The 59,553-nt window shown below is 42.2% G+C and overlaps 2 protein-coding genes across 6 annotated transcripts; one reads left to right on the top strand and one right to left on the bottom strand.

Moving 5' to 3' along the window:
- Positions 1-8,919: 8,919 nt before the first annotated feature.
- On the top strand, positions 8,920-26,454 carry LOC139063534 (transformation/transcription domain-associated protein-like). 5 transcript variants are annotated; one of them, XM_070545683.1, is made up of 6 exons: positions 8,920-11,020; positions 16,545-16,596; positions 16,838-16,983; positions 17,836-18,053; positions 18,199-18,400; positions 25,745-26,454. In XM_070545683.1, exons 4-6 carry the CDS (start codon positions 18,019-18,021, stop codon positions 25,748-25,750), a joined length of 243 nt encoding a protein of 80 aa, XP_070401784.1. In that variant the 5' UTR covers positions 8,920-11,020; positions 16,545-16,596; positions 16,838-16,983; positions 17,836-18,018; the 3' UTR covers positions 25,751-26,454. The 5 variants fall into 5 exon arrangements, with proteins under 5 accessions (XP_070401784.1, XP_070401787.1, XP_070401785.1 ...); XM_070545686.1 differs by lacking the exon at positions 8,920-11,020 and adding an exon at positions 11,070-12,632; XM_070545684.1 differs by lacking the exons at positions 8,920-11,020; positions 16,545-16,596 and adding an exon at positions 11,070-12,632.
- Positions 26,455-32,357: 5,903 nt separating this feature from the next.
- adam9b (ADAM metallopeptidase domain 9b) lies at positions 32,358-57,383 on the bottom strand. The gene is made up of 22 exons (XM_015962994.3): positions 56,963-57,383; positions 56,564-56,667; positions 56,409-56,482; positions 53,393-53,471; positions 53,237-53,313; positions 51,067-51,259; positions 50,891-50,953; positions 48,475-48,546; positions 48,169-48,338; positions 47,982-48,072; positions 45,396-45,526; positions 43,064-43,235; positions 42,868-42,957; positions 42,574-42,769; positions 42,275-42,386; positions 41,886-42,066; positions 41,010-41,096; positions 40,812-40,917; positions 36,224-36,353; positions 36,043-36,142; positions 35,916-35,953; positions 32,358-33,330 (listed from the first exon to the last, which is right to left on the bottom strand). Exons 1-22 carry the CDS (start codon positions 57,033-57,035, stop codon positions 33,210-33,212), a joined length of 2,460 nt encoding a protein of 819 aa, XP_015818480.3. The 5' UTR covers positions 57,036-57,383; the 3' UTR covers positions 32,358-33,209.
- Positions 57,384-59,553: the final 2,170 nt, after the last annotated feature.

Genomic DNA, 59,553 nt, shown 5'->3' with positions numbered 1-59,553 from the left:
CACGACGGGAGGGTGGGCGCTTCATCTTCTAGAGTGTCCACGATGCTGTCATTACTACACACACTAACACAGAGAAAACACACACATGTATGTTAAAAGTGGCCCTGCTAACAACAGCTACCCACACACAATAGGGCTGTTTAAGAACTACAATGAGTATTCTTCTGTTTGATTCAGCTAGTGCACAAAAGTGCACGTATGGTGGGTGCACCCCATTAAGGAGACACACACAATCTAGTGTACGGCTGTTAGAAGAGGAGCCATGTTCTCCGTTTGTACACGCCACCAACAGAATGGCTGCCTTTCTCTCACCAGCCCTTTATCCGTCCTCGTCCTCTCATCAGTGCTGTCACCTGTTTTATCGCCGTTTGTGCTCACAGCAAAACAACTATTGCCCCCATTATTTCAGATCGCCACATGCATGAATGTCTTGTGTGTGTTATGTGTGTTAAGAGCCAGGGCGATTGTGCGTATATCTTCACATCCACCAGTGTCACTTCTATTTCCTGTCCACCAGTCAATGTTCACCGACTCTGTGCTGCTTGTGATCTGTCAGCCTCTGTGTTGTTCTGCGATTAAAGCAGTTCCAGTCACCTGAATGCCGTGTGATAACTTGAGTCGTTCGGACTGATCTCACTGGTGTGTAGGCAGTAAAACAGGTTCCACCTTGAAGATGATGTGGCAGATTTCTGATTTCACCTGCATGCCTTCCCTTTAAGACAGTAGAAACACAAAGAGACGAGTCAGAGCTCAGAACTAAACCACTTAGCAGCAACCCCCAACCCTTCTCCTCTCATCATCTCTAATCTCTGTCATACCTTCCACCACCCTCCCTGTAGAATACCACCTCAACCTTTGAACTGAAATGAACACTTTACCTCTACAAAGGCGTACAGCTGTAACCACCAGTTTCATTTGCATCATAATGTGGAGATGAAGAAAGTAGAGCTTTTATAATTTGTTAGTGTCATATTGAATTCTTTACACCGCATGTCCAAGCAGATGTCAAGGAGAGTCATTTATGGAGTTTTAAACGTTTCAGCTAACCCTGTAAAGTTTCTGTTTGGTTGGTTTTCAGCTTTGAAAGACAAAATCATCAATGGTATAAAGCAAAGAGGAGTGCAGAAGAAGCCTTGGAGGCAATGAGTGGACTCGACGTTCTGAGGAGAGCAGAGTCTAGCCAGCCCCCCTCCCCTCCGTGCATTAATACACTTTGCATATGGTGTCTTAGCACTCACGATTCTAAATTTCCAACTGGGAGGCATCGGCGGAGGAATCACTGTCTTCAAAAGACGGCCTGCCAGTCACGCATGTCCCGGAGCCGGAGATCTGAGCGCGCTGTGATAACCCGCGACATCTTTCTGGAATAACGGGGAGTCGATCAGCTTTGATGGAGCACATCCGCCATGACAGGCTACTGAGGAGCTCACTAATGAAAGAGGGATTGGGGGTGGGGGGGGGTGGGGGGGCATCGCTTAGCATGAGCGCACAGAGGGGGGGGGGGGGGGGGGTGAGTGGGAGGGGGAAATAAACGTGTGGATGGACAGTTTTAGAAAGTGCACCAGTAATATTAAAGACCTGAATCAGTTTGGTGTTGTTCCACTGGACTACTCCAGAGATTCTTACTTTCCTTATTCCTGTTGTTTTGCCTTCTTCTATAACCCTCACTTTCACATACGTGCCCCCCCCCCCCCCCCCCCCCCCCCGGCCCCCTCAAATCGGCGCAGCAGTTGTTCTCTCCCCTTTCCCACTGCAGAATCCCATTCTGACCCTGAAAATTGTAATGCAGCCATAGATCACAGCTGCTGAATATTAGGGCTTACAAAAGCAGTTAAATAAAATATGTTGAAATCATCCAATCCCAGAGGCCATGGCAGAAATTCTAATCAGATGAGAGAAAGGGGATGGAGTCAGGAGGGGGATTACGGGTAAAGAGAATGGTATGGCTCTACGGGGCCAAAGTGAGACTAGAAGATTGTAGCGGTCGGGTAGAAGGACATCTGTGAGACAATTACCTGAATCTTCAATGGCTTTATCAAAAAGATGATATAAAAACACATTTTGGTTTTACGTCATTTAAATCACAACTTAAATGACGGCTTTCATGCGATCACAAAGCATTTTGAAGACAACCACTAGAATTTCAGGTAATCTGTGATACACTGTTTTCCACAATAAGCACCAAAACCAGCATCGCCTCCAGCTAAAAGTCTTCAAAGGGAGCAGCATCTTGTAACCTGCAGTGTCAACCAAGTATTTGGGAAATAATTGAGTCTCCGGATATTAATGTGCTCATTTAATGCTAAATAGGCCAACACTTTTTGGCTCATAGGTCTTCCTTTGACCAGACGCAGGAGGGTGTAAAAACATCATAATTATTCTCCTGGCACACTTGTTAAAGGGAACCACAAAGGTTGATCCAATGGAGAGCAGCGAGCTGCTCGGGATCAGCTGATTAGGTTTATTTGTTTTCATGGAGCGATTACAGTGAGGGTGATGTCGTGATGTGATGCAGACAGCTGCTCAAATCCACGGGAGGCATGAGATATTTTTCATTCTTTCTCACGTCTACCTCTAGTCGTCCTTTCAAGTGAAAGTGAATGTCATGACAAACAGCAGTGCAATGAGAAAATCATAAACCAGCTTCAAACATCAGCTTTTTATGAGTGCTGTGAAAACGTTTGTGCCCTCCCCTCCATCAGTCCCACGGCAGAGCACCTCTGACTCAGCCACATGTAAAACTCTGGTCGGTCCGAAGTGAGGTGATTGATCGCGCTTCCATCCCTCAGTGCTTCTCCAAACACGGAGACACTCAATTACACTTCAGGATCAAAATGCTGAATTCACACACTCGGACTCCTCAGAGAGACAGACAAAGAAACGTCCAGAGAGACCTGTGATAGCGCGTTCTGACCACCAGCAGCTGCTTGTTGGCTATTCTGGATTTTGGCTTTGGAAGATTAATGATTGATCAGTAATAAATCCGTGTGTTGTGTCTGAGACGTCAGGGAACAGAAGTGAAATGCAAGCTGCTGAAGTCACTGTATTAGGTACAACTCACTGGCACCAGGCTGGCTCTCCTTTTACTTCAGGAGCAGCAGTAGCTCAGGAGGTAGAGCGGGTTGTCCCGCCATCGTAACGTCGCGGGTTTGCTCCCAACAGAAAACTCTGCTGTAGAGTGAACGAATGAGATTTATTCAAGTGTCATGCACAGCACATGCCCAGCCCATATGGGCTTATGAGACACTAATGAACACAAAGAAGTGACTATACATTTACAAAGCTATTGTTTTACCTAGCAGGATAAAGTACCATTTGTCTGTTTCCATGCACTCTATAAATTTGGCTGACGTAAAAATGTGTCAAAAAGCCAACCGAACATCTCACCATCTGATAATTAAAACAAATCAGGATTTTTAATCTTTTCAAACAGGGACATTCTTAAGTCATTAGATAACAGGAAATAATAAAGGAAATGAAACTCATCTTCTAGAACATCTAAGTCACTCAGCACACACAAACATTGCTCCTCAGTCACCCTTTGTATCGCCCCACTTCAACAGCAAGAGGCAAGACCCCACCTTGCAATTGTGCAGAGATCGCTGCCCTTCTTTGAAATTGCAGGCAACAGAAGGCTCCAGCACATCATTACTTAGGAACTGAATGTAACTCCTTGGTTTTGGTTTTGTGAGCACATCAAATTTCCACTGGTCTTTGTAAATCATTTGTTAGCAAATTATTACAAAACAAAGAAGCTTTTGTTAAAAAAATAAATTGCTAATACACCCTTAGACCAGGGATATTTGTGAGATTTATACCAATTAAAACATTTTTGGTGAGCCTGTCTTTGGGAAGCCCACGTTACCTTGAACAAGACACCTAACCCTCCCTGCCTGCTGGTGGCGGTCGGAGGGACCGATGGTATTTGTTCTTGGAGGCTTCGCCTCTTGTCAGTGAGCCCCAGACCAGCTGTGACTACGATGTAGCTCATCACCATCAGTGTGTGAAAGATGCACTGTAGTGTAAAGCACTTTGGAGTCCTCTAACCATGGCTGTTTCTTCCTATGTGCAACCTATGCCAGTGGTTCCTAACCTGGGGGTCCCGACCCCCACAAGGGGGTGCCAAAGCCTCTCAGTGGATCGCCAGGACCTCTCCACTTTAAGGGGTTAAAACTTCATTTATTACTTGTTTATAGCCTACATTTTGCTCACATTTTTTTTCATGAGTGAAAGGTTTACTGATATTAAGATAGGAAATAATTAGTACAGAAAAAGTAACACACTTTTAAGAACATTTTGCTCAGCTCACTGTTTTATTTTCAAGTGTCAAAAGTTCATTAAAGATAGGACTGGTTGATTAACCACATCATTTACAGTAAATAATCTAGTATAAACAGTAATATACACATTTAAGTACATTTTGCTCAGTGTATTTTTTATGTGTCAAACGTTTATTGAAAGGAATGATTGATTTATCAGTGTTTACAAGAAACAATGTGTTCAGAAAAGTAATACAAACTGTCAAGCACATTATGCTCTGTTTGGTTTTGTTAATGACTTTGTTCTGTACTGAACCTACTATTACTGTTATCTATTGAATCAATGCATATTAAAATGTGCTTGAATAATTTTATCATTTCTTAATAATGTTTGTACTGGAAGAGAGAATGGGAGGGGGTCGTCAAAAATGTCACTGGTAAAAAAACGGGGTCCCTTGGGAAAAAGGTTGGGAACCACTGATCTATGCTATTGCATAGGGCCCCCAAAGCTGCTGTGGTTGTGTCGCCATCGACACAAACTGGCTTTCATACTTTACCGTAACTCTTCAACAGTTTACACAATCACAGATTCTGAAAGCTGAGACGATGTACTTTCCAATGGTATACAATACATTAAGGTATTATGCAAGTCCCTGCCTGGGAACCAGGAAATAAACAGTCTGCCATGTGCTGTGCTTGGAGGAAGAAGAAAGAGAAGAAGAAGAAGAAGAAAGAAGAAGGAAGAAGAAGAAAGAAGAAGAAAGAAGAAGAAGAAGAAGAAGAAGAAGAAGATTTCTATAGCGCCTCTCAAGATAAAAATCATGAGGCGCTTCACAAAACAAAAATGTAAAAAATATAAAAAAGAATTTAGAAAATGGTTAAAAATATATTTAAAAATGAGCAAAAAAGAGGCAATTGTGATTAAAAATGTTAAGAGAGAGTGAATAGGAAAAGGGAAATCAGTGGATCCTGAGGAAGGTGGAATAGGTGGGAGAGCAGAATAAAGAGAGAGTGGTGAAGAAGGCCAAAAGCCAGCTTGAACAAGTGAGTCTTCAGCTGCTTTTTAAAGGAGACCACTGAGTCCACTGATCTCAGGCTCAGGGGGAGAGATTTCCAGAGTCTGGGGGGCCACAGCAGCAAATTATCTGTCACCTTTGGTCTTTAGCCTGGTGCTGCACAACCAGTAGGCTTTGATCACTGGACCTCAGGGACCTGCTGGGGGTGTAGGGACTAAGAAGATCACCAATGTAAGATGGTGCTTGTCCATGTAAGGCCCTATAGACCAGAACCAGGATCTTGAAATGAACCCTGAAGTTGACTGGCAGCCAGTGAAGCTGGAGGAGAAGCGGGGTGATGTGGGTGTGTTTGGAGGACTTGGTCAGAAGCCGAGCACAGGCGTTCTGAAACACCTGTAGACGGTTCAGGGAGGTTCTGCTCAGACACGTGAAAAGAGAGTTACAGTAGTCTAAGCGTGAGGAGATGAAGGTGTGGATTAACTGTCTCAAGTTCAGAGCGGGACAGAATGGGACTCGGCTTAGCAATGTTCCTGAGATGGAAGAAGGAGAGCGAACAAGAGAACTGACATGAGAATCCAGGAGCAGAAGAATTGTTTTGGACACGTATTTTTGACTTCTATCTCTTCTACTGGTGTAAATAATTATTATTTTCAGTAAATTTCCTACTTTCTGTTTTTATTTAGTATTTTAGATGATATTTAGTCATATTTGACCTTGCTTTGCGTTTTTTTGTACTCATTTGGTCACCCGTAGTTTTGTGTTTTTTCAGCTGCGTTTTTTCACTGAGGCTTTTTATTATTTTGTATGTTAGATTTGTTTTTGTAAATAAACCAGAAACCAGGAAACCTTCTAGAAAGAGAAAACTTCCCTCAAAAGTTGTTGATGAGGAGCAAGATGTGCCCACATTGTTTTCCATCCAAATGCAGTAAGTATCTCTGACTAAACACGTTCCAGTTTCTATAGTATTTCTGCTAATACTATCACTATACTATTATATACTATTAGTGCTACTTCAAGAAAACAAAAGGTCCGTGTACATCTATGGTTGAGGATTCAGGTGTGGATGAAGATGATTTGCCATCACAGCTGCAGTAAGTTTATCTGCAGTTCAAATATATTTCTATCTTCTGTACTTGAGTTTTTTTTTACATTTTTCATTTTATAGAATTTACCACTTGAGTATGTTTTATAAAATCTGATGTATTTATAATTTCTGATGAAGAGCCATCTACCATCCCCACAATAGGCGATGTTCAGAGACAGGATGCTGCTGGAGATGCTCCACATCTCTGGACTCCTGGACAACAAAGTCAGACCCAGGTCCCGTCGAGCCACAACACCCAGATTTAATCCCCAGAAGATTCCCTGGCTATCAGCTACCTCTCACTGCCAGCTCCACAAACAAATCAGCAACAAGAAGCAGATGGAGGCCATGAAACATCAACAATTTCAGGAGCAGCAGTGTGCAGAGGATGAAAACCCTCCAGTGGCCTCCGCTCAAGGTCACTTCCCTGTCCCCTGGACCAGTGGAGGAGGAATGGACAAAGCACAGAGGCAGGTCGGGGTGAAACAGGTACACTCTGTGCAAAAAATAAGATGTCTGGTTAATCTAGTCTCTTAAAAGTATACCTAAAGCTCTGGGCAAAGCCCACACTCGTATAATACCCTCCTTTGGGTATTTGTTCTCCTTTCGGTCCTTGCTGCTCCGAACGTGGCCGGCGTGTCTCCCTCTCTCTCTCTCTCTCTCTCTCTCCTCTCTCTCTCTCTCCTCTCTCTCTCTCTCTCTCTCTCTCTCTCTCTCTCTCTCTCTCTCTCTCTCTCTCTCTCTCTCTCTCTCTCTCTCTCTCTCTCTCTCTCTCTCTCTCTCTCTCTCTCTCTCTCTCTCTCTCTCTCTCTCTCTCTCTCTCTCTCTCTCTCTCCCTCTCCTCTCTCTCCTCTCTCTCTCCTCTCTCTCTCTCTCTGATCTCCGGCTGCAACTCTCTTCCGGAACACCTCTTACTTCTCTTTCTCTGCGCTCTTCTGCCGAACTCCGTGCTTCTTTTTCTGCGCCTCGGACTCCGCGCTCTGGGTCCTTCTCGCTGAACTCCTCTTGCTCTGGACTCCCTTCTTCTGGACCCACTCCTGCGCTCCCTCTGGATCGCGTCTCTTCTTCCTTTTAAGGCGTCCCTGATGAGTCCTGATTGTCCCCAGCTGGTGTCAGCGGGCCGGCGGAAGGGTGCGTCTCGGCGTGCCTCTCTCCAAGGTGCTGATCCTCTGTCTCAGCGGGTCGGAGAGAGGAGCTGTCCATGGTGCAGTGCTTTAAAACGGAGCCCAGGAACGCAGGGGTCATAACAAGATCCTTCCTGCCAACAGCCACTGTAATATACAATAACTCTTTGATGACTTGAATATTATTATTATTCTGAGCTACTACAGTAATCAATTTCCCTCTGGGATTAATAAAGTATTTTTGAATTGAATTGAATTGAAGTCACAAACAACAAAAGACGTTTGGATCTAGAAAACAGTGACTGGTGTTTAGTGCTCTCTTGTAACATGGGTTTCTGGTTCCAGCAGAAGTGTTTTGGGGAAGGAGTGAGTGAGTGTTCCGTCATCGTATTTGTGTTCAAAACCTAGCTTGTTGTGTAGATTCACTATAAGAGTTTTGACCCTCTGGAGGCAGGCGTTGCAGATCTTCAACGTTAAAACCTACCTGGTTACTCCACATATGTATTTCATGAGCATTTTTTAAATCAGAAGTACCCCTGAAGGACTTAGTTTTTCATCCTTTTATCAAAACTTATTTTGAGCCTGAGAGGGTTAACTCTGGGGAATATGGAAACAACCAAATTTCACTTATCTTTTTAAAACCTGCAGATTAGCTTTGCTTGATATTGAGGAAGCAGTAGCTCATGAGGTAAAGCAGGTTGTACAGTAATCAGAAGGTTGCAGGTTCGATCCCGGCTCCCAGCAGAGAATTCTACTGTTGTGTCCTTGGGTAAGACACAACCTTCCCTGCCTGCTGGTGGTGGTCAGAGGGACCAGTGGCGCCTGTGTTAGTCAGCTTCACCTGTGTTACACTGTAGTGTAAAGCGCTTGGGAGTCCTCTGACTCTGATAGGTGCTATAAACGTGAACGTCTTTCATCAGCTGTGCAATTTAAGTGCTACACAAAAGCAAAAACTGAAAAATTTGTAAAGAAGCAAAAAAAATTTTGCTTAGCTGTCTCTGTAGGAGGTCACTGGGGGGCTTTATTCATATGACCATTTTTTTGTTCAATTATTTTTGATAGACTCAGAAATAACATGAAGTTGGTGCAATCTGTTGTAAGAAAATATATTTTCTTTCTTTTAAGACATGAATCAGAGTATAAAAACCCCTTTGGCCACCGGGTGCCTGATGCATTTCCCCATAAAGCCTGTGTGAAAACATTTCTCTAACCAGCAAACCATTGGCTTATATACCCCTGACCTTTAAGTAACATTTAGCAGCCAGCAGCAGCTTGGCTCGCCTGTTTCCTGAGATGCTGCTGTGACAGACAGGTGGACTGTCTGTGTGTGTGTGTGTGTGTGTGTGTGTGTGTGTGTGTGTGTGTGTGTGTGTGTGTGTGTGTGTGTGTGTGTGTGTGTGTGTGTGTGTGTGTGTGTGTGCGTGCGTGCTGCACAGTTACGTAAGTTACCTTGTCTCTCAGGTGGATTCCTTGTTTAGAGAGTTCAGGGCCTGCCCAGGACTTTGATTAATGACTATCACATTCAATTCTGAAAAACGCTTGGCTGTTTGTTTTGGAGGCAACAGGAGATAACTCACATAGTCTGGCCGATTTCACTTATCTTTCCCAAGATGCCGTGTGGATGCGGAGTTCTGGAAGTGGCGATATAAAAACAGCACATTCATCTTGCATATTCAGGCTGGTCTCAAGAACACTCCTGACCCATCACCTGAGAGTTTTCTTTTGAAAAACAACGCTTTGCATCTGGAGATTTGATCTATTTTGATCATTGATTCACCAACTTTATATGTGATGAAAAGCATGTTGTGCTGTTTGTTGTGCTGGTCTCAGGAGGGAATATTGATTTAGGATGAGTGCAGAGTCACAATCCGGTGTGAATAATTCTTCATTACGGTATTGTTCTTCATCTTGACTGACACCATCTTTCTTTGCATGCAATTATGGAAAAACAGGTTCCTCACATGAAAAAAGGAATGGCTTTAAAGCGTTGTTTTCAACACCTTGCTCTTTAAATCATTTTCTGAATGCAGATCCTGAAAATGTACGTTTCCACCAGAACAACAACACATATAATGTTATGGATTCATAAAAGAATGCACAAAGAAACATAAAAACATACATTGAAGACCAAGTTCACTAAAAACCCTTTATACTCTATATAAGATCGGTTACTCTGAGTTTCACGTGCAGGATGAATGTGAAAATAGTCCTCTACCCATATTTCCTGCATTAGCCGCTGATAGAAACCAGATGAAAAAACGCTCGGATTAGAAAGGCAGTCAGTTTCACGTCACATTGAAAATGAACATTCAAGGACACAGCCATCTGTCACGTTGAAAGGATGGTTTGGACCCAAAAATGCAGTAACCCAGGATGAAACGAAGGCAGGAGTTGACATAAAGAAAAATACTTTTATTTGTAGGGGTAAAACAGAAATAAATCCAAGAGGGCAGGGAGCCAAAATCCAAAAACCCAGAAAGCTGTAAAAACAAAACTCACTTGGATATCAAACTGGGGACAGGAACGGAAGCTCACACAGAGCACTAAACAACGCTGACAAACAAACAACAATGAACCGACACCAGACACAGACAAGACAGGGCTTATATACACAGGGAGAAGTGATTAGGGAAAATGGCGGCAGGTGTGTGAAGTGAGAGCTGGAGGGAAGACAGGTGAATCTAATAATCAAAATGGGCAAACAGAAACAGAGGAGGGCCAAATAAACCTAAAAAACTCTAAAACACAAAACAAAACCTAAAGTGAATAGATGAATGTTCTGTTTTTCAGGGATTTCGAAATCAAAAAGAAATTGAAAACTATTCTACTGCTTTTATTAAGTAATGAAAATTTTTGTGTGAAGAATCGTAATGCATTTCAGACTCAAATCGAATCGTTAGGCAGATAATCGGAATCGGATCGAATCGTGAGGCAGGTAGAGATGCACACCACTACTACCAACATAAGACACATAATGGACGCAGACAAAGGACACATGAGGGCGCTATGAGACACAAAAGGGGAATCTAAAGAGGGATGGAGGACATAAGGAGACACATGGGGAAGACACAGACGCAGACCATGACACCATCTTGGGTTGTGATAGGGAAGGCTGTTGTTGGTTAAGCATCCAGGAAACAGTGGAGAATGTCTCGGCTAGTAGAAGCTAACTGTTAGCATTAGCACCTCCACCACATAACAGAACTCCTTCAGGCTTGTGTTATTTGTGGAGATAAAACATCAATGTTGCAGGGCAAATGGAGTCAGTGGGAGAGTTGTGTTGCTGTATCCAATCAGAGGCGAGATCTCCAAATATCATGAATATTGATGATTAAAACTCTAAATTCCTCCATTTCACGCCCCTTCTCCTTCGTCTTGAGCCTGATTTATACTTCTCTGTCCACGTAGGTGTGGAGACACGCAATGCCACTATGCGTCGGCGCAAGGTTTCTCCGACGGGCTCACAGAGGATGACGGAGACATGCCCAACATTTTAAACATCTGTCAAAAGTGGCGGAGACTGCAAAATTGTGATTGGTAAGGACACCGCTTCCTGTATATTCATCACCAGCCCCGACGTTGCCCTGTTAAAAACTAAAACGATTTTTAGAGGTAGACCCAGAACAGATTGAAGAGCGCATAGTGGAAAAAGTCTGAAAATATTAATGCTTATTCACCCGTGACTGAAGGAGTACAAAATGCGGAGCAAATGTGAACGGAAATGACTGGAAACATGGGTTTAGAGGTGGCGACCACATGAAGCGGTGGAGGAGAATGAAGGACAAATTTGTCCGCGTTATAAAGTCTCTGAAATATATAAACACATTAGTAAATACACTATTGTAGACCGGATACATGAGTGTTATGGTAGCAGGATACCACAGAACAGCGCTACGCCCTCTGTTGTCCTGGCGGGGAATTGTTTTGCAACACTCCGTTGCTTGAACAGAAGTTTGCATGTAAAAACCTTTCTGACACTCCGTGTGCGTCTCTCTGTTGTGGAGCTCATGGAGAAGTATAAATCAGGTGCAACTTCTACTTCCTGAAACAGGAGCTTCAGAGCTTTTTTCCAAGAGAATGACTCACAAGGCATCCATTCATACCAGAGACCACTACAGGTTTATTGAAGTAACGAACAAATTGGAACTTTAAGGGCTAACTTTGAGAGGACAATGTAAGAATATTGACAGTTGCACACAAATACAACCACACATATTAGTCATCTGATTTGTTTTTACTCAAAGAAATTATATACAGCATAAAAACGTGCTTTTCATAATCAGGTAATTCAGATTTCCTTCCCCCTCTGTTGCAAAAATAATGGTGAGGGCCCAGTGGCGGCTGGTGAAAAATATTTTTGGTGGGGCTGTGCTATTTTTTATTTTCAAACAAACTTGTGCTTTCTGAGCTTTGTGCACAACTCCACTATTTCTTGAATTAAGCACAGCTCTTTTATTTCCTGTCTTACATCAATGGACAAACTGATTAATCCAGGTGTGTCTGACTATTGGCACGCTGCCTTGCGGACCAAGGTTGAAAAATACTGCATTGAATTGCACATAAAATAACATGACCATAAATGGTAAATAGGCAATGCAAGAGGCAAGTAACAAAAACATTTTTGTTTAATTTCAACATTTGAGTGAGCACGAAAAATTATGAGCAGGTCACTGTTACAGTAGTAAACACTACTTAGACAAAATGCCAGAAATTTACACTGTTAAATATTTCTGGAGTGTTGTGCCAAGGTCAACTTTATACAAAGATCAAGTGGATGCATTTGTGTGTGTGTGTGTGATACCTCATGTGGCTGCCGTCAGCCTCAGTCATGCAGTTTATGGTTCAAGTTAAGCTAAGAATACTTTATTTTTAATATATCAGATTAATGTATACGTTATTCGGTTTAAAAGCACACATTTAAATGGTTTACAGAATTTTTTCCAGGGTGGAACCAATGTTTAGTTTGTTGTTTCGGGGTTGACAATATTTTCAGTTGCACGCCACATTTGATAGGCGGCAGCATGCTAACCCCTATCATTCGTTGGTAGAGCTATGCAGACACATGCAACGACATTTTCCAGCTGTGGAAAGGAGTGACACTGCAAGATGTGTTTTTTATTAACCCCTGCAAGCTAATGCGGCCAATGAGGTATGCAATGTGTGTTTATGTCGTGATGGGAAATTAAGATGTTTGTTTGTGACAGAACTGTCGCGTTTATGGTGGACACGGGCAATTTGTAAATGTAAATTGTGAGTGTTTTATCTTGTGTATTAGTGCTTCATTGTTTATTCTCTATGAGAACGATTTATTGTGGAATTTGATTATTCTATGTCGTTTGTACAGTTCTCACGGCACCGTTGGTGGCACCTGTGTGCAATAAATGCCAGTTAAAATTGAAGAACGCCTTGTGTCTCTTTTCAACTTGGAGGGAGTTACACCTCATTTGTACAGAAATTTTGCCCTTCTGTCCTTCTGAGTGGCAAAGCTCTCGATGACTTTTTTATTAAAGTCAGGAATGTTTGCGACAAGCTTTTTTTCCATGGAGAGCATGGCAAGAGCATTCAGCCGATCCTGTGTCATTGTGTTCCTCAGGAAAGTCTTAATTCTCTTTAAAGTAGAAAAGCACCTCTCTGATTCGGCTGTGGTCATGGGTGTGGTGACAAGAATCTTTAAAAGAGTGACAGTCTCTGTGAACGTGCTTTGAAGATTGTTCTCCATGAAAAACTGGAAGAGAGTCAGTGCACCAGTGCAAGCCCTGAACTCATGGTTCTCATAGATGAGGGATAGCTCTGTTCTGAGCTTAGCTTTGTTCAGCGTGGGGTAGGCCTCTACAGCGGTTGCCAGTGCTGCATCTGGGAACTGTGCTGTGTGTTGCACAAACAAGTCACTTTGTAGCAGAGTGGCAGTAGCGAGGTGCTTGGTAAAAGAGAATCGCTCTTTTGCATGGCTCAGGATGGTGTCACAAACTTGTCATATGATAAATAAAAAACAACAGATAAGTACATAGGAAACACTTTCATAGGAAATAATGTCATCAGTATCCTCTTACAAATGTCATATTTTCCAGTTTTTGGGACAATGAAACATTTCAGATTCTCAATGAGATGTTTTTACTTCAAATGTAAAAACATCTCATCGAGAATCAGAAATGTTTTATTGTCCCAAAAGCTGGGAAATTTGTTTGCTGCAGCAGAAGTGTAACAAGCAAAATAGAATCAGATTGATGTATGCACAAATTTACTTGAATTTACATTTACATGATTAAATATGTATAATAAGTATGTGTGTTGAAATGAGTTTTTACAGTTATTGCACATTAAACAATGTACATGTTATTAAACAAATGTCCCGGTTTGTGGGGCAACCAAGGATTTCTGATTCTGATTGTCTTGTTCAAAGAAATGTAATGTACAGCTTACCTCTGCACCCAGCTGCTGTTGTTCTCCCTGTCCAAACGTCCTCCGTTTCTTCCGTTCCCCTCGTCGAGCTGCATGGCAACATTAGCTCTGCCTAGCATGGCTAGCTTCACCGTGTTGTCCATGTGTGCCCGGGATGACTCGTGTTTCTTCACCTTCTCAGAAAAATGTCTCATGTCTGTAACTCCTGACACAATCCATGCCTTATCTGTCCCAGCCGTTTTGAATAACAAACACGGAAAGCAAAATAAAGCATTAGCGTGATTGCATCCAGCTAGCCAAGCCTTCCTGGTGTACCAATTTCGGGAGAAGCCTCGTGTGCTCCAGTGGTCAAGACTGTCGAGCTCAACCCGAACATCAACGAACAGCCTTGGGCGGTAGCTCTATCGCCCTTCGGGCTTCCGAATCGACGACGCTGATTGGATGCATTCCCATTCCTATGAGTTTGATTTTCTTGTCAGCAATTGGCTGGCTGCTTCACTGCCGTTTGGGCGATCTTTCTGTCGCCTCCACCGCTCGGCAGGGAGCTTCTCACCAATGATACATATATGAATTGTTTTTGTTACAAAACACACAATTAACTTAGAATATGTGATTATTGGTAATTTTATTTATTTAAATAAAAATTAAAAACACTGGGGAAAACTGGGGGAGGTGGGTGGGGGGGGTGGGGGGGGGTGCTTCCTATCGCCCTCTAGTGGCCAGCCGCCACTGTGAGGGCCATTAGTATGGATGTAATTACAGCTAACTACAGTATTGTCCCATTGATATAATTTATATTAGCTGCACTGGCTGGCACTGAAATGCCAAAAGATGTTATACTACAGAACTCCCAACAATGGAGCAAATCTGCACTCCACTAAAAGCAACTGAGGTTAAATAGTAAGTCCTAATTAGCCGACGAACATGGCTGCAGAAGTGAATCTGCTACTATAAAACAAACAGAGATGTGTGGAGGGAGGAAAATAGGCAGAACATGTCCAGTTGTAAAATGTTAATCAAATAATGAGAGATTTTCCTGATGGATAATTAACGGTTTAAGAGCGTAGAGATGAATGATGATGTCATTCTCTTGCTATTTGGTTTACTGTGCAGTGATTTTCTTTACTAACTAAAAACACGAAGTCCATCAATGAGTGAAAATAGGTAGAAACACTCTATATGAGTTATATTTAAGTTGGCAGTAGAGTAAATGTTGTTTTTCTATGGCCAATATGTATTGGCAATTTTTGGGCCAATTTTCATGGCCGATGTTTAGACATCTACCTTATTTTCCTGCTAAAATGTCACTAATGACATCAGCTGATGCACAAAACATCTGAAGCTGAATTAGTTTCAGAAAAAAAAGGTAAATATCGGCCGACCAACATATCGGTCTACCCCTAATCATCAGTGCAAAATTCATCCATGTTCATTTACCTGCAGGACTTTTAGATTAGTGATTATTTTAATGTTAAACATGCTTGAAGGACATTATGAAAATTATATTTAAAAATCAAATCTGCATCTGCTTTGGTTTTTATAATGTAACAAAAATATTAGTTAAATGTAATGGATAGAAAATAATGTGAGAATATACTATGTTTATAACATTTAATACACAGGTTATGTAGTAAAACAGCTATTTTGGGTTGTTTAGATTTTTTTTGTGTTTCTGCTTCATGCAGGAAACACTATTAAGGTGAAAGGAAAGCCATGAGGAACAAATATTTTATCTGGACACTTGAGAAGGAGCTTTCTGTGAGGTCACCTATTCAGATTAGGTGTTTATGTTTTGACAGCTTCTAACAGAGGCAGGAATCAGCTGATCAGGCTGGATCAGCATGTTTTCCTCTAGTTTCAGATGCAATGGGGAAGAGCGCAGAAGAGGGGACAATACTCCCCCACCAGGAGTATGAATAGTACCAGAAGACACCGGGACACAGGGAAGGATCCTACTCCATCATTCAGGGCAGCAGCAGCAAAGCCTATCATCACATTATTAAAGGGTCCTGCAGATTAGAATCACCATCAGAGGCAGGTGTCTCCACGGCATGCGTGATAATGCGCTGCCAGCCCCCACTAAACTCTCAGGAACCTGCTGAGGCGATCCGGAGGTGGCTTGGAGCCCCCTCTGCTTTGGTCTGGTCTGCACGGGGGTCGGGTTTGGAGGGCCCCTGAGCAGCAGGGTGTCTCTTCTTCCATCGGCTCCCTGAACACTGACACACAGGATTAAAAAAACAAAACTAAACAGTAATGGCAACCCTTTCCTCCATGCTCCTCCTGTTTGCATGGGCTGCAGCAAGCAAATGCTGCTTTCACCTCATCCAGATAAAGAGCATCAATGATGGGCACCTGCTTTCATAGAGCTGCCTGGTTCTGGGCGTGTTAGGCTCCCAGCATCTTGGTGCTGCACGTAATTCCTTATCAGCGCTTTCTGACAACACTGCTGACAGCAGATACAGAGGAATTAGTGTCATAATATGTGTTTTCACACGCCTTACGCCATGAAGACACGAGACAATATTTTTAATCAACAATTCAGTGACTTGTTTTGATCTTGCTCTTTTTTTCATTTCTGCAAGGCGGTGTCATCTGGATGCTTTAGCTCCGTTTCTTGTTGCCAAAGGTGAATTAATTGATGTTTTTGTGATTGTTGCTCTAGATTGAACCAGAAAACTGATGAGATAGTGTCAGCTGCTGTGATTAAACTGCAGGTTTGTGATGCTTAGGTGTTACATTTAAGATGTTTTTGCATTTTTATTCATCAGATTTTTTTTCTTTATTGCATAGAACATGAGAAAAGTAAATAAGATTTGTTTTTGTCACAACAAATTTAATTAATGTAAAATCAATAAAAACAAACCATAAAACTATCTTATATACTTTTTTCCATTTCATGTGCAGCAATTTTATTTCTAGATCACCAAAAACACTCAAATTTTCTGTCTTTTAAAGGTCCATCCAGACTAAAATAAGACAGAGCTGCAGCATCTGAGTCTGCATCCGTCTCTTTGTGTCCAGTAGCCTGGCTGCTGAGGAGGAAAGAGAAGAAGAGGGAAAAATAAAAACAGCTCAGTCTGTGCTGCCTTTGAGGAATTCAGGTTAGCCCCAGAGGACATCACACCTGTCGAGAAAGTAGGATGCAATAACACCCTCCATCCCAAAAATAGATCTAAGGAAACATTAGCCAACATAATGAAAAATAGATCTAAGGAGCTGACAAAGCAGACGAAAAAAGAATAAAAGCTAACAGCTCTGAGTAATGTTGCTTTGATAGGCTCTAAGTATTTAAGCATCTGAATTTGCCAGAAGAATAAAAAAAACATTTTTATTTAAACATGTAAGATTAACTTTATTTAGATGAGAAGTGTCAGCCAGGAGTAGGAGGGTGAAACAGCCTGAGGAAGCGCCCTCTTTTCCTTTCTTTCTCCCTCCTTCCACCGGGAGACCGCCCATATGTGCGTTTAATCCACATTTGCAAGCATTCTCCTATCTTCCTGCTATTTCACCATCACTGTCCTGTTCCCAAACTGCCTTTTCCCTCTTCACATGCCTTTTCTCTGCAGTCGTCCGCCGCCCCCCTCTCCCCTTTCTGTTTTTTTTAACAAACTTTATTTGTTTTTGTCACAAATACATAGTCACACTAACAAACATACATCAAATATACACACGAACAGACATCAGCTCATTAATCGACAAGGGGCACATAACAGATAATACAACCTTCCAAAAGGTACATTTTTGATTGTTTTTGTTATACAGGGTCAATCAGAAATGTATTTATAAATGTATTTATATATGTATGTAATTGTAACAGAGTTTTCTAAATTTTTGTATCTAACAATGTTTTCTAATAAATCATATGACATATATAAATCAGAAAGTTGTTTTAACATGGTGAGTTTTTAAAAATCATTCATTGGTTTGTTTTTTTGTTCTCCTCTTCATGCCAGGTTCGTTCCTGCCGCCATCCTATCAGCTTTGCAGCCAGCCAAGCACCGCCATGTTCCACAGTGAGGAGAATGGTTCTAAGGGCATGGATCCACTGGTTCTCATTGATGCCATAGCGATCTGCATGGCCTACGAGGAGAAGGAGCTGTGTAAGATTGGAGAAGTGGCTCTGGCTGTCATCTTTGATGTTGCCAGCATCATCCTTGGCTCTAAGGAGCGAGTAAGTCACATTGGGAGGAGGCGATTGGAGGGAGTTTTTTTTTATCCTTCCATTAAAACAACTTCATTTTAAATCAGTGCTTTAGTTTTTATAGTTGTAGTTTAGTTCTTCACACCCCCATCCACTGTGGCTTCTGCCCCTCCAGGCATGCCAGTTGCCCCTGTTCTCCTACATCGTGGAGCGTCTGTCTGTGTGCCTGTTGCTATGAGCAGGCCTGGTACGCCAAACTCGGCAGTGTGGTGTCCATCAAGTTTCTGATGGAGAGACTTCCTCTGATCTGGGTGCTACAGAACCAGCTCACGTTCCTCAAAGCCCTGCTCTTTGTCATGATAAGCCTCACCGGAGAGGTGAGATTATTTTTGCTGTGATTTTTCTGTTTCCATCATCTTTTAACATACGGAGATTTATTTTTGTCATGCTGTTGGGCCTTGGACAGACACCCCCCTAAATATTCTAAATGTAGAGATGAGGAAAACTTATCAAATTTAGCTAAAGATTAAACTTAATAGACATTTGGCGACCTCATAACCCAACAGCGAAACAACACACATGGAATAATAAAGATCCATCGTGCTGTTCCCGAATTGACTTCTGGCTGGTCTCTAATAACCTTCATGAACTGGTCACTGAAGTGAAAATAAGTCTTACCATTATGACAGATCATAAAAACAATTTTTATTAAATGTAGTCTGTCTCAACAGCATAAAACAAAACAATTTAACTATTGGAAATTTAATAATTCTTTATTGAATAGTGCCTTTATATAAACTACAAACAGACTTTTAAAACGACATTGGGAACAAGCAGTCTCTACAAATGAGTTTGGGAAACATTGGGAACTGTTCAAATATGAAGTTAGAAAACATGCCATTAGTTTCAGCAAAGACTTAGCTAAAAAAAGAAAAGCTAGAATAGAATTTTTAATTAAATGTATATCGAACATCACTCTGAATCTTACTGATAATGAAAAATTATTACAGCTAAACTCCTTTCAATAGATGACATTTATAAGGAAAAAGCTAAAGGCACATTCATAAGATCAAGACTAAAACGGTTGGAAGAAGGAGAGAAAAACAGTACATCATTTTTTAACATTGAAAAAAGAAACATTGAAAGAAGTACCCTAACTAAATAAAAAATAGGAAATGCCATAACAACAGACTATAATACTATATCCAAATTTGTGTCCAAATATTATGCTAATTTGTACAAAATGTAAACATGTTCTGATTCATCCAATATATTTAATTTGCTTGAAGATGTCAAATGAGCAAGCACCACTCTTAGAGAAGAGTGTGATGAACCATTATCTATTGAGGAAGTAAAATGGGGAAGTAAAAATCTTAAACTCAACAAATCACCTGGTAATGATGGCCTCACAGGTGAATTTTACCAAACGTTTACTGCAGAAACCTCAAAATTCCTTTTGGCTGTATATAATGAATCCCTAAATAATGAAGAATTACCTCACTCCTTGAAACAAGGTCTAATAACATTAATTCCAAAACCGAATAAAGATGCTCTTCTAATTGATAATTGGCGTGGCATTACATTATTAAACAACAATTACAAAATTCTTGCTTCAGTAATAGTCAAACGGCTAAAATATGGAATTAATGACATTATCCATGAAGCCCAAAATGGCTTAGCTGGACATCATATTTCTGACAATATTAGATTAGTTTTGGACTTGATTAATTATAATTATTTACTCTCTGGGGACCCAGTTATTCTTTTTTTAGACTTTCAAAAGGCATTTGACACAATTAACCATGAATTTATATTTGATACTTTAACCTTCTTAAACGTTGGTAATTTTGTCATCAAAGCAGTGAAAACACTTTATAGAAACAACAATAGCTCAGTCAAACTCATGTGTGGCACATCTCAAAGATTTAACGTAGAAAAAGGGGTGCGCCAGGTTTGCCCAGCCTCCCCTTATATCTTCTTGCTAGTAGCCCAAATATTAAACTATTTAATACTACAATCACCTTTGAAGCGAATACAAATTTTTGACAAAGAAATCAAGATTTCTCAACTAGCAAACGACACTACTTTGTTTCTGCAAAATATTGAACAAATACACACAGCTTTATCTACAATATCTGAATTTTCAAAAATATCAGGATTAAATCTAAATATCAAAAAATGTGAAATTCTACCCCTAAAGGACAGCTGCCAACCTGAAATATGTAACATTCCTATTAAAAACATAGTCACTTATTTAGGCATTAAGATATCAAAAAATAACAGAGAAACTCCGGACTTAAATATGCTCCCAGTGACTCAGGCTATTAAAACTAAGTTTAATTGTTGGGCCTCCAGAGATTTATCCATATACGGTAGAGTTCTGCTAAGCAAGGCAGAGGGAATGTCTAGAGCAGCCTATGTTTTTTCAATCTTGGATATTCCCAAATCCATTTGCTTCCAACTTGATAAAATTCTTTATAATTTTATATGGAAAAACAAGCCTGACAAGGTAAAAAGATCTGTTCTCTCAAATCCAGTGGCTGAAGGGGGCCTTAATGTACTAACCTTTACCTCATTTAACCAAATTATAAAAATCAATTGGATTAAAAGATTCATTAAAAGCCCTAATAGCATGTGGAATATTATCCCAAATAATCTATTTAATGCTTTTGGTGGACTTAACTTTCTGTTGATATGTCCTTTCTCAGTAGGAAAACTCCCAATTAAATTAATTAATTTTCATAAACAAGCTTTATTATGTTGGAATCTTATCTTTAAACACAACTTCTCACCTAACAATTGTATTATTTGGAACAATACATATATTGTAAACAAAAATAAAACACTTTCTACACAATTGGTCATTAAATAATGTAAACACTGTGAATAATCTACTAAATACTAATGGCGAAACATTATCCCACAAAGACTTCTTAGAAAAATATAATATTAATACTTCACAAGAAGAGTATAACATGGTAATTAAATCCATCCCTGTTTGTATTTTCTATTTAGCACTGACCACAATCAAACATTATCTTATCTGCAGCAGTCAGACCTCCAACTATTTCTGGGATTCCAATCACAGATAAGAAATGTAATAATTCTGTTATTAGAAAAGTAATTGATCCTGTCTCAACCCCGATATGTAAACATCGATGGACTTTGATGAATACAAAACTCTGGAACAGGATCTTTCTGCTACCTCACCAATATGTTATTGTGAATAAGATAAAAATAAGTTTTATTCAAAATTGTTCATAGATATTACCCGTCAAAAGCAAACATCTGTATTTTTTTCCAAATGTTTCTAACATCGTTACTTTTTGTGGTTGTAAGGGAGCAACTATTGAACATGTTTTTGTTGATTGCTTTCATGTTACTTTGTTTTGGTTCCATTTACAAAGATACATTTCCAAAAAGTCTCGTCTCGTCTCGTCTTCCTCCGCTTATCCGGGTCCGGGTCGCGGGGGCAGCATCCCAACTAGGGAGCTCCAGGCCGTCCTCTCCCCGGCCTTGTCCACCAGCTCCTCCGGCAGGACCCCAAGGCGTTCCCGGACCAGATTGGAGATGTAACTTCTCCAACGTGTCCTGGGTCGACCCGGGGGCCTTCTGCCGGCAGGACATGCCCGAAACACCTCCCCAGGGAGGCGTCCAGGAGGCATCCTGACCAGATGCCCAAACCACCTCAACTGGCTCCTTTCGATCCGGAGGAGCAGCGGTTCTACTCCGAGTCCCTCCCGAATGTCCGAGCTCCTCACCCTATCTCTAAGGCTGAGCCCGGCCACCCTACGGAGGAAACTCATTTCGGCCGCTTGTATCCGCGATCTCGTTCTTTCGGTCATTACCCAAAGCTCATGACCATAGGTGAGGATTGGGACGTAGATCGACCGGTAAATCGAGAGCCTGGCTTTCTGGCTCAGCTCCCTCTTCCCCACGACAGATCGGCTCAGCGTCCGCATCACTGCAGACGCCGAACCAATCCGCCTGTCGATCTCCCGATCCCTCCTACCCTCACTCGTGAACAAGACCCCGAGATACTTAAACTCCTCCACTTGAGGTAGGACCTCTCCCCCGACCCGGAGGTGGCAAGCCACCCTTTTCCGGTCGAGAACCATGGTCTCAGATTTGGAGGTGCTGATCCTCATCCCAGCCGCTTCACATTCGGCCGCGAACCTACCCAGCAAGAGCTGAAGGTCAGAGCTGGATGAAGCTAGGAGGACCACATCATCCGCAAAAAGCAGAGACGAGATTCTCCTGCCACCAACTCGACACACTCCACACCACGGCTGCGTCTAGAAATTCTGTCCATAAATGTGATGAACAGAACCGGTGACAAAGGGCAGCCCTGGCGGAGTCCAACCCTCACTGGGAACAGGTCCGACTTACTACCGGCTATGCGGACCAAACTCACGCTCCTCTGGTAAAGGGACTGAATGGCCCTTAACAGAAAGCCACCCACCCCATACTCCTGGAGCGTCCCCCACAGGGTGCCCCTGGGGACACGGTCATAAGCCTTCTCCAAATCCACAAAGCACATGTGGATTGGTTGGGCAAACTCCCATGCCCCCTCCATCACCCTTGCAAGGGTATAGAGCTGGTCCACAGTTCCACGGCCAGGACGAAAACCACATTGCTCCTCCTCTATCTGAGATTCAACTATCGATCGGACCCTCCTCTCCAGTACCTTGGAGTAGACCTTTCCAGGGAGGCTGAGGAGTGTGATCCCCCTATAGTTGGAACACACCCTCAGGTCACCCTTCTTAAAGATGGGGACCACCACCCCGGTCTGCCACTCCCTAGGAACTGCCCCCGATGACCACGCAATGTTGTAGAGACGTGTCAACCATGACAGCCCTACAACATCCATAGCCTTGAGATACCCAGGACGAACCTCATCCGCCCCCGGGGCTCCGCCGCTGTGTAGTTGTTTGACTACCTCAGCAACTTCTGCCCCCGAGATCGGACAGTCCATCCCCAGGCCTCCCAGCTCTGGTTCCTCCTCGGAATGCGCATTGGTGGGATTGAGGAGCTCCTCAAAGTATTCCTTCCACCGTCCGACTATAGCCTCAGTTGACGTCAGCAGCTCCCCATCCCCACTGTAAACAGTGTGAGCGAGTTGCTGCCTTCCTCTCCTGAGGCGCCGGACAGTTTGCCAGAACCTCTTTGGAGCCGATCGATAGTCTTTCTCCATGGCCTCACCAAACTCCTCCCACGCCCGAGATTTTGCCTCGGCAACTGCCACTGCTGCACCCCGCTTGGCTATCCGGTACCTGTCTGCTGCCTCCGGAGACCCACAGACCAGCCACGCCCTGTAGGCCTCCTTCTTCAGCCTGACGGCTCCCCGAACCTCTGGTGTCCACCAGCGGGTACGGGGGTTGCCACCACGACTGGCACCGGCCACCTTACGACCACAGCTAGCAACAGCCGCCTCGACAATCGCAGAGTGGAACAAGGCCCACTCGGACTCAATGTCCCCCACTGCTCTCGGGACGTGGTCAAAGCTCTGCCGGAGGTGGGAGTTGAAGACCGTCTTGACAGGTTCTTCTGCCAGGCGTTCCCAGCAGACCCTCACTATGCGTTTGGGTCTGCCAGGTCTACGCGGCATGTTCCCTTGCCATCTGATCCAACTCACCACCAGGTGGTGATCAGTTGACAGCTCCGCCCCTCTCTTCACTCGGGTGTCCAAAACATACGGTCGCAGGTCAGATGATACGACTACAAAATCTATCATCGACCTGTGACCTAGGCTGCCCTGGTACCAAGTGTACCGGTGGGCATCCTTATGTTCGAACATGGTGTTCGTTATGGCCAAACTGCGGCTTGCACAGAAGTCCAATAACAAAACACCGCTCGAGTTCTGATCAGGTGGGCCGTTCCTCCCAATCACACCCCTCCAGGTCAAGCTGTCATTGCCCACGTGAGCATTGAAGTCCCCCAGCAGGACAATGGAGTCCCCTGATGGAGCACTATCTAGCACTCGTCCCAGGGACTCCAAAAAGGGTGGGTACTCTGAACTGATATTTGGCCCATACGCACAAACAACAGTCAGGACCCGTTCCCCGACCCGAAGGCGCAAGGAAGCTACCCTCTTGTCCCCCGGGGTAAACCCCAACACACAGGCAGAGAGTCTCGGGGCTAACAAAAAGCCAACCCCAGCCCTCCGCCTCTCACCCGGAGCAACTCCAGCAAAGTAGAGTGTCCAACCCCTCTCCAGGTCTCGGGTTCCAGAGCCAATGCAATGTGTCGAGGTGAGTCCGACTATATCTAGCCGGTACCGCTCAACCTCTGCCACAAGCTCCGGCTCCTTCCCCGCCAGCGAGGTGACGTTCCATGTCCCAAAAACTAGTTTCCTTGTCCGGGGATTGGACCGCCAAGGCTCCCGCCTTGGTCTGCCACCCGATTCACATTGCACCGGACCCTTCATGTTCCTCCTGCGGGTGGTGGGTCCACAGTTGGACGAGCCCATGTATCCGGTTCGGGCTGGGCCCGGCCGGGCCCCATGGGCGAAAGCCCGGCCACCAGGCGCTCGCTCACGGGCCCCAACCCCAGGCCTGGCTCCAGGGTGGGACCCCGGTAACCCTCCGGGCCGGGTACTCCGACTCTTCGTTTTCACCGCCATGAAAGATCCTTCGAACCGTTCTTTGTCTCACCCTTCACCTAAGACCAATTTGTCATGGGAGACCCTACCAGGGGCACTAAGTGCCCCAGGCAACATAGCTCCTAGGATCATTAGGGCACTCAAACTCCTCCACCACGATAAGGTGACGGTCACCAAAAAGTTACAAAAAAATATTTCTTTAAGCAAATATGAAATACTTCTTATTGTTACTAACCTTCATTTATCATCCAATGAAAAATACACAATTAACTCAGTCATTATTTTAGCAAAATATTATTTACATAAAATGATTTTTTCAGAAAAGTATCCCCTCCTTCTATAATTTCAGAATTACAGACCTTATGAAATATTGGAACAGCATTGAAAAATTAAAAAAAGAAGAACAACAAACTAACAAAGACCATCAACTTATTTCATCATTTCAACTTAGACACAGCAGAGCCCTAAGTGTTATGTTTCTAAGTTATATATGTTTTCGTCAGTTTTTTGTTTATTACTTGTTTTTTTGTTTAACAGTTTCCTAATGTTGCATATATGTTATTGCAATTGTATACAACTGTAAAATGTGATACATGGAATTTTTAATGTATTTTCTGAATGTATCGACAATAAGTCAATAAAACCTGTAAATAAATAAATAAATAAAATTTTTTTAAAAATTGTGCCTTTGTGACGTCACTAAATTTAAGCAATATTTTGGTCAGATCTGTCAGACTAAAGTCTCGTTTAGAGCAGTCACTTTTACTTCGACTGTAACTCAATTTTTAGAGATCAACGTGTCTGAAAGAAAGCCTGTAGATGAGACTCCAGGCGAATCTAGTAGACTTTATTTTTCAGAAAGAGAACATGATCTTAGTATTCTTAGTAAATCCCACCCCTTCTTCAGCAAAAATCTGAATTAATTTTAATCTGAAAAGCACTTAATAAGGGCTGCACTCTTCCAGTTGATAGTCACGAATGCTGCCCTCCTGTGGCCAATTAAAACATTAAAGACAAACGGATTAGCAAAAATGGAATGAATCAATCTAAAAATCATTAAGCTCTGTCTCAATAAAAGGAAAGTAAAAAATATGGTGTCACCCTCTTGTGTGTGTTGCAGGTTTGATCCCGGCTCCGGACAGAGAATTCTGCTGTTGTGTCCTTGGGCAAGACACTTAACCCACGTTGCCTGCTGGTGGTGGTCGGAGGGACTGGTGGCGCCTGTGCTCGGCAGCCTCGTTTCTGTCAGTATGCCCCAGGGCAGCTGTGGCTACATTGTAGCTCATCACCATCAGTGTGTGAATGTGTGTGTGAATGGATGAATGATACACTGTAGTGTAAAGCGCTTTGGACTCCGAGAGGCGCTATACAAGTGCGGGTCATTTATCATTTATCTTTTTTTTTGTTTAAACTACAAAAACAAGTTGTCACTTTCAACAGATCAGCAGATCAATTAAAACACGTTATAATCCAGATTTAAAAATTTTATTTATAATAAAGCTCTCGGGTTTCAACCAGCGTTGTTGGGTATTTTTATAATTGTACCTTTTTGAGGCCTAAAAGATGCCCATTTTGTGTTATTAACACTTCATGAATCTCTGTTTTTGCCAACTGTTGCTGTTCATGAAAGGTTGAGTAAGGATGTTGATTGTGGTTTTCCAACTGAAAACTGTACCTCTGTAACCTGAGAAGGCCCGCCTTCTCCTCCATCCATTGTGAATAAAGCCCCTGACGAACTGGGAGCACAGGGGAGTGATGTGGGAAGAAGCCTTGGAGGAGGCCATTCCTGCGTTAACTCTCCTTGATTTTGGAGACTCAGGGTAAAATGTCTTCCCTTGTTGTCGAGTGTTTATTTCAGGTTCCAGGGTTATGGAGAGTAAATATTACTTAACATTTAATTACCAAACATCTTGGTGGAGAATACAGGTAGGCTGAGGCTGGAGCAGACTAGGGGCTGGATGTCTGGGCCCAGCTCACGCATGCGATTCACAAACATTAACAAATAATCTTTCTCTCTCTCTCCGGGTGTGTCGTCCTTTAAGGTAATATGGGATAAAATTAATTACCTATCAAAATGGTGGCCCGTACGGGGACGCAGAGCCTAGCGGTGGAAGATTGTCTCCAGGGAGCCGCGGGGCGCCACTTCTTCATCATAAGTCCGGGGGACTGCAAATCTGGCCGGCTACATAGCTCTGCAGACAAACTTTCATCAACAGGCTCTCGCGCTCGGAACTTAGGACGAATTTACAACGTGGAGGAGAGTAAGTTAATTCATTAATTCATTAAGTTAATTAATTTGCGTCTGTTTCTTTAATCACTGGCAGTGTGGTTTAAGGTGATTGAGGTGGGCCAGTTGCGGCCGTGTGTGTGTGTGTGTGTGAACCTCTTGAGTGTGTGAGAAAGTTTGATTGATGACCGGAAAAAGACGGGAGACGATGGATCAGCTCTGGTGGAAAAGCTCCAGAGAGCAGACGGCCAGCTGAATAGCACGCCGGGTGAGTAACTAATTGAATTGTACCTTTTTCCTAGTAACTGGACGACAGTGATTTTACGCTGGAAGTGATGTTTGCAATCCACGCATGAAAGACGTTTCATGCCCCGGCTGAGAAGCTGGTCTGAGAGCTGCCGGACCTTGTCCTGGACTCCGATTGCCTCAGTTAAAGCGCTGCGTTAAAGCAGCCGACCGCAGTTTGGCACAGGCACACACCCTTTTTTGCAGTTGCTGTTGGTGGGCTGTTTAGCTCTGTCTACATGGAAGTGCATTGAGATGTTTTCGCAGCGAGTCGCGGACTGCGCACCCCACTCGTTTTGGGTTTACTGAACATGTATGTGAAATGTATACTGGCTTGGCAGCATGCCTGCGGCACTGGGGGAGAGGTGGTGATGTGTAGCCACGGTAAGCGGATAGCAATCTGAGAGAGGAGAGGCGAACGGAGGGAGGTTGTAATTCAGTCTTTTGTCTGCGTACATAAGACATCCCACGACGGAATGTGGGTCGTAATAGGGTTGGATTATGCAAAATCACTTATGTAAACTCATTGTTTTTAGGTGCTACAAAAATACTCCAAATTAATCACCGTTATTTGGCTTAAAGATCTCAAGTCGGTCTAATTTCCCGGTCTGTGTTATGTGTGACATGGGGCTGCGTTCCATTTTTGTGGGTGGGCTTGCCGGTTTCCGTGTTGTGTATTGTTTAAGTTGTCGCTGGTGGCTGGCATGTTTTCTGTATTTGTGTTGAATGTTGCTTTATGGTTTTTAATTTGTGTGTCAAAGCTCTGACTGGTGTGAGTGAAAGCCTGCAGGTTCCTTTTTGTTTGTGTGTGAGAGAAGTTTTGGGCCGAAGTTCTGAAGCCTGAATGTGTGTCTCGGCCGAGATATCTGAATGGATGGAAGGTCCGAATGCATGATAATGTGTATGACCGAAACTTTGAGCCAGTCTGTTGTGTGTGACACCTGCTGATTCTAGGTTCTGTGTTGTCCCGGTCGGTCCTGGTCTGTTCCATTCTGTCTGTGTGTGTGTGTGTGTGTGTGTGTGTGTGTGTGTGTGTGTGTGTGTGTGTGTGTGTGTGTGTGTGTGTGTGTGTGTGTGTTTATGGGATATAGGAACAAAGGGTAAGAAGTGAAGAGACTGCGAAGTGTTAGTTTATTGCGGTGGGGGATTTGGTAAGGCTGCAATCAGATATGGAAAGAGTGTGAGAAGTTAGAAGAAAGGCGAATGGAAGAAGGAAATATTGGACAGGTGAGGAAGGAAAGGATAGACGGAGAGGAAAGAAAGGCAGAAAGGGAGGCAGAGGAGACAGGTGGAGAAAAGAGAGAAGGCAATAGGAAGTTTTAAAGAAATGTTTGAGGAAGTGAGAAGGTATAGAACGTAGGGACAGAAATGTTTAGTTCTGAAATCTTTATTTTACATTTAATTTCTAAGATCTTTATGGTCAAAATTCTAATTAGAAATTAGCAAAAAGTTCGTGAGTGAGTGTGTGACAGACAGAAAGGAGGTGTGATGATTAGCTAAATACTATCTGAAAAAGTCATTGCTCTTATCTGCATGATAACTCTTACTAAACTAGTAAACAAAATGACTTACGTAGATAGAATGCTAAGGAAATACAGTTAAGCAGGGATAAATACATCCATCCTCTAACTCCTTCAGCTTCATCGGCTGAATGGTTGCCCAAATATGATGGAGATGATTCACGCGATTGCCTCAAGTTAAATTAGATATTCTGGTCTACAGGCCTTTTATTACTTTATTAAAATAAATAAATACCCTTTCTAAAAGATCATGTAGTTTATTAGAAAAAAAACAAATCAAATAAATAAATACCCTTTCTAAAAGATCATGTAGTTTATTAGAAAAAACAAATCACGTAGGTTTTAGACCTAAGTAGCCCCCTAATCTTTTATGGATTTGACCCCAAGTTACAGAATTAGAAGGGAAAATTCATGATTTTGTGTTTTAAGAGGCACATAACCTTATAAATAGCTTATGCCATTTTAGCATGACAGATTCTTTTACCATTCCAGCACAGCTCTGGTTTTGTCAGACGGAAACAGATTAGCCGTGAAGCAGCTAATCTGGGTCCGAAGATACCTTTGCTCATGGACTAAGATTAAAAATACAACTTTGACTGAAGATGGTTTCAATTTCACATGTGGTAGGCTGTTCCTTTACTGGAATGCAAACTTTAGACAGTTCTATATAGATAGTTTAAACAGCCCCAACTAAATATTTCAGCCTGGTGTATTAATTTCTTTTTAAACTAGTTAAGTAGACGTAATTTAATTTGAACATTCTGATTTTATGAGACCTATTGTTTAAAATTTCTAGTCTGATAGATGTAAGCTAGTGTTACCATGTTCTGTATTATTGTTTAGAGGTGGTGCAGTACATGAATGCTTTACAGTTTTCGTATCTCAGCATTTTATCATATGACTAAATCATGTTAAACTTGGTGTTCCTGCCATAAGCAGACCATACTCAGTTGACTGGTTTTACAGGAGGGTGTTTAGATCTTTACTGGTGTTACTGGGTTAATTTAATAACATGAAATGGTTAGGGAATCAGATCTCGGCCTTGGGGCAGGACTGGAGTCCCTGCGATCACGATGCAGTGAATACCGGTCAGAGGGAGATTGGCGCTCGCCTGAGTGAGACGACTCTCTCCTAGAGGAGTATGATGAATACCCCTTTTCTCTAAAAGAAACACGATGTCTATCACGACCAAGTCGTGGTGACTTAGGGTCCCCCTCACCAGCCGGTGGGGGGCTCCGAGCTCTGGCAAAACTCTGAGACCTGTTGGTAGGAAATCCTCGCCGCTTGAAGTTTTTATAGGGCTTCTAGACCTGTGATTTAGCACCAGGTCTGCGGTTATTACCTTTTCGAGTCCCTGATGTAGGTCATTTGAATCGCAGCGTAGAGGGATCTGCCCCCACCGCGAGGACCGAAGGGTGTCAATACACTTACTTGGTTCTTTGAACTGCCTGAAGCTACAACTAGCCATTTTCCTGAGTTTGTCCATGGAGTTGACTTCCAGGTCTACCGCACCCTTATAGGGGCCGTACTGAGGATGAAAATTATCAAGGAAAAGCTCTTTCAAACCTTTCTCATCTTCCATCCCCTTCTTACATTCTGAACCAAAGTACGCGTCAAAGAGGCATAGGTAGAAAGCTTGTGGGTCTTCAGAACGACCTTGTTTGACTGACAAAGCTAACTTTAAACCAGCTTCTTTAGCATTGTAAGTGTATTGTCTTTGAATTGCAGCTTCCAGCCGGGTGTAATCATTCGCAATCACATTTTGCTGGCGGTCAGTGAACGAACCCACGGAGTCAGAGGTTAACCTTATCAAAAAGATCTTGTCCTCGAGAGTCACTCCAGGACATCTCTGAAAATGATGGCGAAGGCCACTAAGGTACGCATCAACTGGGTATGAATTACCTGGTCGAGGATTGAATCTCTTGACGCTCCCAGACATCCTATAGATGTCAGCCGTGGTCACAGTGAGTGTGGTTGAGCTGGCTGGAAAGCTGGTACGAACATCGCGGCAGCAGGTGGGTATTGTTGAGCAGCAGGTAGGTATTGTTGAGCTTGCTGAGGAGCTGGTACCACCACCGCAACAGCATCGGCAGGTGCAGCAGGTGGGAGCAGTGGGGCTGGAGGCCCAAGTGGATGTGGTTAAGTCAGCTGGAGGGCTGGCACAACCACATCAACAGCAACGGCAGTGGGTGGAGCAGCAGGTGAGGGAGCAGGTGGAGCCGGGGGGAGTGAAGGGGTCACCCTTCTTTCTCCAGTGAGCTCAGAAATCTGTTTTTTTAAATCAGCAATTTCATTATCCCAGGCTCGTACATCATTCCTGGTTGCTATGAGATCAACCTTTAGACCATTTTTCTCATTCTCCAAAACAGCAACTCGACGTTCTGCTCTGATTTTCTTATCCAACAACACTGAATTCTCCTTTAGACCTTCATGCAGCTCTTTCCAGCAAGACTCCTCATCAGAAGTAGAATCGCTGGCTCCACCTCTTTGCATCTGCTCAGAAAGTGTGCGCATAGCGTCTTGTGTACTCACGTGACCTGTGACTTCCTTGTCCCAGAGATAAGCTAGAAGGATAGTAAACCGCCTCAGATTCTCCATGCGGGCTGCTGCTTTGACTTTCTCGCCCTCGTTGGGCAAATTATCCACGTGTTGCAGCAACATGTCTTAAGTCATCTGGCGTACGGTCCATCAAAGAGGTATCGTAGCCGCAAGCATCTAGAGCTGTAGTACCAACTGTCATCAGGAGAGAATTGATAATTATTCTCCCCACAGTGGGAAAACCAAGCTCCTCCTGATTAGACATCCTCAGTCAAACCAGATTACACCTAACACCAGAGTAAGGAGTAATGTACAAGAGATGCCACAGAATGGCATTAGAGCGCTAAGCAAACAATGCAGGAGGGGTAGTAGACGTCACTCGGTGATGTCACTCGTCACACACGGTGACACCATCCCAAAATGGCGGACGGGCCGTCGGTAGAGAACGCCTCTGCAAAATACACCCAAAACTGCCATGTCTGCCGCTAGATACCCTCGGCTCTCTTTATGTTTTTGCAAGGACGGATAATGGCGTTGCATATCTCTGTCCCGATGCAGACGGAGAAGTATAAATTAGGCTTAAGCCTATAGTAGCATAACTACAGAGATAACTCAGGATAACCCAGCTTTTAGACAGAGGCATGTTGGGGGTATAGGGCAAGGGACTTGTGCAAATCTGGGCTAACATCAGAATTTAACCATAGGCCCTATCAAATAAAAGTTTTAAGCCTAGTCTTAAGGTAGACAAGGTGTCTGCCTCATGGACTGAAGCTGGGAGTTGGCTCCACAAGAGAGGAGCCTGATAGCACAAAGATCTGCCTTCCATCCTGTTTTTAACTTATAAATAATAATAAACTGAACTGATATTTCTTTTCTGTGACAGGCGAGTTGAAGAACATTTTCGTTTTCAGCTTGAATATGCAACTCAGTGACTGATCACATTGCTAAAAAAAAGTTTTATATGTTTCTCAGTGAACAAGACATTTTATATTTTAAATGGACTTTGGGGTTTATGTTCTAAGCTTCTGACTGAAGACAATATTATTTAGTTTCAAACTTTTAATTCTTCCACAAGAGAATATGTTTTTTAGTTCAGTTCAAAATATTATCATTTGGAAGATCCCAATAAAACTTCAAATGGCCCAATGATCTGCTCAGGAGAATGAGAGTAAGTGAATATTCTTTATTTTTAGTGGAAGAAAGCACTTATTTTATGTGTCGATACAAAGCATTAAAAAAGGAATAAACGCAGGCAGGGACACAGGTCATTATTTAAACATGCAGAAACAGGTACAGACACTCATGCACTTTACTGGTTCTTGTCTTTATGACCACGTGTGAAATTAATGTGGTTTATGAGAAACAAGTACATTAAAACAATTTAACCCATAAACTATATTTTATTACAATTATTTAGACAATAATACACAATCAATAATCAGAGTAACCAACAATCTAAAATATCTCGGAAAAAGGACATAAAATGTAAAACATTATCTTTAAAAACTCCAGATCAGTTTTACATGTTTTTTAAAGTGATCAACAAGGAACAAATAAAACCCAAATACTCATTGTAGTGGTCCACCCATACAATACTACAGCCTGCATCAAGGTGCTCAAAAGTCACATTGTTTTAGAAACCTCTTCTACAACACACGGACACGCGCACACACACACACACACACACACACACACACACACACACACACACACACACACACACACACACACACACACGCACGCGCGCACACACACACACACACACACACACACACACGCACGCGCGCACACACACACACACACACACACACACACACACACACACACACACACACACACACACACACACACACACACACACACACACACACACACACACACACACACACACACACACAGACACACACACACACAGACACACACACACACAGACACACAGACAGACAGACAGACACACAGACACACAGACACACAGACAGACACACACACAGACAGACAGACACACTGACAGAACATCAAACTGGTTGCTGTGTTGTAGGGAATGGTTTTGGCATTCCCGGGCCCTGAACAGGAGGTGGACAAGCCAGAGGATTTTCTTTTTCTAAATTCCAATAGTCCAGTTCTCCATACCTGAAACTGATGAGAATTTAAATTTAGTTTGAAATATATACAGGTTTGCTTACACATGAAAAGCTTTAAAAACCACATTCACTAATTTTTTCAATACAATTGCAGTGGTCTCTATGATAATGAATGTCTTGTGAGGTGATCTTTGTGGGAAAGAAGCTCTCACACTCCGGTTTCAGGAACTAAAAGGGAGTCAGAGCAGAAAGGAGCAGAACACAGCAGTATTTAGAGTCTGATGTCTTGATATTTGGTTAAAGGTTAATTCACTTTGACTAGGAATCACTTCGAGAAGCTTATCCATGCATTTAAAACATCTCGTTTAGACTGCTGCAATAGTCTTGTCTTGGGTATTAGTCATGGATGTATTGCTAGGCTGCAGCTAGTTCAGAATGCTGCAGCTCGTCTCCTGACTGGCACATGTAGGTTTGATCATATCATTCCAGTTCTTGTCTCTTTGCACTGGATCCCCGTTAAGTTATGTGTGCAGTTTAACATTTTGGTTTTAGCTTACAAATGTTTGAATGGACTTGCTCCTGGCTATTTATCTGAACTCCTCATACCATATGTTCCATCTCGTGGACTGCGGTCAGCTGACCAGTATACGTTGAGCGTACCTAGGGCAAGGCTACAGAAAAGAGGTTTTAGGTCTTTCTCTGTGACAGCACCGACTCTGTGGAATATGTTGCCTATCTCCATTAGGCTGCCATTTTTAAAAAGCTACTGAAAACTTACTTTTACTAAACAGCTTTTACTATTCCTTGATGACTTGGTAGTCCAGTTTTTTATTATTTCTTATGTCTGATATTTTATGTATTGTTTTTTGTATTTTATTGCTTTTACTTAACTGCTTATATGTTTTTATGTTTTTATATGTCTATGTTCAGCACTTTGGGCAACACTGCTGCATTTAAATGTGCAATAAAAATAAACATGATAGTTGGACATCTCTCCTCTGATTGGCTAACAGCAACTCGACTCTACCACTGACTCCGTTTGGTCTGCAACATTTGTTTTATCTCCACAAATAACAAAAGCCTGAAGGAGTTCTGCCGTGTTGTGAGTTGCTAATGCTAACGGTAGCTTCTACTAGCAGAGACACCCTCTGCTCTCTTCTGGACACTAAATCAATAATAGCCTTCCCCATCATTAGCCAAGATGGGTCCATAAATGCTAATTTTCAAAGTGGGGTGCAATCGTCAGGTTTTTTTCTAACCCAAGAGTTTTCCCATCTATTTTCTATAGAGCTCCGGGAGTTGACGTCACTTCTCCCGGCATGCAACAATTCAAATCGAAACGGTGCCATATTGGCAGGTAGAACCCTGCAGCTGGACTATTTGTTATTGTCAGAAAACTCAATCAGACAGGAAATATGGTAGATTCCTGTTGTGCCCCAGGATTCAGAACAGACACGGACGACATAAGGAATGAGCCATCTAAAGGATTCCCCAAGATCCGGAGCGCCGCAAACGTTGGATCATTGTAATAAAACGCGCTAGTGACCGGGCTAAAATGAAGCTGTGGGATCCCGAGAGTAAAGGTTTTCGCTTATGCAGCGACCACTTCATATCAGGTACTTAAACCAACGTTTCCTCAACTGTGTATGGTATTTATTTTAAATGCTTTTATTACGATTCTTAGTGGGCTTCCTAAACTTATTTTGGCGTGGCTTTTTCTGTCTTATTACTCATAGTAACAAGTAAACATTACGTAAAACATTGCCTCGTGATTTCTGCGTGCTGCCGTTTCCGTGTTTTATGATCACAGCAATTAACCGGCTAAGCTGTATTTAATTTTTAAGCAATGGTTGATCAATTGTCAGATCGCACATAAAAAGCACTTTGGATTGCTATTATCTGTCTCACCGAGACAGATCTCAGACAGATCCTGAGACGCTCCTGCCTGACATTTATTTTATTCACGGAAAAAAATCAGACTAGAGATTTCTCTTGGCGTTCAGTTTATACATTCAAGCAGCACAGCACTCTATTTAAACTACATATGTGTAAATCTGTTATTTGTCCATCCATCCATCCATTTTCACCCGCTTATCCGGAGTCGGGTTGCGGGGGCAGTAGCGTCAAGAGGCCCAGACTTCCCTCTCCCCAGCCGCCTGAGCCAGCTCCTCCGGGGAAATCCCAATGGGTTCCCCGACCAGGTCCGGTAAGAAGTCCGCTCTGACAGCTTCTGGCATTTTTAATAAGTATCCCAGGGGCACGGTAAGGGTCGGAGATGTTTAGTCTATTTAATTTCTGACTATATAAAACGATTTCTTCGGTTTTAAAGTGTGAAGTAAACTCAGACGAAGTAAAATCCAAGCCGATCCCGTTCACGTTCATGTTTACGATCCATGTTTGTTTAGCTTCTTTTACCTGCCAATATGGCGTCTACTAACTGAGAGTCACGTGGGGTCCGGAGCTCTATTGGCAACTAAAGCAGGAAATAGAGGTAGAAGACTATTTTAACGTTTAGTCTACATGTGAGCCTCAGAGTGATGATCATATATATAATAAATAGAAACATGGTTTCTTAGTGAACTTGGTCTTTAAAGCACATCTTAAAATTAAGAACCGAGAAAGAAAAAAAAGACTTCATACCCATTGGCTGGGACTGAGGTAGATGGTGGATTTGTAGGCTGCAGACAAAAACAGATAACCAAATAAACATCAAAGAAAAGAAACTATTTGTAAGTAAAGGCTAATCAGATTCCTGATGTATATTTACCCTCTCAGGTGGAACTTGAGGAGGAGGCTGGACTGTGGCATTGGTTTGACGGTTACCGTTGGATTGTGCATTTGCATTTCCATTTCCTGCATTGCGTGATCTGATGAAATGGGAAAAAAACACATTTTTATAAAGATATACAACAACTATAACTATTTTTAGAAATTAGTTATTTTTATACTTATGCGCTCTTTGTAGGCAGACATTCAAGGAATCTCTTTTAAACATGTAGAGGAGAACCAGAATGAGAAGAACAAGAAGAGGAACCACCAATAGGAAGAAGATCAACAGGCCGTTCCTGAGGGAGTAGTCTAAAGCAGAGAAGGTCACATAACCAAGAAGCATTACATTTATATTCGGACTTGAAGACAGCCAAACCAAGCCTAAACTTTTGCATAGCAGAATAAAGCACTCTGTGTGTCATCCACTCACAAGCTCTACAGTCAAAATACAAAGCAGGAGGGCTGAAGCACTCAGGTCAGTAAAAAAATTTTTATTTGATGAAAACAAGAAACTGACATTTTGACACCATATGTGTCAATATACAAACCTAATCTCTAGAGAAAGTGTGTTCCTAAAGCCTATGGGCCGCTACTAAAAGTCCTGTCACCACTGAACTGACATTTTTTTAAGATTAAGATTAAGAAACTTTTATTGTCATACCAGTTCACATTTACATGCTTGTGATACGAAATTTGAACTCAGGACCCAGTATAAAGCCATAGAAAAAGAGCAAAAAGCACTAAGGATAAAAACAAGTACAGTGCTTGGCATGTACAGTATTCCATAGATAACTAAATATGATAAATGTGTGTGTGCAAGTGAAATTAGTTCACTCTAAAGGTGCTCTCAGAGATTATTTTCTCTGCACCACTGCACCAGATGTTCCACCTCCTCTCTGTACTCTGACTCATCGTTGTTAGTGATGCGTTCTACTACTGTTGTGTCATCTGCTAACTTCACGATATGGCAGCTGGGATGTCTCGCCGAGCAGTCATATGTCAGCAGAGTGAACAGGAGGGAGCTCAGCACACAGCCTTGGGGTGTGCCTGTGCTAAGGGTGATGGAAGAGGAGATGGTGTTGTGGATCCTGACAGTCTGGGGTCTGTCAGTCAAAAAGTCCAGCACCCAGTTCCCCATTATGGGGCTCAGTCCAAGAGTGGAGAGTTTCAGTACCAGAGTCCGTGGGATGATGGTGTTGAAGGCAGAGGAAAAATCCAAGAAAAGCAGACGGACGTATGAGTTCCTGCTCTCTAAGTGACTGAGAGCTGTGTGGACCACTGATGAGATGGCATCATCAGTGGACCAGTTTTTCTTGTAAGTGTACTGGTTAGAGTCCGCAGTGACGTCGATGGAGTCTTTGATGTGAGCCATAACCAACCTCTCAAAGCACTTCATGACAACAGGGGTAAGAGCTATGGGTCTGTAGTCATTGAGACATTTCACTGTGAAGCACTTTGGGACCAGAACAATAGTGGCAGTCTTTAGGCAGGTGGGGACGGATGCAAGAGACAGTGAGGTGTTAAAAATGTCTGCCGGCACCTCAGACAGCTGGTGTGCACAGTCCCTCAGTACTCGCCCAGGGCCAGCAGCTTTGCAAGGGTTAATTCCTTTGAGGGTTTTAATTATGTTACCTGTAGACACACTAAGGGGCGTATCACCAGGTAATGGAGTGAGACTGATAGAGTGAGGGGGGTGTCAGGGTCCTCAAAGCGGGCGTAGAACCTATTGAGTGTATTAGGCAGAGATGGGTCATTTGGGCATTGTGCATCTTTGGTATTATAGTCTGTGATGCACTTTATTCCCTTCCACATGCTCCGGGTGTCATTGGAGGAGAAATGCCCCTGGATTTTCTGAGCGTATGTGGCTTTAGCTCTTGCTATGCCTACCGCCAGTTCTTTCCTTTCCACTCTCAGTGCTGATGTCTAACTTGCCCTGAATAATGCATCCCTGGCTTTCAGCAGACCTCTCACCTCAGCATTCAGCCAGGGTTTCTGTTTAGGGTAGCATGTTGTTGTCTTGGTAATGGTGACATCCTCAGTACATTTGGAGATGAATCCAAGGACCGAGGAGGTGTATTCCTCTAGGTCAACCTCTCCCTCTTTTGTTGCTGCTTGTCTGAAGACCTGCCAATCTGTGCACTGGAAGCAGTCCTGGAGCACAGATGCTGCATCAGTGGGCCACACAATGACAGTCCTTTGTTGGCCCAATACTTCTCAGCAGAGGGCAACATGTTGGCACCAGCAGGAGGAAGACGTGGTCAGAAAGGCCAAGTTGGGGGCGAGGAAGAGCTCTGTATGCGCCACGGATGTTAGTGTATACACAGTCCAGCGTGTTGTCTCCTCAAGTAGAAATGGTGACATGCTGGTAAAAACTTGGCAGAATGTCCGTCAGTTTCATGTGATTAAAGTCTCCTGCAACCACATAAAACGCCTCAGGATGGTTTGACTGCAGCGAGCTAATGGTGTCATATAGCTCCTGTTGCACTATCCTAGCATTAGCACTAGCGTTAGCACCCAGTGGGATGTAAACAGTGGTGACCAACACTGCTGTAAATTCTCTTGGCAAATAGTGCGGTCGGCATTTTACCGTCATTAGTTCTATTGCCTCGGAGCAGTAGCTTTTCACCAGCACACCGTTTTTTATTCCAACCTCCATTCACGTGAGCACACAGTCCACCTCTTCTTGTTTTCCCCAACCTGTAGTCGCGGTCCGCTTGGAAATGGCTGGAAGCCATCGATCTGAAAGGCTGAATCTGGCATGTTGTTATTTAGCCAGGTTTCCGTGAGACAAAGAACAGCACAGCGCTTCATCTCTGTGTAAACACTCAGTCTCAGACGTAACAGATCCATCTTATTGTCCAGGGAACGGACATTTGCCAGGAACAAGGTAGGAATCGGTGGCTTCTTAGCCATTAATTGGGCCTGCGCACCTGCCCGTTTTCCCCTCTTCTGTTTCTTGGCACATTGTTTCCTTTTGCCTGCTGCTCCTCGCGCTCTGCTAAGCCACTCTGCGGTTCTCAGAAGCTGCAGTCTTCCAAGCATTGACTATAACCCCGGGTTTCCACCGGAGCCGTCAGCAGCACGTTACTGCAGCAGCACGTCTTGCTCGCGTAAGCTGCTGCTTGGCCCTTCCCACGAGACGCGAAGCAGCAGGGGAGCAGCTGTCACCGACCGAGCACGAAGTCACACGAGTGACTTCGTCAGTAAACACAAAAACAAGCAGGAGAAAATTACAACATGGTTTGTGTTTTATGTTCTGTCCGTTTTATAATCGCCAATACGGACCTGAAAAACAAAGGAGACCACTAGCTAGGTGATAACTTCTCACGGGAACGCACAGTTAGTAACCTTTTTTAAAAGTAAAGCAACCGGAAGGCAGTGCGTTCTTTATTCTGAAAATCTCGGTAGCTTCTCTCCATTTCCGCGTCAGATTTCCTGTCTTTCCTTCCCCAAAAATGTCGGACTTGACCCGTTTCAGAGGCGTCGCGCGTAGAAAATAGAACCGGCGCGTAAAGGCCGCGACATGCTGCTCCTGAGACGCGGCCGACTCGCGCTGCTGACGGCTGCCGACGGCTCCGGTGGAAAAGGTTCTGTTGACCACAGCGGTTCCTATCAGCAGCTATGACGTGCTGCTGCAGTAACGTGCTGCTGACGGCTCCCGTGGAAAGCCGCGGTAAGTTGTGGGATATTGTGATGGTCGAGCTTTTTCCGAAATCGATGAGTTCGACCGAGCTGTACTTCACACGCAGATCCATCACAGAATCAGCGCCAGCAATGGCCTCAGATTTGTTAAAAAGTAAGGCTTAGTTCCGGGAGCTTGAGAAGCCGCAGCATGACTGTGCGCCACCATCTTAGATAATCGCAAGACCGTGTAGAGACTTAAACGCCCATAAAAGTACCTTAAAATTGGATTCTAAAATGTACAGGCAACCAGTGCAGTGAATCCAAAACTGGAGAAATATCATTCTCATCCCAGTGAGTGGTTGTGCAGCCGCACTCTGCATCAACTGAAGACGAGAGAGTTGAGACATAGGGAACACCAAAGTAAAACAAATTACAGTAATCATGTCTTACTGTCATAAAAGTGTGAGTTACTGTCTCAAAATTTTGTTTTGATAATAAGTTCTTTAATTAGCAACGGCTGTCAGTTGATAAAATCAACACAACACCAGGGATGTGACATTAGGTTTCACAAAAGGGGCAAGCGGACCTAAGGTTAACCACACAGTTCCCAGACAAAGCACTAGGCCTAAACACAACATCCTCCATCTTCTTTTCATTAAAATGAAGGAAGTTAGAGAACATCCATTGTCCAACCTCACAAAGACATTCTCATTGAGAATTCAGTGACTGATGGTAGCCTCTCAAAGGGGATGTACACCTGGGTATCACCTGCTAAGCAGTGAAAATGACACCCATGTTTCCTGAAAATCAGACCCCAAAATAACAGATACAACAAAATTAGCGGGCCTAAAACAAAAACTAGTATTCCTGTTGGACTGCCTACAGTTATTTAGCATCGGTACTCAAATTTTCATCACTTTTCATGCAAAACCTTTTTATAAACATTTGTTTTGTTGAACATGTGGAGTTAGCTTATAAGCCCAGTGAGCCAAAAAGCTCAATGAGTTAGACAGTGATTATTTATATGGTTAAATGGTTGAAATCTCCCTTTAACGTATTATCATGCCACTGTTTAGCAAACATGGCTGTGACTTTTGCTTACTGTATTCCAAAGAGGAAAAAGACAGAAGTTGTTCAAACTACCTATTTGAGCAGGACCGCTGTCAACACTCCCACCCCATCCTGACCTATCACAGTAGGGTGGTGCCCAATTGTCAATGCAGTGGCAGTGTCCCAAATTATTGCATACCTGTAAATAACAATGCAAAAGAAATGGTCAGAATGATCTTTATCTTTATCTGGTGGATAAATTGATAAAGAAACAAAAATAGACTTGTTTACTCCTCGTCCATTGCAGGTGCTTTGGGCGTCACAAGTCAAGTTGGGCAGAAGAGATGAAGCGTCCACACACTGAAAGTCCAGACAAGTCTAGAAAAGACAAAAAGGTCACCTATTCATTTTCACACTTTTTATTACCTATAGTAGTGGTCCTCAATTGGCGGCCCGCGAGCCCTCTCTTTGTGGCCCCCAAACCCTGCGTGCACCCCCCACCCCCACCCCCGACGACCGACCGGGAGGTGTAGGATAGAGCTGAGGAAAATAATCAAATAATGCATCGAGATGCGGCCGTAAAAGATTCTGCATCATAGAGGAGTAGCCATAATCAATTATAGTGGAATGTGGTTTTGTTGTTATAACGGCAGCACCAGCATAGCATTCAAATCTGTCAGAGCGGTGTTCTCCACATTTACTGGGTAGGAAACTTTGGGCTGCCTTTATGTGGTACTGCAGGGCTGAGCGCTTGAGTTTAACCTGAGACCGATCCTGAACCGAGAGAGAGCGAGAGCGAGAGAGAGAGATTGTCTGCTCACACGAGAGGATCGGAGGACGCTCCTCCAAACACGTGTTAATATTTTCATATTTTCATTATTATTTCTCCTCGAAGTGCTCAGTCAGACCGAGTGTTGTGATGTCGGGAGGTGCGGTCTTGGGGAGGGAGCGGGGTCAGTGACGGCAGCTCTTATATTCAGGGACACGGAGAAGTTAAAAGGGAAGAGAAATAGAAGACAGACATGACACAAGCTTGTGTGTGATGTGCATTACAGCCAGCGATCCAAACAGCAGCACCACCCACCCCCCTGCCCTCTTGCTTCTGGGTCTTTTTTGCGAGTGGCCCTCGGACCATTATAATTGAGGAGCCCTGACCTATAGGCTCACCTTTCCTGCAGCACAAGGACTTCCAGGGTTGACGTAGGCTGGATCGAGCACATCTGTGCCGAGATTGAAGTCTGCATTAATGCAGCGGTATCCTTGAATTGTCTCGGTACTGATTTGGGCGTTAGGAAGATGGTTGTTCAAATCGACATTAGTGCACTGAACCTTTCCACACATGGAGTTTCTGAAACAAAGTCAATTTTTAATATTACAAATTAAATGAATGAAGCAAAAATGATAAAACATTTTTTTCACAAATACACATCAAATACAGCTGAAAAGGAGGCTATTACAAATGAGTTTTCCAGAGAGGTTGGAATCGTACATGTTTTATAGACTTTAATTGTATATTAGATAAATGTAAATAAACTATTAAAACGCAAAGCACTTACGCTACTTTACATGGGATGTATTGTCCAATGCTGGTGATTCCACAATTTCCAAAAACGTTTCCTTTTGTATTTTCATACTGAAAGCAAATATCTGCTGCCTTAGTTGCAGAATCTGTTGAACAAAAAGATGTTCTCTATTATGAACAAGTTTTTCTAAAGTGACAGATGGCTTTTAACGGTTGCATATTAGAGTAATCCAGAAAAGATTTTGTAAACAAAAGTACTAAAAAGGAATATTTCACAAAGTGGAAAAGTTTAGAACGTCAGAAAGGATTTTAGTTCTTAAAAGCTGAACGTACCTGATCCAAACAGCTCTCTACATTGGTAGTCATACGTCTGGCAGCGACCTTCGTAGCAGTATGCTGCATTGTTTTCACAGGGAAGTCCATCCATGAGGTAGACATTACTGGGACAATATTCACTCGTGCCATTACAGTACTCAGGAAGATCACAGGCGTTGACAGAGCTTCTGCATGGTGTTCCAGCCACTTTCATCTACATTAATGGCAACAGTTCAAAACCAAAGTACATATGTCCATCCCTCTCAGCGCAAGATTGATCAAGTTTAAAGGAAACTCAAATGTTTTGTAGACCTGGCACTTGTCACAGCAGGCTCCTTGAGCACAACGGGATCCCCATGCCAGTTTGCAGGTAGCAGCATTACAGCATTCGTTCTTGCATTCCTTTATAAAATAAAACTGAGGTCACTTATAAAAGAAGAAACAGGTAGAAGAGGGGAAAAAACAAACAAGATGAATTACAAAGATATTTTGTTTTCTACAACTCTACCTCTGGTGGGCCACAGTCACACTCTTCTCCATTGTCCAGCCGGCCGTTGCCACACTCGGCGGTACCGATCACTTCTGCAGGGTTAGGCGGATTTCTCAGACACACCCCACTTCCACGGAAAATCAGTGACTCAAAGTCTTGTGAGCTGCACTCGCTAAATGTGGTGTAACCACTGTCAAGATATGGATTACAGATAATTAAGAAGTTAGCTTTACAAAATACTAATCTGTAGAAAATAGTAGATTGATTTTAATTGCCAAAACCAATTTAACTACTATACAGGTCCTTCTAAAAAATTAGCATATTGTGATAATTATTTTCTGTAATGTACTGATAAACATTAGACTTTCATATATATTAGATTCATTACACACAACTGAAGTAGTTCAAGCCTTTTATTGTTTCTAATATTGATGATTGTGGCATACAGCTCATGAAAACCCAAAATTCCTATCTAAAAAAATTTGCATATTTCATACGACCAATAAAAGAAAAGTGTTTTTAATACAAAAAAAGTCAACCTCCAAATAATTATGTTCAGTTATGCACTCAATACTTGGTCGGGAATCCTTTTGAAGAAATGACTGCTTCAATGCGGCGTGGCATGGAGGCAATCAGCCTGTGGCACTGCTGAGGTGTTATGGAGGCCCAGGATGCTTCGATAGCGGCCTTAAGCTCATCCAGAGTGTTGGGTCTTGTGTCTCTCAACTTTCTCTTCACAATATCCCACAGATTCTCTATGGGGTTCAGGTCAGGAGAGTCGGCAGGCCAATTGAGCACAGTAATACCATGGTCAGTAAACCATTTACCACTGGTTTTGGCACTGTGAGCAGGTGCCAGGTCATGCAGAAAAATGAAATCTTCATCTCCATAAAGCTTTTCAGCAGATGGAAGCATGAAGTGCTCCAAAATCTCCTGATAGCTAGCTGCATTGACCCTGCCCTTGATAAAACACAGTGGATCAACACCAGCAGCTGACATGGCACCCCAGACCATCACTGACTGTGGGTACTTGACACTGGACTTCAGGCATTTTGGCTTTTCCCTCTGCCCAGTCTTCCTCCAGACTCTGGCACCTTGATTTCTGAATGACATGCAAAATTTGCTTTCATCGGAAAAAAGTACTCTGGACCACTGAGCAACAGTCCAGGGTTGCTTCTCTGTAGCCCAGGTACGGCACTTCTGCCTTTGTTTCTGGTTCAAAGTGGCTTTACCTGGGGAATGTGGCACCTGTAGCCCATTTCCTGCGCTCGCCTATACACGGTGGCTCTGGATGTTTCTACGCCAGACTCAGTCCACTGCTTCCGCAGGTCCCCCAAGGTCCTTCTCCACAATCTTCCTCAGGGTCCGGTCACCTCCTCTCGTTGTGCAGCGTTTTCTGCCACACTTTTTCCTTCCCACTGAGGTGCCTTGATACAGCACTCTGGGAACAGCCTATTCGTGCACAAATTTCTTTCAGTGTCTTACCCTCTTGCTTGAGGGTATCAATGATGACCTTCTGGACAGCAGTCAGGTCGGCAGTCTTACCCATGATTGCAGTTTTGAGTAATGAACCAGGCTGAGAGTTTTTAAAAGCCTCAGGAATCTTTTGCAGGTGTTTAGAGTTAATTAGTTGATTCAGATGATTAGGTTAATAGCTCGTTAAGAGAATCTTTTCATGATATGCTAATTTTTGAGATAGGAATTTTGGGTTTTCATGAGCTGTATGCCAAAATCATCAATATTAGAAACAATAAAAGGCTTGAACTACTTCAGTTGTGTGTAATGAATCTAATATATATGAAAGTCTAATGTTTATCAGTACATTACAGAAAATAATTAACTTTATCACAATATGCTAATTTTTTTAGAAGGACCCGTATAGTCCAGACCAATCAATATGCTTCTGTCAGTGTGCCCCAGGGGCAGCTGTGGCTACAGTGTAGCTCATCCCCACCAGGGTGTGAATGGATGAATTATATTTTAGCTACTTTTGCTGCATGGTAAAGGTGCATTCACAAACTGGAAAAAGAAGATTTCTTTCACTTTGGAAAAGGTTGATTATTAATTGGTCATGCTGATTATACTGTAGGCCAATTCTAATCACCAGACAATGTTTGGTGCACCTCTATGATCATATTCCTATTCGTATGCATGTGTCCATCACACATATTCACCCTGAGATGGTTGGATCAGATAGCTCTCAATGTATTTGCTGAAGAAGGCTTTCAGCCACTAGCACATCAATATTTAACTATTATCTGCAACCCTGTCTTTTTTTTATATTTGCAGGTCAATAAGCATTTACTGCAGTCTTTAATACAACTGGTTCTAAATTAATTTTTTTTTTTACCTGGCTGCTGCTGACATGATGCAGCTTTTTCCACTACAGGTACAGCGGTTGTCATCATGATTCATGCCCAGGTTATGGCCTAACTCGTGGGCCACCACAGTGGAGAAAAAATTCAAGTTGTCTGCACTGTACTGTAAAAGAAAAGCAGTAGTCTAAGTGTGAATGTTCATTGTGAGATCACACAGTTATGGCAAACAATTAGCAAACGATTTTGATGAGGCACCTTGTATGTTTTATACATTTTCAGTAGTCTTTAGTAGGAATGAATGCCTTGGAGTTGAGCTGAACACAACAGTATTTGGAGCCGTATTTCCTGATATGTGGACATCACTCCTTAGATCGGATAATAGCAACGTGACTACCACTGACTTGCAACAAGAATGTTTCATCTCCACAAATAACACAAGCCTGGAGGAGTTCTGCTGTGTGGTGAATTTGCTAATGCTAACAGTTAGCTTTTACTAGTCGGGATTTTGTCTGTTGATTCTTGGACATCAGAACTACAACAGCCTTCCTTGTCGCGAGTCAAGATGGGTGAGTACATAAATGTTAAGTGACAGTGTGACGTAAATCTGTCAGGATTTTAACATCCTAGCGTTTCACCATCTAATATCGATCAGAAGCTAATGCAGGAGATAGGTGTAGGAGACTATTTTCATGTTCAGCCTGCATGAAAAACTCAGTGACCCATTATAATCAGAAATCATTAAAAATATGTTTTCATGTGGTCCTTATCTTAACTCTCCATTACATGAATCCAACATTTGATCAGCAAAATGACATTTTATACTGCAACATTATTTATGTAACAACATACAGGAGCAATGTGTGAAAAAAAAATATGGCCGTGTCCTTTTTCAGAGAATAAGATGAGTAGCAGGAAGAGTAGACATGTTCAGTTGGTCCACTACACAGAGAAATGCACACATTTTGTTAGCCATTTTGTTAATAGTAAAATCTGTAACTGACAATTTAAACAAGCCTTGTTTAGAAGAGTTGTACGAAGCGTTTTAGAGAATAAAAGAAACAGTGCAGGTTAGACTGCTCAATTTACATTTACTCAAATGAAAAACTTATGCTAAACACTGCCTTTGTAAAGACAAGATCAAGTCAGAAATGTGTTGGGCACAATGCAAATTGTCACATTTGTTAAAAGCAAACATCTTTCAACAACAGTGGAGAGTGGATTGTGTGTTGATTGAGTTAACCCTGAAGCTAGAGTCAAATGTGAGGTGAGAAGCTGGGCTGCAATAGGTTCATGCAAGAAGTTGTAAGAAACCATTTTAGAAAGAAACAAGTTAAATTATTGCTGATACGATCAAACTCCAAATGTCAACCTGATTTAAAGTCATACTATGCAACTTTTTCATATTTTTAAATAATTTTCTTGAGCCAGTATTGGTTTAAACAACCCTTTAAAACTTACTGACAAAAACTGAGCTGACATACCTGGCTCTGCAGTCTGCTTCCAGCTTGTTTCCTGCATGTTTTAGCTCATGAACACAGCTGATTAGTTAGATTTAGTTTTGAATCGCTCCTGTAGACACTAATAAAGGCTGAGGAGACATTTCAGCAGCTAGATTAAGGTCTTGAAAAGATGAACGCACAGTAAAGAAGTTTCACTTTTGGTTCTACTAAACGGAGATGGTATAGAAATGTTATGTTTATTATTTCTTGATCATTAATCCTATTAACTGAATGTATTACTCTATGCCTGAAAGCATTCTCATTCATTCAGACACACCCACACATTCTTGTAACTTCACACACACACACACACACACACACACACACACACACACACACACACACACACACACACACACACACACACACACACACACACACACACACACACACACACACACACACACACACACACACACACACAGTCTTATCTCTTTGTTCTTGTATAAATAAACTCAGAGCGGCATCTCCTTGCAGCTTCTGAATCTCACATTGTGAGCAGATCTGCCCCAATTGCAATTCGGTAAACGTGTGTTTCATTGTCTCTCTTTTCTCTCCGACTGCAGGTATTAGGTGATTGATAAAATCCCTAACAGGAGACTAGTAGGTGCTAAAAGCAAGCAAAACTGCCACGTCTGCCTTTAAAGGATATTAAGAGCACTGAGCCCAAACAAATATGCATCAGCCTGAATAAAACTAAGTCCTGCTATTAACATTTTAAAACTCTGCTACTTTATTTTGTCCGATTGTTGAAAATATAATTTAACAGCAACCACATCTGTTTTGGTTTGTTTGAGATGGTATTCATCTGTCACAATCTGATTTTTAGGTCACTTTACTATTCTTTGAATAGTTGTTTCTAAAGACCTAAAAGAGCCAAAAGGATTTATGGAATGCAAAAAGAATAAAAGCGTAGTAATTGAGCGTTAACCAGACCGTGATCCAGTTGAGCCAGCTAGACTGGGATGTCATTCAGAACAGGTTGCAACGAGCAGCGTGGGTGAATGGAACCACCCAGTGAATAATGCATGTGGGATCAGTTTTCTTATGAAAGCTCATGCTCTCACCATGCACCATGGTTTCATTTGGATTTTAAGGTGAAAACAAAAGAGAACTTACTACATTAATCCCTCCAGAACTGGATACAGAGCAGACTGTGCCCACAAAGGCCATCCCTAACACACCACCCAGGTATGAACTGGTCCGACCACTGGTTGAACAAAAGATAAACCAGAACTGAGGCTTTGCATTTTCAGAACATACAAAAATTAAATGATCAAATCGGCCAACAGAAAACATGACTTACACAATAAGGTGAGCTGCGTCATTTTTGATTCTTGGCAACAGAACCGTCTTCCTCCACTGAACAAAGTTCCCCAGAACATCTCCGGCACCGCCATCCACACCAAAAGGATTACCGTCCTTAAAAATCTCCAGTCCCACCAGCACTACACGAATATTCAACTGCTTGTAGTACTATAACAGGAAGAAAAAAAATTTAGCTGAATCTGATTTAGACATTGTTTTAACTTAAAGTGTTTAATGGAAACCAAATTAAGTAGAAGAATTTATTGAAAAATAAAGAATTTCTCATTTTAGAGAATGATCTTACTCCATCCATTAGATTGGCCAGTGCCACCATCTCGTCTCGTACTGCAGTCTCATTTCTTTTCTTATAATTATACTGTAAAACAAAATCCACACACTATGACCCAATCATTAAGAAGGGAACAATCTCAATGACTGGATGAGTTTGATCCAAGATTTTACATTTCAGAGATGTTTGAAATTATTCATTTTTGTGACAAAACATTTATTCTATTTTTATGTGGTATGTGAAGAGCATTTCAAGCAAAAAATGCCCCAGAAAAACATCTCAGATTGCACCTTCACCGTTTCCTCACTTTGACACTTCATGTAGGATAATCTAATGTAATGAACAACAAAGACAGAGTTGTATTATTTGCTGGAAGGAAAATCATTTTGAAGCCATTTAAGCCTGATGTATTAATAAGACCAAAACCAGTTTTACAGGTTTGTCCTAACAGAGGCAGCTGACACTTTTATTTTAAAGGGCACTGACAAACCCAAAGTGCTGCGAGTGCTAAAACAGGAATTCAAGCAAACAGGAAAGCTGGGCATAACAATCAGCAATTGTCCAGGTATGTGGTTAATAATAAAATGTACTACACGTTTTTACCAGCTTATTACAGTGATACATTATATGCTTTGGAATTGGAATAGAGTAAAAATCAGGGAAAAACTAAAACACTCGCTCAATGCGTAACAGTTGGCAACCCTGTGCATATCCTGTTTCAACTGCGTCTGCTTCACTCCCGCCAGCCTCTGTTTACTGCTTGTGTGGCTATAGGGAGCCTAAGTCACTTGCAGAGGTGTGACCAAGTCACTGCTTTGCAAGTCACAAGTAAGTCACAAGTCTTTCCAGTCAAGTCTCGAGTCAAGTCCAAGTCAAAGACATCCAAGTCCAGTCCAAAGTCAATGATGTGTTAGTCCAAGTCAAGTGCAAGTCCTTAACTTTGAATTCTCGAGTCATATTCAAGTCATCTGTCCAACTTCAATTTAATGACAGTGATAACAAATACATTCCAGAAATAAAGCTTCTTAAAGCTTCATAAAATTTGCTCAAACAAGCAGAAAGTGCAACTGAAACTGATTATAAACCCAGTGCTGCCGCACTTAGCAGTAGATGTAACCCAAAATCAAGAATGATTTATGATTTTTGTCCATGTTGTGCCACTTTTGTGCTAAAATATCAAATATGCCCAAGTCATCATCAAGTCAACAGATGCAAGTCATTGGCGTTCAAGTCTGAGTCAAGTCGTTGGTCTTTATACATTTTATCAAGTCAAGTCAGAAGTCATTAAAATAATGTCATATCTGACTCGAGTCCAAGTCATGTGACTCGAGTCCACACCTCTGTCACTTCAGCATCATGGGTCCCCGGAACAAACAAAAAATGAATGCAAGTCAACAAGGCTAAAAACGCTCTTTTATAACCCGCTTAGCCTTAGGCCATGGATCACACATATTGTTGTACTGCTTTTAAATGAAAAATAATAATGGGTGTTTCGACCACGCCAGTCACGTTCTTTGAGATTTATTAGCTTGTAAAAGGTTGTGATTAGCATGACTACAAACTAGAAATCAGTATGTCGCATATGTGACGTCTCTACATAATCTCCTCTCCCCAAAGTAGCTGCTACTTACCAAATGACCAGATTTATGGTGGTTCTTTCCTCCTGTGGGAAGTTTGCTGAACTTACAGCCCTCTTCCCTCAGTTTTCTCCATGTCTGATTCGATGACGTCACTTTCATGAAGCGCATTTGTAGTCCTGGACTTATTTTCACACAAAACCTAAAATATCGTTTCCCATCCATTTGAAAATAAGCGAGTTCTTGGTATCAAAATGTGTCTTTAACATTCACGGACATCATATGTGAAATCCATGGCACAAAACAAGCGGAATTAGAAAATAGTGTTTTTAGCCCCGTTGACTTTCATTCTTTTTTTCGTTCTTCTGGGACCCATGATGCGGAAGTGACTTAGGCTCCCTATAAGCTAAACGGAAGAATGCTGACATGAAAAATGGCATGTCGCCACCTACTGCACCAGAGTGGAACAAACTTTATTTTAGAGGACGGTTATCTAATGTGCATGTAAACTAGGATAAAGACTCTCAGCTTATTACAATAAGATCGACCCGGATCAACTGAGATGTCAGATAGTGCTCATATAACCACCCCGAGAATGACGTAGATCTGTGAGGATTTTCAAATCATAGTTTCACAGTCTATTTTCAATCAGAAATGAATGAAGGAGACAGGTGAAAGAGACCATTTTCATGTTCAGCCTGCATGAAAAACTCAGAGTGACCCATTATAACCAGGGATAATCATTACAAAATGGTATTTCAGTGAACCACACCTTTAAAGGAAAAATAATAGGTGATGTAAAGATGATTATGAAGTTCAATCAGTGAATTTTTACATACACAACAAATACTTACTCTAAGATTGTCAACAACCAGTGCCAGCTCCACATAACTGGTTTGAGGTAAGTTGCGTTTTCTCTGTTGGAACAATGGAGTTAAAAAAAACAACCCAAAAACAACTGAAAATGTGTCAGTAAGAATTGAAGCCATTTTACATTTAAAAGAAATTTTTATATACATGTAACACTAACCCTCAAAAGGGAAGCCAATGATTTGTGAGGTTCAAAAGGTTCATGTGTTAGTGTTGACGTCTCTTCATCAACAACTCCGCAAGTAACGGGCTCAGACTGAGAGTCCTTCAGGAGGTACAGCAGATGCTCATTAGTGGTCGAGTCAGCTGCAGGTTCAAGTCCAAATGTCTGGTTTCCAAGGATGAGCACACCCCTGCAAAGGAGTGATATCAGTGGGTTATTCTTGTTTCATAGGAGGCCTGTGAAAATGTATTTAACTTAGCCATTAGCAGCTTTAAACACATTGTTTTTCATGATGTTTATTAAAATGCAACACTGTGCTAAAGTCTTATAACACTAATTTCTTTACAACTTGCTAGACTCAGTTCTAATTAGTTAAAGTGGTCCCAGCATTAATTTAAGATCTAAAGGGCTTTAAGTGTATTTATTTTGTCCTTGCCGTTAGCTTAAACGTCTACCTTTTGTCAAAGTGGACCCACAACCAAAGTATTTTCAGAAGATGTTTAAGCAACTTTAAACTATAAAGGCAAAAAGAGGAGCTCAGTTTAGAAAGAGTAAAACAACTGTACAAAAAGCCATGTGTTCAACCATGGCACTAGATCATAAATATTTATCATAAAAGTGCAGAGTAACAGACTTCAGCTTTGAGTTTCCTCATATTTTACTGCACGTGACAAATACTCAATGTCTTGTCATTGTATGCAACTTTGTCCCACAGACAAAGAATATGTATTAAAAAAAAAGGAAACTGGATGATAGGGAGCAAATAGAAAAATGGTGCTAATCAGCAGGACAGCATTAAAAGGTGATGAGCTCACAAGATTTTCTTTGTCCATTTTAAATTCTGTTACTGAGCTCTTTGTTCATTCAGTCTTGTTGGACAAAAGTGTAATTTTCTGAACAGAGGCTATTCAGGAAACTAATATGAATAAAATGATAATTGTTAACACCTTTTAAATGGAAAACTTAAAAACAGATGAGACATCCTTCTGAGGGCAGGGGAAACGTTCAGGAAAAGAGAAATGTAATCACAAGGCGAAAGGTTGTTTTGTAGAAGAAATTTTAAAGCCAGATGTGACGGAGTAAATTATTATCAAAGATACTTGAACGGGATTTTGGCTGTGCATTCCTCTTTTAAACACCTTAATCTAACAGATTAAATGTCTCCCCAGTAGTGTCCACAGGAGTGATCCATCACTAAATTAAACACATCAGCTGTGTTTCTGATCTAAACATGCTGGAAGCAAACTGCAGCACCAGGTATGTCAGTCCAACAGACCGGATCAGCAACTCTGAAGCTGCAAGTAGAATATTCTGGCCACAGGTAATAAAAATAAAAATAAAAAGGTAAATGGCCTGTATTTGATACAGTGCCTTCTAGAGTCCTGGAACCCCCCAAGATGCTTTACAACACAGCCATCCATTCATTCATTCACTCTCTCTCTCTCTCACACAAACACACACACACACACACACACACACACACACACACACACACACACACACACACACACACACACACACACACACACACACACACACACACACACACACACACACACACACACACTCTAACGGTGATCAGCTACATTGTAGCCCCAGCTACCCTGGGGCACACTGACAGAGGCAGGTCTCACTGGTCCCTCCAAACTCCACCAGTAGGCAAGGTGGGTTAAGGGTGTTGCCCATGGACACAACGACAGCAACGGACAGAGCGAGGCTCAAACCTGCTACCTTCTGATTACAAAACGAGTACTTAACTCCTGTACTGCTGTTGCCCCAGGGGCGATGGGCTGGGTGGCTTTTCATTACCCAGTAAAGGGTTATTTCAGCACATACTGGCTGAAGAAAATGAAATAAAATTTTGAAAAACTTGCATAGTGTCTCTTTAAGGTACAACCTTTGAAGACTACTTTGCATAAATAGAACTACATTGTTTTATTCAATATATTTAAAGAAATGTGGCTTGTTCACCCTTTTACACATTTTTGCATATCTCCAAACCGTATGTATTTTTAATACAATAATGAGAAATGTAAGCAAAATGACACATAAGGCTCTTCTAATTAATTTTCTAGATCACAGAGAATGAATCAGGAACTCAAAATGAATCTACCCTACAAACTGCACTACACAAAACAACACATCTAAGAAAAATAAAAGTTTAAACCTGAGGCCTGAGCACGTGCTGAGAGCAACCACAGAGTCTGCATACCCATCTACCTTCCCATGGTAATAGCAATGCACCTGAGGAAAAAAGCAGAATGAAGTTGAAGAGTTTATTTCAACCACCCTTATTGACCAAAACTAACTAAAATAGACTTACATCCTGTTTTGGATACAATACAGTGTAGTTACCACTGGCACCACTTGAATACTGGACAAAGTTGGGGTGAATAAAATCTCTGGGAAAAAGAGCAAATGATGATATGTTACTCATCAATACTATTGTCAGCATGACAACTGTCCCATTCATTGGGGGGGGGGGGGGGGGGGGGGTCCTCCCCACTTTTTTCCAAAGTCAATTTTTGTCCCCTGCACTTTTTACTGTCCAAAAACAATATTATGCTAAATAATAGGCACTAGTTGAGCACTAGGACCAAGACATCAGCTAGAATATGATGTAAATGAGCTCTATTGATCAGATAGGGGAGACCGGGGATGGTTGTAACAGTTTTGACATTTCTATCTGTAGCTTGGAACTCCTTTAAGTTTGAAATTTCAAAATGTGAAACAAACTAGCTACATGAGTCAGTTACTAAATGGTGTAGATGTTGTTTCTGCAGAACATACAGAAATCCTGTGGCTTTGTCTGAAACACAAGGAGTAAAATGTTACAACTCACCCCATAGTCTGGGTCAGTTGTTACATACGGGTGAGAAGTAACAATATAAAAAAATGATTCTCACAATAGCTTGACAGTCAAAGCATATTTTATTCTTCACTTAAGTGCCTTTTAACTGTGTGTGTGTGTGTGTGTGTGTGTGTGTTAGGGGTTGCATCAACTAGTCGACAAGTCGACTTCACTGCTCTGTAGTGACTTTTTATGACTTTCATAGACTAGTCGCTGTCACGTGATAATGACAGACAAGATGCAGTCCTCGGAAAAGACAGCAGGTGACGAGCTCCTGCGTGTTGGGAGGCGACGCTCTGTGCCAGAGCGTCCACGGTAAAACGGACATTTGACCGAATTGTGACCTTACTCTCTTGCAATTTAACCTTCCCCTCACCCCCATCCTAACCTTAACCAGCTTGCGCATGCAAAGCTCTGATTGTTGACACGCCCCAGACATCTGCGTCCTGAGCACGGCCACAGTAACATTATCAAATCAGGTATTGCCACCTCAAAAACTAATTTAACACGTGATTGTTCATGTCGGCTCTTTTCCTTTTATGTTTTCTGTCTTTTATTTGTGCCTGATGCGTTTCGCTGCAGGGGAGCGGAGCGCATCACCTGTTTTGTCCTCCGCTGATGCACCTCACCGGTGCGGCCAGCGCACACTCCGCTGTTTTTGCAGTCGGTAGATCTTTTAGAACTGCAGTTCAAAGGTAACTCATAAGGTGAATATATATGAACCCAGGTAGCAGTTTTTCTTTAGGATTGAGAGGAGATGCAGGAAGATGATAAACAGGCAGGACAGAAAAATAGTCAAATAAAAACAAGTTAGTTTTTGTACCTGGTGGTTGCAACAAACAGACACCATTGAAGGTAATCAGAAGTGAGGAACAGAAAATGAAATAATTATTTTAATGTTTAGAGCAACAGGAACTCCGAGAGGCTGCAGACGCATCAGTGAGTTTGCGGCCGCCGTGCAGGGGGAGGGGGGAGAGGGCTGAAGCAAAATGCAGAAACTACCATTATTAAAAGAGATGTGTGTTAACTTAGAAAATGTGGGCGCAGTTTTAATTGTCAAACCCCCCCCCCCCATGCTTCTAAAAAAAGGCTTGGTCACCACTCATCGTCAGTTTTAGCCGCTTCGGGTGTATGATGTCATCAACGACTAGTCGAAGTCGACTCAGTTTTCATTACTTGATGGTTGACTTTAAAAAAATGAAGTTATGCAGCCCATAGTGTGTGTGTGTGTGTGTGTGAGACAGAGAGAGGAACAGTGAAGCATGTGTGGCACTTGAACATTGTTCTAATATTTAACAGAATGTGCAAGATTCACCAAACGAACTGAACTGAAATATCTGACAACTGCAAGGTACAGCATCGATCATCAGGCATTTGGCTCACCTGGAGTTCATGTCTGCTGAGCTCACATGTAGATCTACTAACATTTTAACAAAACAATAAAACTGAGTTAAATGTGCTATTGTGCACCAGCTTCAACAACTGAATATTTGATTTTCAAGTTCTAATTCACTATCGGTGTCACAGTGGTGACCCCTGGAGTGCAGGCTTCATGGGCCCACAGATGACATGTCATACACTTAACCCAAGCTTCTTTTGGTTTGAAGTCACTGAAATTTTCCATGCACACAATTCATATGTTCTCATCAGCATCTGAGGAATACGTGTCCTCTAGTTTCATGTTTTTTTTTTCTGATTTTTCTTTCTGGACGCTTTCTTAGAGCTCATATGTATTTGTTGGTTTGGTTGGGTGTTTTTGTCTTATTATTTGTGCAAATACCAAACTTTTTTGCCACTGTTCTGATAGACTTTCCCTGACTTTTCACATCATTGGATGCTTTCTCGAGAATGCAGAGAGGCACCCATTGGTCAGTCTTCCTTTTCCAATTTGTGGGCATGCTGAAATTCAAATAACCCAGAACCCTGTAGTCATCAACTAGCTTACATTACAGCTAACAGATAAAACATTAGCACTAACAACTAGCATAGAATATTACTCCATAAACACACAATAAACACGATTTAAGTTTAATGGATTTAACTACAAAGAAGACAATGCTATAACAAAAAACTACAAAGTTCAAAAAATGTACTTTTTGTCATCAAAATGTCATTTCTGCTCCTGAATTTTGTTGTGTGTGCTGCAGGTCACTCTTTTCTTTCCCCATGAGGCATAAAAACCGCACTGAGCACAGCCAGAGTGAATCACATGGTTTGTAAATGGTTCCTGATTGTAGATATCAGGTGTTACAACTGACCCGTGTTACAACCATCCCAGGTCTGTGAAATGGTGACAATGAATAGGAATGAAAATGACAAAGGGTGAAAAACAAAGTTGATTTGAAAGCATTAGTTTTTTGTTTTACTGCCACCTGTGTGCCTCACAGTTCTGCATTCCTGACATTGCATAAAAGATCCTCTAGGTTGTAGCTTTATACCCCCCCCCTCCCCCTTCTAAAGTCAAAACTAGGTCCATGGTCCCATTTACCTGTTTCTCTCAAGATGAAGGATGTGTTCAGCGTTGTTTATGATGAGTTTGTACAATACGATATCTCCATACTTCTAAAAGTACACAAAAGATACAACAAACTCTTTAAATATTAGAAATACAAATCTGAAATAAATATGAATGAACTGATCTACCTCTTGAGAGCTTATCTGGCTGTTGATGCTCCTACTCCACCTGTGAACCACCTGGGGTCTTACAATAGAGTATTTAGAAGGTCTTGATCCAAATCCATTGAAATCTAAAAAGTAAACGGAGATGTATTATATTGGGGGTTCCTCGCGGAGTAACCCGGTATTCACGGTGAAGTAACGCAAGAACTCATCCGGTAAAATAAAGAATTGGGCATCTTATTTAGCTGTGTGTCTTTACATCTAACTCAATGTATGAAGCTCACGAACAAAACAGTGCTAATAAGCAGACGGACGGATAGAAAGAAAGAAACTCAACCTAAACAATGTCTGTCGGCGTAAGGGATGATAATGCGGGTTTCCTGGATTCTATACCGACAAACAGCACCGCACTAGAAGCCTTACCGTTGTTTTCGATCCCAGAAATACATGTCCAAAACAAAACATACAACCGAAAGTGTGTTCTGGTCATAATCATCGTTAGAATAGAGCGACCCCCGAGCTCGCTCCCGATAAACAGGTAGCATAACAACTTCTGTGCAGGTATGGGCGTGGCTAAGACAGGTGAGCTGATTTCAGAAAAGAATGAGGAAAAGTCAAACAATAAAGAATTTCAATAAGTTTACGGAGATCAACGTTTTGATAAATTTGATGATGAAAATATGAAACCTTACTTTTGATAATATCCTTTACACTTTCATTAACAGTAGAGCTACAAATCCACATTTTATTCGGAAAAATTACATTTTAGACAATCCTGAAGGGCAACTGGACCGTGATGTTATGTGTCAAAAAATAGTCACTGCAGCAGATCTTTTCATTCAAAGTTTCTGCTGAATGTCGTGAAGTGTGTGAGATGTACAACCCGGAGATCTGGCCAGAGGGTAATGTACAGAGATGATTTGAACCATAAGGGTGGAACCTTAGGGTCACCCCTGGTGGTTTGGTGAATGAGTCACAGGCAGCCCCAGGATACAGCAGCTTAACTCTGGATAAATGAGTCTAAAGGCTATTTCTTACAACTGTGGCCTGAGGCTGGGCCAGAGTGTAGATGGCAGGAGTCGCAGATTTGTTTTGGACAATGCCGGATCAGTGTGTGCCAGAAACCTTTTTAATGAAGCAGGATCTAAAAGGTCTAAATTCCATTAATAACACATCCCATGGGGCTGGAGAGTCGACTACTGCCCTGGAGATGGAATAATAATAATGGGGAGACATGGTGCAATACTTTGGGACAAGATATTGGACCCGTACATAAATGTGATGGGGCTAGGTGTGGACTGGTGTATAGCAAAACACATTAAACAAAATGAGAAGGAATTTGTTATCCTGAACGTGTATATTTGAGTGCCTTAATAATGAAGCTGATTTTCTTAACTTGCTGTTATTATTAACAGTTTCATAAAAGATAATGTTTCAAATGTGTGTTTTTGGTGATCTGATATTTCCGGATGGAAACTCAGTCTTTGCCAAACACCTGAAACAACTCTGTGAAGATAGTGCCTTACTGCTGTCAACTGAAGTTTGTTAACCTGCAGATAGCTACACTTTTATTAGTGAAGCACGCACACAGCTTCATGGTTGGATCCCTGTGTCTCAACAGCTGATGCTCACATCTCCCTGTCAGACGTGAGCATCTTATATGAGCTGTCTAGCTCTGATCACACCCCATTTGGGTTCAAAGTAAATCTGGAGTGTGTGCTCATGTCTGATGAACATGACAGTGAAAGGTACGGACTGACCTACTCTCTTAAATTATCCGCTGTTTACTGAGAAACTTTTTGAGTGGCATTTTCCTGCCCAGGGTAGCAGTCACCTGTAGAAAATCTGACTAAAGATCCAGAACACATCAGTAGTAGGCAACTTGTATGGTGACATAGTGAATGCTCTACCTAAGGCTAGCATTCCCTTTCACAGACAAACCAAAGATAAGACCAGGCTGGAGAGAGTACACGTCTGAGGATCATGTGCTTGTCTGGAAAGGAGTGAGACATAGGAAGGAAAACACCCACACCCTGAGTGGAGCTGAAAATATCTTAAAGCTGTGGAGACAACATTATTAGGACTTGTTTAATTGTGCACCAAGTGAATCGTACAAAATGGGCAAAACTGAAAGTGTAGATGAAATCAAGTGGTCTATCAAGCTATTATTAAACTACCTAATAATAAAGCCACTGGGTTGGATGGCATATCTGCTGAACACCTAAAGTATGTTAGCGGCAGATTAGCACCACTCCTTGCTATATGCGCTTCACCTTTTCTTGCTCATGTTTGACTGATTCAATGTTAACTGTTCTGTTGGTCCCAGTGATGAAAGACAAGAGTGGGAGACGGTAGCCTGGATAACTATAGGCCCCTTACTTTGGCTACCATATTCTCTAAAGCCTCGAAAATAATTCTGCTGGACAGAATTTATGACACCTTAAAAATCACAGATAATCAGTTTAACTTCATCCCAGAGCCATTTAAGGTCAGTAATGGAGTCAGCATTCTATCTCCTCTTCTTTTTAACTACATGGATGACTTCTCTTACTCTGTGATTAGTGTCACCAAGAAAGTCAAATATCTTGGTGATATTATCACAGAGGACATGAGAGATGATGACGACATGTACAGGCAGTGCTGTATGTTATTTGCTCGGGGAAATACACTCGCTGGTGAGTTTGGGTCTTGTTCTGATAAAGTAAAGATAACTTTGTTTAAGGCTTATTGTACACTGTTGTACACGGCCCACCTATGGACTAACTATAAGAAGTGTAGTATCCGTGGGCTGCAGGTTGCCTATAATGATGCTCTCCGTTTGATACTGAGGAAGCCTAGATAGACGAGTGTAAGGGAGACTTTTGTAAATGTGAGGGTGAACACCCTACAAGCTACCTTAAGAAATTGTATTTACAAATGTAGTTATAGGCTGAACAATTCTAAAAATGTGATTAATTTAAATGTAACCAACACCTGTGTCAGTGCAATACGCTACCAGACAAAGATGTGGAAAC

This window comes from Nothobranchius furzeri, chromosome 16 (assembly GCF_043380555.1).
Source record: "Nothobranchius furzeri strain GRZ-AD chromosome 16, NfurGRZ-RIMD1, whole genome shotgun sequence".
NCBI lineage: Eukaryota > Metazoa > Chordata > Actinopteri > Cyprinodontiformes > Nothobranchiidae > Nothobranchius > Nothobranchius furzeri.
Note: the sequence above shows the minus strand (reverse complement) of the source record. Positions and strands in the feature narration are given on the sequence as shown.

Bases quoted from the DNA above. Each gene is read 5' to 3' on its own strand.
- adam9b (XM_015962994.3), bottom strand. From the start codon at position 57,035: ATGATTATGACCAGAACACACTTTCGGTTGTATGTTTTGTTTTGGACA. The intron at 50,954-51,066 runs GTTAGTGTTACA...TTGTTCCAACAG, and splicing joins CATTGGCTTCCCTTTTGAGG to AGAAAACGCAACTTACCTCA. The intron at 41,097-41,885 runs GTGAGCCTATAG...TGTCTTTTCTAG, and splicing joins GTCCTTGTGCTGCAGGAAAG to ACTTGTCTGGACTTTCAGTG.
- LOC139063534 (XM_070545683.1), top strand. From the start codon at position 18,019: ATGTTGCCAGCATCATCCTTGGCTCTAAGGAGCGA. The intron at 18,054-18,198 runs GTAAGTCACATT...CTGCCCCTCCAG, and splicing joins TCCTTGGCTCTAAGGAGCGA to GCATGCCAGTTGCCCCTGTT.